Source organism: Sciurus carolinensis, unplaced genomic scaffold (genome assembly GCF_902686445.1).
Source record: "Sciurus carolinensis unplaced genomic scaffold, mSciCar1.2, whole genome shotgun sequence".
NCBI classification, from domain to species: domain Eukaryota; kingdom Metazoa; phylum Chordata; class Mammalia; order Rodentia; family Sciuridae; genus Sciurus; species Sciurus carolinensis.
In genome coordinates, this window is record NW_025920172.1 from 707,415 (window position 1) to 768,362 (window position 60,948).

General features: G+C 47.0%; 3 gene segments (V, D, J or C); all 3 read left to right on the forward strand.

The window, feature by feature from the left end:
• The first annotated feature begins 271 nt into the window (after nucleotides 1–271).
• LOC124974736 (immunoglobulin heavy variable 3-23-like) lies at nucleotides 272–2,341 on the forward strand. The segment is given in 3 exon segments: nucleotides 272–379; nucleotides 481–807; nucleotides 2,304–2,341. Coding segments are annotated over 3 exon segments (411 nt in total).
• Nucleotides 2,342–33,786: 31,445 nt separating this feature from the next.
• Nucleotides 33,787–34,249, forward strand: LOC124974723 (immunoglobulin heavy variable 3-72-like). The segment is given in 2 exon segments: nucleotides 33,787–33,832; nucleotides 33,933–34,249. Coding segments are annotated over 2 exon segments (363 nt in total).
• Nucleotides 34,250–42,186: 7,937 nt separating this feature from the next.
• Nucleotides 42,187–42,911, forward strand: LOC124974738 (immunoglobulin heavy variable 3-74-like). The segment is given in 2 exon segments: nucleotides 42,187–42,293; nucleotides 42,394–42,911. Coding segments are annotated over 2 exon segments (564 nt in total).
• The last annotated feature ends 18,037 nt before the right edge of the window (nucleotides 42,912–60,948 follow it).

Consider the following 60,948-nt stretch of genomic DNA (forward strand, 5'->3'; position numbering starts at 1 on the left):
GTGTTTAATGTTAATTACTCTATCATGATTTGTTCATATGTAAAAGTAATTATTGGATGAACTTTGCAAAGCATACAAATACACAAAATAAATTATACTTTCCTGAGAGCTACTATGTCCACCATTCTGCCCCATGACACTCCCATCTACTCTCAGTGCTGCTCTTCCTGGGCCTCCATCCAGAGCTGCTATATACCAGGAGGAAATGCAAATAAGTCCTCACTCTGCTGATAAAAACCAGCCCACTATGACCCTGAAGCTCTGCACAGGAGCCCAGCCCTGGACTCCAGCTCATCCCACTCAGTGGTCAGGACTCAACACAGGCTGCTCACCATGGACTGTGTGCTCAGCTGGGTTTTCCTTGTGGCTGTTTTCAAAGGTGATTAATGGAGAACAGAGATCCTGAGTGTGTGAGTGGACAGGAGTGAGAGAAAGAGTGGATGAGTGAGTGTCCTGACCAGGCTGCCTCTGTGTTTGCAGGTGTGCAGTGTGACGTGCAGCTGGTGGAGTCTGGAGGAGGCCTGGTGCAGCCTGGGGGGTCCCTGCGACTCTCCTGTGCAGCCTCTGGATTCACCTTCAGTAGCTATGAGATGAACTGGGTCCGCCAGGCTCCAGGGAAGGGCCTGGAGTGGGTTGGGTATATTAGCAGTGGTGGTGGTAGCACCTACTACCCAGACTCTGTGAAGGGCCGATTCACCATCTCCAGAGACAACTCCAAGAACACGCTGTACCTGCAAATGAGCAGCCTGAGAGCCGAGGACACGGCCACCTATTACTGTGCTAGAGACACAGTAAGGGGACCTCAGTGTGAGCCCAGACAAAAACCTCCCTGCAGGGTGCGCAGGGCCAGCAGGTGGCACTCCACAAAGGGAGCTCAGATTCACACAGGAGCAGATGCAGAGAGACTGGTGTTGATTACCTGCACCTGGTGGCTTCTGAATGTACCATCCTCACAGTGGAGCTCACTGTATTTCTCTGTATTAATTCATGATGTCTCTGAAGTCAAGAATTCTTGGACTTTTCCTGATGCTTTTCCCCGTTTTCATTCATGCCTCTTACTCTCACATGACAGCTGGTTGATTTGATGTAATTCAACAATCACACAATTCAATTGCTCCAGTTACATCCATATGCACTCAGCTCATGACAATTGAATGTGAGGTCACAGGCTGGATTTCTCCCTGTCCACATTTGGACCCTGTGCCCAACACACATGCCAGCAGCATGTGTTCCTGATGGTTCTGTGCAAGCTGGATTCTCTGAGCTGAAGGAGGCCTTCACAGGGAGTCACAGCCTTCCCACTGCAGGTGCCTCTGAGGCCCACAGCTGGATGCATCCCTGGATAGCAGGGAGCAACAAAGGGGAGAAGACACACAGGGAATTTCCAATACAGGACAGGTCAGAGGACCTCACCAGGTGTGTGCAGCTGGCAACTGGAAGATGGTCATGTGAGCAGTCAGGTCCAGGATGAGAACAAAGACCAAATACTCAGTCACTCTTGCCAGAAATGTGCTGCTGGACAGAGGTAACTCAGGCCTCTGTGGGGTTTTACATTTGCACCATGGAGTTAACCCTGATTCCTCCATCTAATATTTAAGGTGGTTTGTAAATAAAAATCAGGATAGTAGCATGTGTAAGCTTGGGGACATGGTTAGCGGCCAAATAAAATCAGACAGATAGTGGCTGAAACAAGCTTTATTGTAATTTGGCTCTCAGGCAAATCTCCCAGTACCCTGGGGTACAGACAGTTAGGGAGTCAGAGAATATCATGCATGTCCCCTGCTGCCCAGGGTTTTCATAGGCTTGAATGGGCGGGGATCCTGCTGAGTGACAGGTGGCTGTTATGAGTCAGTGGAGATTCTGCTGAGTGAGAGGTGGCTGTTTTGAGTCAGTGGAGATTTCCTGTCTGCTTTGATTGGTCACTGTTTGGCGCTGCCCTTTGTCTCAGTTGCTCTGCTCTGCCTCCTACAGTCGCTCAAATTTTGAACTAACAGGGTGAAACAGATATTATCACCTCATGTATATATATGACTTCATAACCAATGTCATCCAACAAAACATACAATTAGAAAAATTAGATTATACACATTTAAGTATCATCTACCAAAATATATAAATGCATTCTACTGTCTAAAAAACAGAAAAAGTATTAAATAGATAGATAGATAGATAGATAGATAGATAGATAGATAGATAGATACAGGGAGGATATTTTCAAAGAGAAAAGATCACAGAAGGAATCTGATGTTCCTGAATGCTGTTCTGCTCACCATGCTGCCCATGACCCTCCCATCTGCTCTTAGTGCTGCTCTACCTGGGCCTCAACCCAGAGCTGCTATAGAGCAGAAGGACATGTAAATAGGGCCTCCCTCTGCTCATGAAAACCAGCCACCCTGACCCTGCAGCTCTGCACAGGAGCCCAGCCCTGGACTCCAGCTCATCACACTCAGTGGTCAGGACTCAACACAGGCTGGTCACCATGGACTGTATGCTCAGCTGGGTTTTCCTTGTGGCTGTTTTCAAAGGTGATTAATGGAGAACAGAGATCCTGAGTGTGTGAGTGGACAGGAGTGAGAGAAAGAGTGGATGAGTGAGTGTCCTGACCAGGCTGCCTCTGTGTTTGCAGGTGTGCAGTGTGAGGTGCAGCTGGTGGAGTCTGGGGGAGGCCTGGTGCAGCCTGGGGGGTCCCTGCAACTCTCCTGTGCAGCCTCTGGATTCACCTTCAGTAGCTACTGGATGAACAGGTTCTGCTTGGCTCTGCAGAACTCACTGAGGTTGTTGGGTTTATTAATAAAGAAGGAAGTAAAACAAACCATGCTGACTCAATGAATGGTGATTCAGCATTTCCAGAGACAACACGAAGAACAGGCTCTACCTTCAAATGAGCAGCTTGACAGCTGAGAAAACAGCCAATATTACTGTGCTGGAGACACAGTGAGGAGGCCTCAGTGTGAGCCCAGACACAACCTTCCCTGCAGGACCTCCAGGGTCAGCAGGGAGCTCAGGGTCAGGCCAGGAGGAGGTACACAGAGGGTTTGGAACTGATTTTCTTCATCTGTGGGCCTCTCCACGTACCATCTTCCTGGGAAAGCTCTTGGACTTGTGGTCTATTCTAGTCTTTGATATCTCACAATATAAATATTCTGGGTATTGTCACATATTTTTTTATAATTTAGTGTATCACAGTTATCTTGGGATTCATTTTGACATTGCATTTACGTTCATTAAATGTGAAATTCTTTTTCTTTCCTGAGTACCTCTTGTATTAGTCAGGGATTCTGTAGGGGAACAGAATCAACAGGAAGTATGATCATGAAAATGGTGTTTAGAAGATTGGCTTACATGACCAGAAGCTGGATAGTCCACAATGGACATCTGAAGGCTGCAGAGCTCAAAGAACCAGTAGCTGTGAAGTCCAAGAGGCTGAATCCCCAGAACTAAAGTATCAACCGTGCTACCCTAGTCTGAGACTGAACCTTCTGGAATCTTCCCGGAGAATCCCTGGCAGATTCCACTTAGGAAGAGTGAAGAAACAAAAGTTTGATAACCTCAGGTGATCTCAAAGCAATCATGTATCCATGTGAGACACTTTGTTCCATCTTCAGCACCAAAAGTAAATAAATAATATAGAGGCATATATTAAAAGAAGAATGGAGTTTGCATCTGCTGCTCCTTCCTTGTTCTTCCAACTTTTATTCATCCAAGTCACCACCCTAATGGGTGATGCTCCCCATACTTTGGGACAGTTTCAATTTCACTTCAATATCCCACATGCCAATCATTACTAGGCACACATCAGTCACTCAAAAGCCTCTTCATCATCCACATCTCTTATTCCAATCAGTGGACAATTCAAATGAACCATGACACTCTTTTTTTTTCTCCTCCTCCCACCCTGTTTTCTTTCCTCTACTGACCTTTCTTCTGTGTTTTTACAGCTTCCTCTAAATTAACAACATATCTCTATATGAGGGCCTCTCTGTGGCACATCCCTCCATGAGCAGGATGCACACTTGGGCAGAGCTGACCATTCACATCTGCTCAGTCCCCTCCCTGGCTCCTCTCTTCTTCTGGCCCTCCTCCCTCACCCTTTGTCTCCTTCCTCTTCTCCACTCATCTCTTCTATTTTCTTAGGATTCCATTTGTCTTTATTTTTGTTATTTGCTCTGGTTTCCACATAGGACAGAAAACATTCAATCTTGACTGTGAGCTTTTCTTATTTCTCTTGCCCTAATGCTCTCCAGCTCCTTCCTTTCACCATATTTTCACTCTTGCTAATGACTGAGTGGGGCTGCATTTAGTATAATCCATGTTTTCTTTATTCATTCATTATCAATGGGCATGTGGGCTGGTTCCACGGCCTGGCTCTTGAGAAGTGCACTGTATAAACACTGAACTGGCTGTGTCAGTCTGGCATGCTGGCTTTAGGTCTTTGGGATAAATACCAAGGAGCAGCACTGTTGGGTCCATCCAGTTCATCCCTGTTCTTCTGAGGGATCTCCCCACTGCCTTCTTCATGGTTGTTCTCATCTGCTGTCCCACCAACAGAGTGTGAGTGTACCTTCCCACGATTTCTCCAGCCTCATTATTGTTTATGTTCTTGATTGCTGCCATTCTCATTGAACTGAGAAGGTACTTCATGGTCATTTACATTGAAATATTCCTAATTGTTAGAAATATGAAATATTTTCAAATAATTGTTGGTCTTTGAGACTGAACTTGGGAGGCTGAGGCAGGAGAATCATGAGTTCAAAGCCAATCTCAGCAATGACTAGGTGCTAAGCAACTCAGTGAGACCCTGTCTCTAAAGAAAATACAAAATAGAGCTGAGGCTGTGACTCAGGGCTCATAATCCCCTGTGTTCCATCCCCTGTAACAAAAAAAAGTGAATATTTGTTTGTCATTTGTATTTCTGCTTTTGGGAAGTGCCTGTTCAGATCTGTTAACCACCCCTTAATTGAATGATTTTTTTGGAATGTTAAAGTTTTTGAGTTCCTTATACTTTCTGGGTATAATCGCCTCTCTGAGGAGTAAGGCAGAGGTGTTCACCTGATCTCTAGGCTCTCTCTCCAAAGCACTTTCTTGTCTCCTGTGCTGTGTAGAAGTTCCTTTCCTTCACCCTGAAGTTCTTTCCTTCACCCTGACTGATTCTTCACTTTGTTCTTTACTTTAGGGTGTTTTCTGTTGGTTTACTCTTTCAGATTCTGACTCTTCATGTTCACATCATCAGACAACAGATATAGTTTATCTCTTCCTTTCTGGCTTGCATGATTTTCAACATTCTTACTGTCTAATCCCTGGAGCAGGTTCTCAGTCCTTGTGGAAGAGAAAGGCTGAGGGACCAACTTTGTCCCAGTCCATGTCTCAGGGAAAGCCCTCAAGTTCTCCCACTGAAGCAGGATCTACTGCATGTTCTGAACAATGACCTTCCCTGCTGTTCTCCTATGAGTAACATGCTGATTGCTTTCCTCATGGAAAATACTGGATTTCAACCAGTTTTGTCTCTGCTTTTGCTAAGAAGTTCTTGTAACATTGGCCTCTACTGTGCTGTGGAGGAATCACACTGAGCTGCTCCTGCAGTTGTCCTTGCATCCCAGGTCAGGCAGGTGCCCTCATGTCAGGGTGTTGCTCTCTTAATGTGTCCTGCCCTTCAGTTTCCAGCTATCCAGTACTTTTCTGAAGAGTTCCAGAAGGGAATATCATTGGCATGGTGAACTCTCTGGGGAAAGGCAGGTGAGCATGTGAACTGGACCTGAGTGGTGCATGGGCAGGCTGTCTGTATGGCCAGCCTGAAACACTCAGGAAATTGCAGAGGTGGCCTGGGTCTCAGAATTCCATCTTCTTCAGTTCTCATCTGACTATAGCAATCCAGAAAGACTCTGTAGGGCAAACTTCCTGCCTTGAAGGCATCTATGAAATGGTGTGCCCTTTGCTCCCATCTTCATGCTCGGTCTTGCCAGGTCGAGTTGCAACCATGACTAGGATGGGGACATATGAAAATACAGCAGGTCTTGCTGGATGGTTGTGCACAGCAGAAAGCTTGAAGATTTGTGTACAAGTTGCCTAACACAATAGGGGATTACATACCATCATATAGATAAGTTCTCAGGAGCTCACTCTGACCTAAATACATGATTTAGCTAATACTGGGGTGAAGATATGTCTGCAACCAAGGAGAATCACATGCAAATTTTGAAGACTCCTCTTTGACTCCGATTCTTTGAATGGGATTTGGGCTTAGAATTCTACTTCTCAAGAGCTCCTTGGACAGTGGCAAAATCCTGCCACAACCATCACTAGCAGGTAATGAAGAGGACAATGCAAATCCACCCATGGGCTGTGGACATTCTCAAGTTCCCTGATGAGATGAGTTGGGAATGAGTCTCCCATGATATTCACCCTAACCCTCTCTTACCATGAGGACAGCATCAGATAAACCCCATGGGAGACTCCTTCATGGTAACATCTGAAAAATTCTCCTTCCCTCTCTGAGATCTCCACAGGCAAAAGGACCAGAGGAGAAGTTCTGACATGGTAGGGGACCCCCATCAGATCCTGCATGTGATGTCTGTCTTTATTAGTCAGGACACATCTCCTCCAAGCCACCACCAAGGGACTTGGGTCATTCAGACATGCTCCAGAGAACAATGTAGAAGGTCACTTGGTGCTGAGGAGACGGATGGACACTCAGCAATCCAACCTGGACAGGCTCACTGTGCACTCCTAGATGTGGGTGCCCCACTATGGCCATGCTTCAGACCACTGTGCAAGGTGGTCTTGGCAAGTGGTCAGGGTAGTTAGATATGGACAAGTGGAGGACTCAGTTCTTCTCCTCATTGACACAACAAACATGCACAGGCACTCTGGGCCCAGTACCAGTGCAGCAAGTGGGCACAACAGACAACAGGTTGGGAAGACCCACCATGCGTGAGTCTCTTAGCATCACCAGGTCTGTTCCAGTCTGGTGAGGGTTCTGCTTGTCTCTGGTTTTCTTCAGCCTGCACTTCTGGCTGAGGTTTGCTGGGCTCTCTAGTTCACAGCAGGCTTGATCTTCAACAGTGGCCATCACCTACAGGGGAGGGACTGTCCAAGCTTATGTCTCCCATTTCCCCTATCACCCCTAGATGGATTTTCTACTTTACTTATTTATCCTTAAAGTTTGCCTCAATCAATGATTGTCAATCCTGAGTACATGTTATATTTTTAAGAAGAAATTTTTTACAACAAGGGAAATATTAACTTTGGAAAATCTAACCTTGAGGATGAAGAGAAGCTGTCATTCCTCCTTAGCCAAGAGCACTGGGATTCTCCTGCCTCCTGGCTCAGCTGGGTGGAGATGCACCATGTGTGACCCGGAACATGGGTTCCCCTCTCCCTGGAGCCCAGGCAGAGCGCTGCAATCTTGGGAGGAGGAGGGTAGCAGCTGTTCCTCGCTGCACTCTCTGTGCTGTGTGCAGGACTGAGGTTCAGTCATGGCTTAACACAAAGGGTACACTCAGAACTTGTCTGTTGTGTCAGGTCACACCTAGGACCTCTCCCATATGGAAGTGCTAGTGTGGAACAAGGTGGCAACACTGGCCATTGCCTCTCTCTGCACTCACTGTCCCCTCAAGGCTTCTTGGGGCTGTGAGGTTTGCTGAGTCATAGCAGAACAGGGTTTCAATCTTTCCCTCACTATCTGCTTTCTCAAAGCTTGTGAGTTCCACATCCTCTCCAGAGGGGTGGAAAGTTGTAGGGTGCCAACAGAGTGTCCCAAATTTGAAGTACGATGTGGACTTTCTGTTGAATGAGGAGAAAGTCTGGCTTAGGGGTGTCCACACTTCCTGCACTCTAAGGCCTTTCTCCATTGTGAATGCTTCAGTTTGAATGCTCCAGTGATAACTAGAAACACTGCAGCTCTAAAACTCCCATATTCACTGCATATATAAGGCCCACTCTAGTGTGAAATCTCCAATGATTATTAACCTGTACAGATGGTGTAGACCTTCCCAAGGTCACTGCACTCAAAAGGACTTTCGCAGTGTGATCCCACCAATGATTAGTTATCCAGGACCTGTGACTGTAGACCTTCCCAAGGTCACTGCACACATGAGGGCTTCCCAGTGTTATCCCACCAAAGATTAGTTATCCAGGACCTGTGGTCTGTGGACCTCCCCAAGATCATTGTACTCACAAGGACTTCCACAGTGTGATCCCACCAATGGTTAATTAGCCAGGACCTATGGATGTGGACCTTTCCCAAGGTCACTGTACTCACAAGGCCTTCTGTAGTGTGATCCCACCAAAGATTAAATAGCCAGGACCTGTGACTGTAGACCTTCCAAAGGTCACTGTACTCACAAGGCCTTACTTCACTGTGAACACACTAATGATTAATTAACTAGGGCCTGTGGCTGTAGACCTTCCCACAGTCACTGAACTCATCAGAATTCTCCAGTGTGAATTCACCAGCAATTAATTAGAAAGGAGCTGTGGCTGTGGACCTTCTCAAGTTCACTGCACTAATAAGGCCCTTCTCCAGTGTGAACCCACCAATGAAAAATTAGTCAGGACCTGTGCCTGTGGACCTTCCTAAGGTCATTGCACTCATAAGTCTTTCCTCTCCATGGAACCCTTGATGCTGAACCGGTATAGAATTTCCCCTAAACCACTTCAAATTCACTGCATCTGAAAGGCTTACTCCAGTGTGAATGCTGAGGTGTGCACTGTGATTGGCATTTCTGCTAAAGATTTTCCACCCTCACTACACCCAGTGGGATCTGTCTGGAGTATGACAGGCAGTACTGAGGGTGAGGAGCTTTCCAGTTCACTCCAATCCTAGGGCCTTTTACCTATCAAGGTCCCTGCACTCTCAGGATTCCTTGGAGGGTCCCCTGTCTATGAGTCATGTGGTACCTGAAAACTTGAGCTGGTCAAACTTCTTCCCAGCTCCCTACTTTCCAGGCCTCTCCAACAGCTGGATTCTGCCATTGCTCAAGACTTGGACGCTGTCCTCCTCTTTGTAAGTGTTTCTCTCCAGGGCACAGCATGGTGTGGTGAGGGTTTTCTCTTAGCTCTCCTCTGTGGGTGCACTCTGCTCAGATGGAGCCTCCTCAGCCTCTGCTCTGTGCCAACATCCCCTTCATCATCTGCAGGTGGTTCTGCAGCTATAGGAGCCCAGGACATTTCCTGCCTGACAGTCAGCGCCATCAGACTCCCTCCCTGGAGGTGCTGTCACTGCAGCCACCACAGGAATCTGGCCTCTGTGTGGGCACCAAGCCCTCCACGGTCCTGAACTCCTGCCCTGACCTCCTCAGCAGAGCCAGATTTCCCCAGATCACTTTTAGAAGAATCTTTAAAATATCTGATTTCCCACCATATCACTGACTAATCAAATGAGGACATTAACAACTCCTCTTTTATTACCTGCTCTAAGATAGAAGGAATGAGAGACTTAAACAGAGAAAATTAGGAGGCTGATCTCTGCAGGGAGTCCCCATTGTGCAGTTGTGCACACCCTGAGCCAGGCAGGTCTCAGAAGTCCTCTGAGAACTTGAGAAATCTCAGCCATCACAGGAGTGTGAGAAGCTTCATCATGAGGCAGGTCTAAACAGGAGTGCTGCAGAATATGTTGACACCACTGACCCTGGGAGACAAGGATGTTAATGGTAGAGAAAGACAGGGATGATGTGCTTGTCCAACCCCACAGGAAGTGCCATCACTGACTCCTGGAAGATGCCCACCTACTGTTTGTGTCATTTATACTTTCCTCATTTTTTTCTCATGACATATCCAGGAGGTTTGGCCCACCCAGCATTCCTTGAAATAACTACAGGAACTTTGAAAAGAATGTATTCCCTGATCTGTTTTCCTCTGTGACACGTGATGACTCCACCTCCTCATGACTTAATTACACGTGGTCCTGTACTTCATTTACCCATCTTGGAGTGAGACTATGTCCCCCAGTTCTCAAGAACAGACCTTGACCTCAGGGAGCTCTGGAATCCAAGGCCTACCATCTCCCAGGAGCTGACAGGCCCTGTCTAGAGGTGGTCAGATGCAATGCCAAAATCAGCTAAAACTCACGGCAGGCCACCCAGAGGAGGTGGCTTCCACATCCATATGCATGACCCCTTCTCCACACCAGGGGAGCACACCTTGGGGAAACACTTCTAAGCTGCAGTGTGAACTCAAAGCAGACCACTCAAGAGCCCACCACCCTGCTCAGGAGGACAAAGGCAGTCAGCCACAGTGGGGAGCCTCTGAGGGTCCTCAGCACCTGGGAAGCTTGCTCTCCACTTGACACCACCTGATTATTGGAGAAATTCTGCTCTAGTTATGGGCACTCATGGGATGTCACCTTGTCCTATAAAGTCTCAAAAAAGCCACCAGCACCCGTCTTTAGAGTCATTCACAAGACCATTTGATTAAGAGTAATGTATTTACATACAAGAGGGCAGCAGTTGTGCTGGGTAGGAATCAAAGGAAATTCTAGTGAGTTCTAAGCATGGTATTTGTGAGGCAGACATGCACAGAGACTGTCAGAATGACAGGAGCCACTTTTGTCCTATGCCAAGACTGATTCCATACTTACCAGGACATGGTATGTTAAGGCATCCTGTTCTGGACCCTGTGTTCTGCTCTATTGAATGGTCTCCCTCTGGAGCCTTTAAACAGTGAGATCTTGGCTCACAGATCTTTACTATGAACTCACTGAAAGCAAAGTCAAATTCCACAGAGTGTTAGAACATGAAGGACCTTAGAGAGTGAACTCCAGCCCCATTGTGCAGGTAAGGAAACTGACAGGTAAGGTATGTGCTCAGAGTTACTTTGCTGCAGGAAGAGATGGGTGCATATTTTTAATCCTGAAAGTCATGTGGTGAGGGTTCTTGGTTTTCTAGAGATGTGATCCATTCACTAGTAAGCAAACAGAATTTGACTCTGCTTTTCCTATTTGGAATTCTCCATTTCTCTTGCCTTATTGCTCTTGTTAGAATTTCAAGAACTATATTACCTCGGATTGGTGAGAGAGGCTCTTCTTGTCTTGTTCTTGATTGAAGAGGAAGTGCTTTCTGTTTTTCTCCATTCTCTGTGATGTTGGCTTTGGGTGTGTCATATGTAGTATTCTAGATATTGTTACAGGATCCTTCTATCTTTATTTCCGATAATTTTAACATGATGGGAGCCAGATTTTTCCAAAACCTTTGATCATCCTTTATTGAGATAATTGTGTCATTCTTGTCCTTAATTTTATTTTAGGGATAAACTACATTTATTGATTTCTGTATGTTGAATCAATCTTTCATCCCTGGATCCAATAAAGTTTATCATGATGTAAGGTCCTCTTAAAATTTTAAGTGTCAATTGCTCTTTTATTGAGGATTTCTGCACTTATGTTCATCCGGAATATTGGTTTGCAATCATGATTAATTGATGTGTCTTTATCTGGATCCAGTGTAAGGGTTATATTTGATTTATGAGTGAATTTGAGAGTTTTCCCTCCAGTTCTGTTTCAGTAAATAATTTGAGTAGGATAGGCAGTAGTTTTTCTTTAAATGTCTGGTAGAACTCAGTAGGAATGTCCAAGTACTCCAGGGATTTTCTGTGTTGGAATATTATCACTGGTTCTGGTTGATATGGTGTGTTTATGCTATACATCCTCTTGTTTCAATTTGGGTGGATCCTACATGCTAGTCATTTTCTGTGCCTTCTATATTTTCCATCTTATTGGAATATTTGACTTCAAAATAGTACTGAATTGTCATCTGAATTTCAGTGTTATCTCTGATGACATCTTCTTTTTCTTCTGCAATTTTCTTCATTATTTTTTTCTTTCTTGTACTTTTGGTTAGTTTGACTAAGGTTGGTCCATCTGATCTATATTTAAAGAATCTCTTTGGTACATTGGTCCTCTGAATTTTCATTCACTATTTCATTAGTTAGTCACTAATGTTAACCATACACTCTTTGTTAGTGATCAGAGAATTGATTTGTTTCTGCTTTTCCAAAGGTTCTTAGATAAAACAGTAGATTGCTTATTTAGGATCTTTCTCTTTTATAAGGTTATCATTTAACACCATGAATTGTATTCTATGAAATTTTGTGATAATATTCCAAAGATTTGGGTATGCTCTATTGTCATTGATATTTAATTCTAAAAATTCATATATCCTCTCATTTGTTCTGTTATTCAATCCACAATCAAGAGCATGGTTCAATTAATCTCTCTGTGTTTGTGAGTCTTCTGTAGATTTTTTGCTACTGATTGTTATGTCATTTCATTATGATATCAGAAAATACAAAGGATGATATCAGCATTTATGTATGTCTTAAGACTTTGCTTTCGTCCTAAATTATCATCTATTATTGAGAATATTCCATGAGTTGTGAGAAGAAAGGGAATCAAGATATTCTCTTTGGAAATGCTCTATAGGTGTCTCTAAGGTCCATTTGATTTATTGTTTTGTTCAGAAATGCCTTTATTGTTTTTGCATCTGGATCTTCTGTCTCTTGGTGGAACACATATTTTGAAATAACCATGAATATTCCATTGGATTCTATCTGAGAATCAATGTCAATAAGTGTTGAGGTTATGTAATTAGGTGCATCAATGTTGGGGCATAAATATTTACTATAGTTATATAGTATTCTTGGATTTTTCCCTTCATGAGTATTTGGGAACATAACTTGGGCATTCTGCTTTATTTGCATTTGATGTATGCTTGGTGGATATGGTGTAGCTAGGCTTCTTTCTGTTTTCCCTTCATTTGCAAGAACTTTTTCTCATGTTTTTCTTATACCTGTGGAACTATTTCTTATGAGACTCATAGCATCGAGTTGGAACTTTTAAAAAAATCATTGGCAGTCTATATATTTTCATAGGATAGATGAGATCATTTAAAATCAGAGTTATCATAGAGAGATGCTTATTATTTATGTATATTTTTTACATTAATATTTCTGTTTATTTATGTTTTATGTTTATCTTCACAGATTTTGAATTGTCTAATGTAGGAAATTTGCTGACATTTAGCTTCACTGTTTTTCTAGCAGCTTCTTCCTGTTGGAGTTCTGGGGTTTGTTTGAAGTTCTTCTCTGTGTAGTAGTTCTGGATGTATTTTCTGAAGTGCTGGCCTAGAGGACATGAATTCTTTTAATTTATCCCTGATTTATCCCTATCATGGACAGTTTTTATTTCCTGTTTGGTTTTTAATGATAGCTCTGATGGATACAGTAATTATGGTGGGAATTGCTTTCATTTAGAGTTTGGCATGTATCATGCCAAGCTCTTCTGGTTTTCAGTGTCTCAGCTGAGAAGACAGAAATGTGCTTTATTTGTTTACCTCTTTTTATGTCCTTGTATATTTCTCTTGTAGTTATCAATATCCTGTCTCTGTACATCGTTTTGGTATTTTGATTGTGGTATATTTGGAAGAGATTCTTTTTGGACTTATTTTGGTATGATATGCTTCCTACATGTAGGTGTGCATCTCCATTTGGACATTTGTAAGTTTTTCTAGTACCATTTCATTGAAATGATTCCTCTTGCAATTTCCCCCTATCTCCATTTCTTCTTCAAATCCAATTGAAGCTGTGTGAGCTTTGCTGTCCTAAAGTTGTTCCAGTGTTCTTGTGTATTCTGGTGTTCATCTTTGTATCTTTATTGCTTACTGAAATTTTACGTTCATGTAGCCTGTCTTTGAGTCACAATTTTGTTTTTTATGTAATTGAATCCATGATATTTTCAATAGAATTTTAGTTGATTTATGGTGTCTATTTTTCCCAAGACTTCTGATTGGTTTCATCTCAGAATCTCAAGTTCTTTACTGAAATGATCTTTCAACTCTTGTCTTTTCTCCATTAATCCATTCCTTAGATCAATTTTAATGCACTACACCTTTCAATATTATATTTTAAATAATTAAATAATTTGATATAGTTATGTTTTAAATTTCCTTCTCTTCTATGTCTAGGATTTCCTCTTTGGAAATTTGTAAATTGGAGGAGAGGGCTTGATTTTCTGTTTTCTTGTGTCTTTAGAGGTCTTTAATTTCTGCATCTGTTGAATTGATTCCTTTTTCTCTTTTGTGGGGGTTTCTTTTTGTCCTGTGCTTCTCACTATATCTTAGCTCAGTATAGTCGAATTGTTCATTCCAATCTCCAATATTTCTTAGATAAGAGAATATTCTGCATATAAACAGCATAGTTTGAAGGTAAGCCATATACTACTATGTACTATAAATGGAATTACTCATGAACTCTGCAATTCTGTGAACCCAGGTGGAGTGTGGGTGAATGGAATATGATACAGACTAAATACTAGGCACATTAGCATTGGAAACATAAATTTAACCAGAAGTTTTCATAAAATGAATAAAATGTGGAGGGAAAGGAAAGAAAAGAGCAAAGGAAACATGATTGGGAAGCAGGGGAAGAAGGTGATGGGTGAAAATGGGAAGAGCCAAGTGAGTGCCAAAGGCTGGGTGATATGGACTAGACGCACATGGGAGGGGCTCAGGATGAGAAAATGCCAATCTGTTAATGGACTAATGTCCCTCTGAGATTCAGAGGATATTTCTGAAAGTTTTTAAATGGAGGCTTGTGTATCGTTGTTAATATTTTAAATACAGCTGCTGTAAAACAATAAATTTTGAATCTTCATTGATTTTGCCTCTGACACAAATCAGTCAACATATGATTGTTATGATTATTACCATTAAATTATTTTATATGGTTTTTTCTTTATGTTTCACTTAGTGCGATATGGTTATACATAATAGGAAGGATCGTCTGACATAATCCCACAAACAGGGTACATAATTTTTATCTCTCAGGCCCCAGTCCTTCCTCCCATCCTCCACTCTGTCCTCCCTGGGTGCAAACTTCCTTCTCTCCTAGTTTTCCTTCTATCAATCTAATGTTTATTTTACATTTTTAAAATACTTATTTATGTATTTACTTTGTTAAAATTAAATGCATTTTTTGTTCTAAATAGTTGGACTTGATAGTAGAATTTATTTATACATTTGATAGATCATACATAAATGAAGTGTAATTTCTCATTTTTCTGATTATACAAGTTGTAAGATCACATTGGACATAAAGACATACATATATTTTAGGTAAAAATGTCTGCATCACTCTTACTATCATTTCCTTTACCTATACTCCTTCCCCTCCCTTCACCTTCTCTACCTAATATAAAGAACTCTGTTCTTCACTATCCCACCCCCTTGTGAATTAGCATCCACATGTCAGAGAAAACATTTGGCCTTTTGTTTTTTGCATTTGACTTATTTCACTTAGCATGATCTACTCTAACTCCATTCATTTACCTGTAAATGCCATAATTTCATTCTTATTTGAAGTTGAGTAATGAATTATATATCCACACCCCATTTTCTTTAACCATTAACCCATTGAAGGGCATCTAGGTTGGTTCCATACTTTAGCTATGGTGAATTGAACTGCTACTAACATTGATGTGGCTATGTCACTGTAGTATATTGATTTTAAGTCCTTTGAGTATAAACTGAGGAGTGGGATAAATGGGTCAAATGGTGGTACATTCCAAGTTCTCTCTGGAATCTCCATACTGCTATCCATAATGGTTGCATCAATTTGCATTCCCAAGAGCAATGTATGATTGTACCATTTCCCACATCCTTACCAACACTTACCATTGCTTGTATTCTTGATAATTGTCATTCTGATTACACTGAGTTGAAATCTTTGAGTAGTTTTGATTTGCATTTCTCTAATTGCTAGAGATGATGAACATTTTTCATACATTTGTTGATTGATTGTATATCTTCTTCTGTGAAGTGTGTGCTCTGTTCCTTAGCCCATTATTGATTAGGTTATTTGGTTATTTTGGTGTTAAGCTTTTGAGTTCTTTATATACACTGGACATAATACTTTATCTGAGGTGCATGTAGTAATGATTTTCTCCCAATCTGTAGTCTCTCTCTTCACAATATTAACTGTTTCCTTTGCCGTGAAGAAGCTTTTTAGTTTGAATCTATCCCATGCAGTGATTCACTATTTAACTTCTTCTGCTTTAGGGATCTTGTTTAAGAAGTCAAATCCTAGGCCCACATGGTGAAGATTTGGGCCTATGTTTACTTCTAGCAGTTGCAGTGTCTCTGTTCTAGTGCCTAAGTCTTTGATCCATGGTGAGTTGATTTTTTCTGCAGGGTGAGAGAGAAGGGTTTAATTTCATTTCATTACATTTGGATTTCCATTTATCCTAGCACCATTTTTTGAATACACTCTCTTTTCTCCAGTGAAACGTTTTGGCACCTTTGTCTAGTATGAGATACCTGTGTTAATGGGGGTTTGTCACTCTGACTTCTCTTCTGTGCCTTGGTCTACATGTCAGTTGTGGTGCCAATACCATGCTGGTTTTACTACTTTAGCACTGTAGTATAGTCTGTGGTCTGATTTTGTGATGCTTCTTTCTCCACTCGATTTTGCTAAGGATTGCTTTGGTTATTCTGGGTCTCTTATTTTCCAAATGGATTTCATGATTGCCTTTTCTAGTTCTATGGAGAATGTCATTGAGATTTTAAAAGAAATTGCATTAAATCTATATAATGCTTTGGTAGTATGGTCATTTTGACAATATTAATTCTGCCTATCCAGGAGCATGGGAGGTCTTTCCAACTTCAAAGGTCTTCATCAATTTCTTTTTCATTGTACTGTAGTTTTCATTCTAGAGGTCTTTCACCTCTTTTGTCAGATTCATTCCCAACTCTTTGAGAATTCTGACGTGACTGTGAATGGGGTAGTGTTCTTTATTTCTGTTTTACTGGATTCATTACTGATGTATAGGAACATGTTTGACTTATGGATATTCTGAGTTCTACAAGACCTTCAAAGAAGAAATAGCACGATTACTTCTCAAATTACTCCATGAAATAGAAAAGGAAGGAACCCTTCCAAACTCATTCTATGTGGCTAGCATTGCCCTGATAACAAAATCAGGCAAAGGCACATCAAGGAAAGAAAACTTCAGACCAATTACCCTGATGAACATAAATGCAAAAATTCACAATAAAATTCTGGCAAGTTGCACACAAAACCATTAAATAGAGAGTGCACCACAATCAAGTGGGGTTCATTCAAGGGATGCAGAATTGGTTCAACATAGAGAAACCAATAAACGTAATTCATCTTAACAATAGTCTTAAACACAAAATCACATAATCATCTCAATAGATGCAGAAAAAGTATTGACATAATACAGCACCCCTTCATGTTCAAACACTAGAAAAACTCAGGACTACAAAATGTATACCCCATAGTCATGCCCCATTGCCACCTCCTACCACTTCATTTATCCATCAGCGATTAATTCACCGATTGGGTTAAGGTCTTACCCTAATCATTTCTCCTCTGAAACTTCCTGCATTGTATCACATATGAGCTTTTGGGGGACACCTCACATCATGTTGGCCATGATCTCAAGGTTAATGAAGTAAAAATTTGATGACTATAGTAAGAGGGAGACAATCAACTGCTCTGAGACAGAGGGTGCTCTGGAAAGTGTTGACACACTCCAATTGGGTGTGGTGACCATGTAGATATATGGAGTGCTGGATTACTGGCATTCCTGCAATAATTTTTTTTTCAAAAACTGCTGCAAGACTGGACATTTTAAAGGAGGACTGAACTATGCATGGCCCTGAGCTCAGGCTAAGCAGGAAACTTCTCTCTCATCAGGATGCTTCTGTCACACCTCAGGATGAGGAAGTTGATCTTGGGGGTTCAGTGCCTTCAAGAGACAGGAAGAATGTGGAAAGACTTTTCCTTATTCCTTGCAAGTCCTGCGTAAGTAAATGTAGGTGGGCCTAATAAACTGAATAGATTATAAGGAACGCTATGACCCAAGGTGACATTTCGCACATGTGACCAGTGACCAGCAGGAATCAGCCCTGCATTTCCCTTGGAGCAGCAGGTTTGTGCTCAGTAAGAGAATGACTGCAGTGACTTTTTGGGTCATAAGTTCCATATAATGAAAGTGGTACTAAGAGGGAAATTCATTGCATGGAGCTCATTCCAGAAAAGAATGAAAAGTCAACAACTAAATAACCTAACATGAGAGCTCAAAGCACTAGAAAAGAAGAACAAATTAACAGCAAAAGTAGTAGAAGACAGGAAATAATTAAAATCAGAGCTGAAATCAATGAAATTGAAACAAAAGAAACTATTCAAAAAACATTTATTGATTTACGGATGTGGAACCATCCTTGCATTCCAGGGATGAACCCCACTTGATCGTGGTGCACAAATTTCTTAAAATGTTTTTGGTTGGTTCTTTGAAAACAAAAAGTTGGTTCTTTGAAAAAGTCAACAAAATAGACAAACCCTTAGCCACACCAACAAAGAGAAGTAAAGACTCAAATTATTAAAATACATGATGCAAAAGGAAATATCATGACAGACACCACTGAGATACAGAACATAATGAGAAGTTACTTTGAAAATCTGTATTCCAACAAAATAGAAACTACCAAAGACATTGACAAATTTCTAGAGACATATACTGCTCCCAAATTGAACCAGGAGGACATACACAATTTAAACAGATCAATATCAAGCAATGAAATAGAAGACGCCATTAAAAATCTACCATCCAAGAAAAGCCCGGGACCAGAGAGATTGTCAGCCAAGTTCTACAAGATCTTCAAAGAAGAACTTATTCCAATACTTCTCAAAGTATTCCAGGAAATAGAAAAGGAGGGTACCCTACCAAACTCATTCTACGAAGCTAATATCACCCTCATACACAAACCAGGAAAAGACACAGCAAGGAAAGAAAATTATAGACCTATATCCTTGATGAATATAGATGCAAAGATCTTTAACAAAATATTGGCAAATCTTATCCAAAAACACATTAAGAAAATTGTGCACCATGATCAAGTGGGGTTCATCCCTGAAATGCAAGGATGGTTCAACATCTGTAAATCAATAAATATATCCATCTTGTCAAAGGACTTAAGGATAAGAATCATATGGTTATTTCAATTCACACAGAGAAAGCGTTTGACAAAATACAACACCCCTTCATGCTCAAAACACTAGAAAAAATAGGGATAGTAGGAACATACCTGAACATTGTAAAGGCTATTTATGCTAAGCCCATGGCCAACAACATTCTTAATGGAGAAAAACTGAAACTATTCCCTTTAAAAACATGAATGTCCTCTTTCACCACTTCTATTCAACATTATCCTCGAAACTCTAGCCAGAGTAATTAGGCAGAAAAAAGAAATTAAAGGGATACAAATAGGAAAAGAGGAACATAAGCTGTCACTACTTGTTGATGACATGATTCTATATCTAGAGGATCCAAAAACCTCCTCCATAAAACTTCTAGACCTCATCAGTGAATTCAGCAAAATAGCAGGCTATAAAACCAAGATGCATAAATCTAAAGCATTTTTATATGCAAGTTACGAAACGACTGAAAGGGAAAGGAGGAAAACAACCCATTTGCAATAGCCTCAAAAAGAATAAAATACTTGGGAATCAATCTAACCAAAGATGTAAATATCTCTACAATGAAAATACAAAACATTGAAGAAACAAATTGAGGAAGACCTTAGAAGATGGAAAGATCGCCCATGTTCTTGGATAGGCAGTATTAATATTGTCAAAATGGCCATACTAGAAAAAGTGCTATAAAGATTCAATGGAATTCCAATTAAAATCCCAATGACGTACCTCACAGAAATAGAGCAAGCAATTTTAAAATTCATCTGGAAGAATAAGAAACCCAGAATAGCTAAAGAAAACCTTAACAGGAATAATGAAACAGTGGGTATCACAATACCAGAACTTCAACTATACTACAAAGCAATAGTAACAAAAACAGCATGGTATTGGCACCAAAAAAGCCAGGTAGATCAATGTTACAGAATAGAGGACACGGACACAAACCCAAATAAATACAATTTTCTAATACTAGACAAAGGTGCCAAAAAATATGCAATGGAGAAAAGATAGCCTCTTCAACAAATGGTGCTGGGAAAACTGGAAATCCATATGCAACAGAATGAAACTAAACCCCTATCTCTCACCCTGCACAAAAATCAACTCACAATGGATCAAGGACCTTGAAATCAGACCAGAGACCCTTCATCTTATAGAAGAAAATTAGGTCCAAATATTCAACATTGTCGGCTTAGGATCAGACTTCCTTAACAGGATTCCCATAGCACAAGAAATAAAAGCAAGAATCAATAACTGGGATAGATTCAAACTAAATAGCTTTCTCTCAGCAAAGGAAACTATCAGCAATGCGAAGAGACAGCCTACAGAGTGGGAGAAAATCTTTGCCACTCATACTTCAGATAGAGCACTAATTTCCAGAATATATAAATAACTCAAAAACTCTACACCAAGAATACAAATAACCCAATCAACAAATGGGCTAAGGATATGAACAGACACTTCACAGATGAAAATCTATAAGAAATCAATAAACATATGAAAAAATGTTCACCATCTTTAGTAATAAGAGAAATGCAAATCAAAATTACACTAAGATTCCATCTCACACCAATTAGAATGGCGATTATCAAGAATACAAGCAACAATAGGTGTTGGAGAGGATGTGGGGAAAAAGGTACACTCATACATTGCTTGTGGGGCTGAAAATTAGTGCAGTCACTCTGGAAATCAGTGTGGAAATTCCTTAGAAACTTGGAATGGAACCACCATTTGACCCAGTTTTCCCACTCCTCAGCCTATACCCAAAGGACTTAAAATCAGCATACAAAAGAGATATAGCCCCATGAATGTTCATAGCTGCTCAATTCACAATAGCCAGACTGTGGAACCAACCTAGATGTCCTTCAATTGAAGAATGGATAAAGAAACTGTGTATATACACACACACACACACACACACACACACACACAATGGAATATTACTCAGCTATAAAGAATAATAAAATTATGGCATTTTTAGGCAAATGGATGAAATTGGAGAATATCATGTTAAGTGAGATAAGCCAATCTCGAAAATACAAAAGACAAATGATCTCACTGATAAGCGGATGATAACACAAAATGGGGGGTGGGAGCGATCAAGAATGGAGAAAACAGTGACTGTATAGAGGGAAAAGAGAGGTGGGAGGGGTGGGGGAGAATGAAAATATATAATGGAATTAATCAAACAGCATTACTCTATGTAAATGTATGAATAGGCAAGTGATAGGCTGTTACTCCATGTACAAACAGAAACAACATGTATCCCATTTGTTTACATTAAAAATAAATTAAAAAAAATAAATTGACTTGAATATAGAAAAAAAATAAGTTACCATATAACAAAACTTGACTACATAATTTTGTGTGTATTACATTTATATTAGAGACAGAATTCATGTATTTCTTCCTTGCATTTTACCATGAAATACATACAGAAGCTTATTGTTGTCTCTCAGAACCTGGATGCACCCATCCCACAGATGGAGTGTTGATAGGTTTTTATCTGAAGGACTCTTTCCTGGTGCCTGGTTGGAACAGTCCAGGACGGTCCTCTCCTGCACACATCTGTGGATGGACTAGTCAGGGGATGAGCAGGAAGAGAGGGTGGACGCAGGGGAGTGTGCACACAGAAGGAAGCCTCTCTTCCCAAAGCCCCTGTCTCTCTTCTCTGCTGTGAAATACCAGGACTGGCTCTGGTCCTGAATCTCAACAAGGTGAGGCACCTGAGCTGTGCTTGAGAAACAGTTAGTACTCTCTGGTCCAGGGAGTGTGAACGAGATCCTCAGCTCTGCCTCCTGTTCCATGATTAGGAGGAGGAACCCCCACCTCCACCCCATGCTGACTGCACTGCTGTTCACCCCAGCCAGGGTACAGCAGTGACCTGTGCTCTCACCAGGAGAAGGGGAACCTGAGTAATCATGGAATACTACTCAGCCATTAACCATGGTGACTCTCCTTTGGGACAACACAGGGGAACCTCAGGACACAACTGAGTGTCATCAGTCAGGCACAGACAGATAGGAACCCTTGTCTCACAATTATAATCTAAACAGTCATCCCCGAGGTGCACAGAGCAGAGGGAGGCTCCCACGGACTGGGGCAGTGGGCCTGGGAAGAGGCTGGTAGACTGGAGTCTGTTCTGTTAGCAGGAGGAACACCTCCAGGACAGCCAATGCTCAGCAGGTGGCTGCAGTGAATGACCACCTACTGTGGACCTGCAGCAGTGCTGAGAGAGCAGGTGTAATTTCCCACCATGAATGATGGATGTCAGAGGTGCAGCCTGTGCTAAGAACTGGATTTAGTGACTCCACCATTGTGAAAATCGGGAAAGTCATGGGAGATAATGAGTCCCCTGGGCCCTGCTTTGCCCTATGGCCTGTATTAGAATTTCAATTAAATAATGATGGTCAGCAGACACTCAGAAGTTTTAGCACCTTTTTTGTTTGCAGGTTTCTGTTTGGAGCTGGTTAATACATTAACTCAGAAGACATTGCTATAACCTCCAGGCCATGAGATTGAGCTTCATGAGATTGCAGAGTTAATACTTGATAAAATGGGCACATGAAGCTCATTAGCCTGATGTGCTACTCACAGTTGTCAAGTGGAGGGATGAAGTGTCCTACTGGTGTCAATAACATGGCTGGACACAGAGGGCCAGGGCTCAGGTGCTGTCCTGTTCACTTCCTTCACAGAGATGAGACACAACCCTTCAGCTCACAACTCACAATGTCCTAGTAATAAAATCAGGAATCCTTCACGAGGTGCCTGTGTTGCAGGGTGCTGCAGGGTCACTTGAGGAGGGGGACAGATGCAGCACCTCTTGGCCCTGGCTCAGTCTCTGGACTGGGCATATGGGGTCTGGTTTCCACTGGATGGTCCCTGACCTCACACGGAGCCAGCAAAGGGCAGCACCATGGTTCAGGAGAGGACAGAACCCAGACTTGGTGCTCACCTGCAGGAGGAAGCTCCTCAGGCATGCTCACTGTGCTCTGCATAGGAAGAGGCTGCTCAGGAGAGTACCATGGAGATTACAGAGATAAGCCAGGAAAGACCACTGCAGTTGGTCAGGTGTTTTCCAAGTCCAGGCAGTTTGGTCTTGTCCTATGCCCACCAATGAAGTGGACAGATGTTTTGTTGGCAGCATTTTGACTGGTCTGCCCTGAACCTCATCTTCCCTGGGGACCAGAGTGTCCCCATCATTCACTCCACCCTCCCTCCTCAGAATGAAGGAGAGAGGACACCACTCCCTGGTACCACAGCAGGGCTGCCCCTGGGTCTGTAGACACATTTCCAGGTGAGACTTGTGGAGAGAATGGACTGGAATGTGACAGGAATTGTCCATCACTGCAGAGAGTTAGGACAGCAGCACCCTGGGCCTGGGTCTCCTGTGAATGACTCTCCAAACCAGGATCTACAGAGAGCTGGGCAGGTGGAATCCAGGGAATTCTCTGCAGATCAGGAGGGAGCTGGACATAGAGGGAAACACTCAGATCTCAGATGCACAGCTCCTCTGGGGATTGGCCAACTTGGAGAGACTGCCTCCTTCTCTTTTCAGATGCTCACCATCACATATGTGACAAAAGTCGGAGAAGACCTTGGGTACAGTCTCCTTGGTTCTGGTTCTGGTGTGTCCTGACAGATAGGGAGATCTGAGCAGCTGAATTGGTACGGGGCATTAAGCGGCCAGGGAATCAGGCGACCAGAGCATGTCAATCAAAAACCAATCAGTTGCCAGCAGGTAACCCTAAAGGAGTCTCTCAACCACCTGTCAATCAACGAATTCCCCAACGAACACCAGGGGGACAGTAAACCCTCAAGTTTTCCCCCACCTATCTGCGACTACAAAACATGGCCCCATCAGGTCCACAGCGTGGATTCCCTGGCCTTATACCCTGGAGAACTGGTGAATCTTGCCCCAGACACAAACTCCAATAAAGTCTTGTTCAGTCACTTTTGGTCTAAACTCCTCTGTGGTCACCCACATATACAACTGACCTTACACTGACCACAGCACATTTGGAGTGAGAAAGGCCACACCAAGGTAACACCACCAAATTGACAGTGTCACATGCTTTCCAGGGACACAAGGGCCATGTCCCAGCAGAGGGCATTGGGGGAGAAGGCAGCAGACTGTACTGTGCTCAGCACTCAGGACACAACACCAATACCCTGAGTAGAGAAAAGGAGTGAGACTGGGCAGCAGGAAGGGAGCAGGGTCCTTGGGGAAGGTGCTGGGCTGAGAAAGAATGTTTCACCGTTCCATATGCTTCCAGTAAACAGAAAAAAAAATAAACTCTCCTGTCACAGGTAAAGCTCCACTTGGGTAGAAGGGAGGGACACATCTCACGAGCAATAAGGACCTGGGCATACAGGCCTCAGCCTCTCCAGATATAAGAAGAGCCTCAGTCACATGGAAATTCCTCCTCCTGCTCTGGGTTCAAATGCCCTCTGGGCTGTGGGAGCTCACAGCTCTCTGCTCACACAGGGCTGAGCTCTCTGGGATGGCAGGTGTGGTCTAGAAATGAGGGTGCTGGGTCTTCTCCTGTGCCTGGTCACAACTCGCCAACGTGAGTGTCCCGCAGTGTCAGAGCCAGGTTCATGGGGAGGTTGTGACTGCAGTTGACTGACAGAGTCTCCCTGTCCTTGTTCTCAGGTGTCCTGTGAGAGGTGCAGCTGCAGGAGTCAGGACCTGGCCTGGTGAAGCCCTCACAGAAACTGTCCCTCAACTGTTCTGTGTCTGAATTCTCCAACACAACCAGCTATTACTGCTGGAGCTGGATTTCTCAACACACAGGGAAGGGACTGGAGTGCATGGGGCTCAAATTTTATGATGGTAGTACTAACTACAGCCCTTCCTTCAAGTTCCGAGTGTCCATCTCCAGAGACATTTCCAGGAACCAGTTCTCCCTTCAGTTGAGCTCTCTAACCACCCAGGACACAACCACCTATTACTGTTCCAGAGACACAGTGAGGGGACCTCAGTGTGAGCCAGACGCAAACCTCCCCACAGGGTGCCCAGGGCCAGCAGGGGGCGCTCAGCACACAGGGAGCTCAGGGTCACCCAGGAGCAGGTGCTCAGGGGGGAGAGAACCTTGGCCCCAGTCCTGAGCCCCCTTATCAGTCAGCTCCTACTATGTGCTCCAGCCATGGTGGTTCTACACAGGGTTCCTCCCCCTGGACATCACTCAGCTCTCCTTGTCCTGGTAGGGGTTTCTGGAATCCCCCTCTCAGCACAAGCCTCATAGTCAGGTCTGATGATGACACTTTCTGTACAATAACATGAAATGTATGTGCCATCACGTGAGCTGTGTGAACACTTCATGGCCCTGGAGATTCCCTCCACCCTGAGAAGGGTCTCCACATTCTCCCTGCCCCAGGGCCCCTCCCATTGCAGTGCTCCTGTGACCTTCCTGTGACTGATCTGTGCACGGTGCACATACAGATGTCAGAGCCCACTTGTACCAGAGATTCCAGCCACAAGGGACATTTGACAAGGACAGAGGACAGTTAGTTTTGTCACATGATAATAAACAGTCCCTTGTACTGCCATCAGGTTTTAGAGACCAAGGATGCAGCTGGTCTTCTGTAGCCATTGTCAGCAGGCACAAGGTATCTTCTTTTCCAAAGAGTAAAATTGAGCTAAGGTTGCCAACACAAAACCCAAAACTCATCATAATCCATGGAACTTTAGTGTACGTGAGCTGTCTGACACTCATGATGTGGATCTGTGACACCACACACCACACCCAGGGCTCCAAAGGGAAGAGATGCCCACTCCTCAGATATCTGTGCATGGCCTGTGGACAGGGGTGATCTGAGCAAATCTTGGAAAGAAAGAAGCTTCCTTGCAAAGACCCAGAGGGAGGGTGGTCAGTTCTGCATGGACTGTGAGAGCTGCAGGATCCTGAAGACACACTGTGCCCCAACTTGTCACAAAGTGACCCTGAGTCTGAGAAGCCCAGGACCACTGGCTGCTGGGGAGAGGCAGATTCAGCCTGCTGGGTTTAAAATCCTGTGGCTGAACTGCAGGGTTGCAAAGAGGGAAACCCTGGGCTCTGTTCCTGCTCACCTCACTGCCCAACTGTCCTGAGAGTCCAGCTCCAGTCTGGGTGAGGATGAGCATCATCAATTTGTATATTCCAGATTGTACTAAGATACTCCTGGTTCTTTCCCGAAAATTTAGTCATTTGGAATATTTTGAAAAATATGTGCTGGTTGAGAACTATGGTAGTGATTTTTAATATGAAATTTGTAAGTAATTTATAATGTACTGTAGTACATTTTCTAACAATGCAGGTCACTTCTGTTTCTATCAGTAATAATTCCATGTTTTAATCACTTTAAACATATTAGGTGTGCATTATAAATACAGAGTCGTGTGGTTCATGTTCATAGACACATGAACACATTTCTACAGCAGAGGTTGTTCCTGTCTATCTTGTATGCCTTAAATGTCTCCACCTGTCATCATCTTCTCAATTCATTGTCTATTTTTTTCATACTAAACACAAATTCAATGGTATTCCTTTGTTTTATTTTTCTGTTTCCATTAATCATACATTGTACAATTACTTGGTGTTTCAAAAACCAAAATGATCCCAATCTGCATTAATAAGGTAGATTACTGAAGGGTATAGTCTCCCCAGTGATTGAGATTCTGTCTCCTTTGCCTCAAGGAATCCTAAGGACTTGCTCTGGGTGCCTCGCTCAGCTCCTTCCTCAGGCTTGATGGCTGCTGGAGCTGACTGGCTCACACCTGACCCAGGTGAGGAAGGGAAATTGTGACATAGTGTAGTCCACGTTCCCCAGGTGAGGAGGTGGGATCATTGCAAATGTCTCCCATTAGGTATGCCTGAAGGAACAACATTAAATGAGAAGGTTTGCAAATCTTGAAAATTTCACCCACCTGGCACACATGGAATTGCAGTGGTGGAAACATGGAGACCAGCAAGGTCTTCCCTGAGCAATTCAGGACCAGGAGGAGGGTGTCTGCAGGTTCAGGGTTTGCAGTGAGGTCATGGTCAACACCACAGTGAATAAGGACAGGTGCCTACATGTCTCATTAGTAGGTTGTGTTCACTCAGTTAGGCAGGAGATCAGTTCCTGAATCCTCATCAGGAGGTCAGCACCTACACTTGTCCTCTCAGTGTCCTCTGACTAAGGAGAGTGTCCACTGTGTCCTCCAAATGATGGTGCTGTGGGCAGGGCAGTTCTCACTGCAGTGATGCTGCACAGGGAAGGAGCCCTGGGCCTCCCTCCTCACCCAGCCTGCCCTGCATGCCCTCCCTGTCTGCTGTCAGCCTGGCTCTGCTGCTCTTGGTGGACCCAGTGGCTCTCAGCCTCAGGCTGCAGGTGAGAGCTGCCTCTGCTCCCAGGACCCTCACCCTGTCCCAGCCCCTCCCATGCTGTCCTTTCATTGTGGAGACCAGAGGGCAGGACAGATGAGTGGAAGAGCTCAGGGCAGATTCCAGCCCAGTCCTGTCCACAGGTATTGGCTGAAGAGTCAGGAGGATGAGGAGGTCAGAGCATGAAGGGCAGAGCTGTGGGCACACAGCAGGAAGCCTCTCCCCTCATGAGTCCCAGCTCTATCATCTTCTGTGCAGTCTGGATCCCCCAAATCTCACTGAGATGAGAAGAACCATTCATTAGATAAAACAGAGGACTCTTCCTGGACGTGGGGAACACCATCCTCAGTCCTATGCTCTTGTTCTGTCACCATTGAGGGCTCTTCCTTCAGGGCTGGGAGTTGAACCTGGGGTCTCCTGCATGATAGGCAAGTTCCTGCCACTCTGAGATCCTCACAGGTCCAGGGAGGAAGGGCTGGAGGAGGCAGTGCTGGGCTCAGGAAGGTGGGCTCCTCCTCTGACATCCTTCCAGCACCCCCTAAACCAACTGCTCTCCTGTCACAGGTAAAGCTCCACATGGGATCAAGAGAGGGACACATCTCAGGAGCACTAAGGACCTGGGCACCCTGGCCTCAGCCTCTCCAGATATAAGAAGAGCCTCAGTCACATGCAAATTCCTCCTCCTGCTCTGGGTTCAAATGCCCTCTGGGCTGTGGGAGCTCACAGCTCTCTGCTCACACAGGGTGAGCTCTCTGGGAAGGCAGGTGTGGTCTAGAAGATGAGGCTGCTGGGTCTTCTCCTGTGCCTGGTCACAGCTCCCCATGGTGAGTGTCCCCAGTGTCAGAGCTGGGTTCATGTGGAGGTTGTGACTGAGGTGACTGACAGGGTCTCCCTGTCCTTGTCCCCAGGTGTCCTGTGCCAGGTGCAGCTGCATGAGTCAGGTTCTGGTCTGATGAAGCCCTCACAGCCTCTGTCTCTCACATGTGCTGTGGCTGGATTCTCCATCAACACCATGGTTATGGCTGGAGCTGAATCTGTCATCCTGCAGGGAAGGGCAGGAGTGGATTGAAAAAAATATGAAGTGACGCTACAGTAATTACAGCCCATCCCTCAAGAGCTGAGAGTCCATCTCCACAGACACGTCCAAGAACCAGTTCTCCCTGCAGCTGAGCTCCCTGACCACCCAGGACACGGCCACCTATTACAGTGCCAGAGACACAGTGAGGGGACCTCAGTGTGAGCCCAGTCACAAACCTCCCTGCAGGTTTCCCAGGGCCAGCAGGGGGCGCTCAGCACACAGGGAGCTCAGGGTCAGCCCAGCAGCAGGTGCTCAGGGAAGAGAGGAACCTGACCCCAATCCTGAGATCCCTTGCTAGGCAGCTCCTACTATGTGCTCCAGCCATGATGGATCTAGAGAGGTATCCTCTCTCTGGGTATCACTCGGTTCTCCTTGTCTAGGTCAGGTGTTTCTAGAATCCCCCATCTCAGCTCAGACTGCATAGTCAGGTCGGATGGTCACACTTTCTGTACAATGACATGAAATGCCCGGTGCCATCATGTGAGCTGCATGAACACTTCAAGGCTTGGGGATTCCCTCCACCCTCACAAGGGTCTCCAAGTCATTCCTGCCCAAGTTTTTCCCAATTCAGTGCTACTGTGACCCTCCTGTGACTGATCTGTGCCCTGTGCACATGCAGATGTCAGAACCCACTTGTACTAGAGAGTCCAGCCATATGGTGACCTTTGACAATGACAGGGGACAGTAAGTCTTGTCACATGATAATGAACAGTCCCTTGTGCTGCCATCAGGTGTTAGAGACCATGTTGCAACTGATCTTCTGTAACCACTGTCAGCAGGCACAACAAGGAATCCTCTGTCCCCAAACATAAGCAGGACCGAGCTGAGTAATGCTGAAAGTCAGCCCTAAACCTGGTCTTAATCCACAGAGATTTGTGTGTTCAGAGTGAACTGTGGTACATGTGAGGTACCTAACACTCATGATGTGACTCTATGACACCCACACTACACTCCCAGGGCTCCAAAGGGAAACACCCACTCCTCATGCAGCTGGGCATGTCCTGGGGACAGTGGTGACCTGACCAAGACTTGGAGAAAAGGGTTTCCCTTGGCAAAGACCCAGGAGGAGAGTGGTCAGCTCTGCATGGACTGTGGGAGTCGCAGCTCAGCTCTGCCGCTGGACTCAGGACCCTGAAGACACACTGTGCCCAGGACACTTCTGACCCCCACCTTGTTGCAAGTTGACCCCCAGCTTGAAAAGCCCAGGACCCCTGGCTGCTGGGGAGAGGCAGCTTCACCTGCCTGGGATTCCAGCCCTGTGGCTGGATTGCAGGGTCACAGAGAGGGACACCCTGGGCTCTGTTCCTGCTCATGTCAGTGTCCACCTGTCCTGAGAGTCCAGCTCTTGTCTGGGTGAGGAACAGAACTGTCAATGTTTATATGCCAGATTGTCCTCACAACTCCTGGTTAAATCCAGAAAATTAAGTCATTTGTTTATTTTTTCAGAAATATATCATTGGTTTATATAAAAAATTTTGTAATTTGCTGTTGGAGTTTTGATTTTTGTAATGCTATTTTCCAATTATGTTTCTATGAATGATATTTCCAGGTTTTTAATCATATAAATATTTTACTAGAGCACTTTAAGTGTAGACAAGTATTGCTTCATTTTGCCATATCCATAATCTATATCCATCAGATGGATCAGATGAACAGCAGAGAGATTGCTATTGCATATTGGGTAGATCTGAAATTTCTATATATGGCATGAACTTCTCAAAGTTTTAGCTATTTTTCATTATACAAAATATAAATACAACTATTTTCCCTCATCGTAAGACCTTTGCAGCTCATGAAAAAACTACTAATAATCCTATATCCACACTTTTCTAAGTTCAGGCAAACAAAAAAAATATTGCATTTGAATTTAGAGAATTTCCACAGTGGTTTACATTCTGTTCCATTCACAAATTGAAACCTCAGGACTTGCTCTGGGGTCTCGCTCAGCCCCGTCCTGAGCCCTGGTGGATGCTGGGTCACTTCCCCTAACATGACGACCCTCACTTGCAGACAGTCTGTACTTGAGTGCTTAAGCCTGCTTTTCTCATTACACACTTGCACCAGGTTAAGGAAATTAATTTAGGGATCTGACAGGGGAATACACTTAAAGGGCCTGAATGAGCAGTGATGGGTTGTATGCTGCTGTCTTTCACATGCGATGGTGTGTGATCATCAACGTCACTAAGAGTGTCAGCCTCTCTCTCCTCAGACATACAGCTGGCCATTCGAGCTGTATTTTCATAGTCACACTGAAACCCAGTCCTTGTGAGGCAGAGGACAGCACCCTGACACATGGGTGAGGGGCCATGATGGACCAGGCTGTGCACACCAGCTGTCCATCACCTGTCCCTCCCTGGTGTTGGGAGCCCCCAGCTGCTGGGCTGCAGTCACTGTGAAGCACAGCCTGGCTGTGGCCACAGGTGCATGTGAGCTGCAGGGCACCAGGACAAGGCCCTCTCTGCACCTGGTCCTCACCACCCACCCCACCCTCACCTCCCTGCACCTTCCCATCTCCAGGGACCACTGGTCCTCTCTCTGTCCAGGAGGCTGATGCAGTAGCTTCCCCACATGATGCTGGTGTGGTGATGGCCTCCCTCTTCCTGACTTAGGTCAGCTAGGTCCATGTGCTCCAGGTCCATGCCCATGGCCAGGAGGGACAGGACGCCATTCTCTTTGGCTAAGGTCCATTCCTCCTCTGTGGACAGCATATTTTCCACATCACCACTAAGGGACAACGTGGTGATCATGAATAGTGCTTCAACACTCCTGGGCCTGAGTCAAGGACAGGCCTCTTGGATTCCACATCACACCTGCTGTGCACACTGGGCAGAGGTCCTGTCCCCAGGCCTCAGGCTGCCCACCCCATGTCTCTGCTGGCCTCAGGTCATGCTGCACAGGATGGGGTCTCTTGTTTGCTGTTCTGCAAGCTGCCCCTGCAGCTGGTAGACCTACAGTTCTGGGATCTTGGTGGACCTTGCTCCAAGGCTCCTCTAGACATGCCCTAGGGGACTCTGTGTAGATGCCACACCTGGGACAAGCTCTGCCTGAGTCCCAGGGCTACCAGGGCAACTTCTGGAATCCAGGTGGACAAAGACCCACCTCCACGCTCTGGCACCCTGTGTCCCTGCAGAGTTAGCCCCATGGGTGCTGCCAGGTTTGCTGCTGGTATGACTATTCCAGCACCCAGATCAAACTGGCACAGACCAACACTTTACCCAGTCCCATGGCTGCATCCACATCCTTAGATATTTACTACGACCACCTCGGGCCCAGCACCAGTGTGTGCAGAGTCCAGTCTGAGCTGCTCTGAGCAGCTCCTAGGCTGAACTCTCCCAGGGCTGCACCTCCTTCACTCAGCAGAAGCCCCAAGGCCAGGGTCTCTCCTGCCCCTGTCTCACCCTCAGGCACACAAGTCCCAACCATGGGCAAATCACCCCTGGAAGACAGGTGGAGCCTGGCTCTGTCTGCACTAGCAGAGGCTGTGTCTCTGTCACTGCATCCAAGATGGGAAATGCCATCATGGCCACCACCTGTGACAATGGCCAGGTGACCAAGGGCCAGGCCTACAGTGCTGGGCTGAGTGCCCCACACAGGACACAGAGCTTAGACTGTCTGGCCTTGTTGTGAGAGAGTCCAAAGGGCAGGAGGGACTTGGTGACCATGTGAGAGCAGTGAGGGCCAGGCTCAATGGGGGAAATTAAGACTGACCCTGGACACAGCACCAGTCCTATGGGGACACTGACTGGCCCTTCTCCCAGGCCTCTCACATGAGGGGCCTACAAGTGTCCCAGTGCACAGTCACTTCATGACAATGGAATCTGAGGACACAGACTGAATTTCTCCCTGTCCACATCTGGGCCCTGTGCCCACCACACATGGCAGCAGCATGTGGACCTCATGGTTCTGTGCAAGCTGGATTCTCTGAGAAGAGGGAGGCCTCACAGGGAGGCACAGCCTCCCCACTGCAGGTGCCTCTGAGGCCCACAGCTGGATGCATCCCTGGAGAGCAGGTAGCAGCAGAGTGGAGAAGACTCACAGTCCATTTCCAATGCAGGACGGGTCTGAGGACCTCACAAGATGTGTGCACCTGAGAGCTGGAGGAGGGTCAGCTGAGCACTGTGTCCAGGGTTAGAGCAAAGCCCAATGCTCAGTCACTCTTGCCAGATATGAGCTGCTGGACACAGTGATCACCACTCTAGCTACTGTGTGTCACTTTACATTTCACCATTGAGTCAAACCTGATCCTCCAACATATGATTTTGTGTTTATATGAAATAATTGAGATAATGGATGATAAGATCAAAGTAGAAAAAATTCCCAAAATATACAATATATCACCAAATATATGAACAAGTGTTCAACATCTCTATTATGTAGAGGAACATCAATCAAAAGTACGATTTCATCTCACTCTAGTCAGAAAGGCAATTATGAAGAGTAAAAGCAATAATAGGTGTTGGCAAAGATGTGGGGGAAAATGTACACTCATACCTGCTGGTAGAACTAAAAATTGGTGCAACCACCCTGGAAAGCACTATGAAGATTCCTTAGAAAACTTGGAAAAGAACCACCATTTGACCCAGTTATCCCACTCCTAGTTCTAAACCCAGAGGACTTATAATCAGCATACAGAGTGACACAGCCATATCAACGTCTATAGCAGCAGCTCAATTCACAACAGCTAAACTGTGGAACCAGCCTAGATGCCCTTCAATAGATGAGTGGATAAAGAAACTGTGCTATATGTACACAATGGAATATTATTCATCCTTAAAGAAGGATAAAATGATGGCATTAGCAGGTAAATGAATGGAGATGTAGAGTGTCATGGTAACAGAGATCCGCCAATCCCAAAAAAACAAAGGACAAATATTTCTCTGATATGTGGATGCTGATCCACAATGGGGTGGCAACGGAAGAATGGAGAAACTTTGGGTTGGGTAGAGGGGAGTGAGCAGAGAATGTGGCATGGAGGTGGGAAACATGGTGGAATGAGTTGGACATCAACACCTCATGCAAAGGTATGATTGCATGAATTGTGTGACTGCATTGTGTGTAGAGAAACAAAAGTTGTGCTCAATATGCGTAAACTGAATTGAAGTGCAGTCCACTGACAGGTACAATTAATAAGAACAAACAAAAATGTAACAGAAATTCTTCCTTCCTGAATGCTGTTCTGCTCATGTCACTCTCACCTGCTCTAAGGGCTACTCTGCCTGGGCCTCCACCCAGAGCTGCTATAGAGCAGGAGGACATGCAAATAGGGACCTCTCTCTGCTCATGAAAACCAGTCACACTGACCCTGCAGCTCTGCACAGGAGCCCAGTCCTGGACTCCAGCTCATCCCACTCAGTGGTCAGGACTCAACACAGGCTGCTCACCATGGAGAGTGTGCTCAGCTGGATTTTCCTTGTGGCTGTTTTCAAAGGTGATTATGGAGAACAGAGATCCTGAGTGTGTGAGTGGACAGGAGTGAGAGAAAGAGTGGATGAGTGAGTGTCCTGACCAGGCTGCCTCTGTGTTTGCAGGTGTGCAGTGTGAGGTGCAGCTGGTGGAGTCTCGGGGAGGCCTGGTGCAGCCTGGGGGGTCCCTGCAACTCTCCTCTGCAGCATCTGGATTCACCTTCAGTGACTACTACATGCACTGGGTCCGCCAGGCTCTAGGGAAGGGGCTGGAGTGGGTTGCTCTTATAAGACACAAAGCTAATAGTTACACCACTGAATATGGAGCATCTGTAAAAGGCCGATTCACCTTCTTCAGAGACGACGCAAAGAACATGCTCTACCTGCAAATGAGCAGTCTGAGAGCCGAGGACACGGCCACCTATTACTGTGCTACACAGTGAGGGGACCTCAGTGTGAGCCCAGACACAAACCTCCCTACATGGCACCAGGGCCAGCAGGGGGCGCTCAGCACACAGGGAGCTCAGGGTCAGCCCAGGAGCAGGGACAGAGGGGTTGGGCCTTGTTTCCTGCATCAGGGGTCTCTCCATATAGCAGCTTCCCCGGGGAGTTTTGCAGATACGTTTTCAATACTAATTGGTGAAGGCTCTAGAGAGAAAAAGTGGTTGTCAATTTATGCTTCCTTTTTCATTGTTGCCTCATTATCATAAATTATATTCAATTTGACATAATTGCACAGCCATGGATTATGACCTCCTCCACTTCTGTCCCTGTCATTTCCCTCTACATCCTCCTCTTTACCCCTCCTCCTTACTCTTACCCTTTTCTTTTCTCAACAGATCATTTCATTTATTTATTTTTATGTTATTGCTTCTTGGAGAACCTAAGGGGACGTTCACTGAGGCACCTCCACAGGTACACAGGGGAGTTTGGTCAATCTCATTCCTCCTCCCTCCCTTCTCCTGCTCCTATGACCTCAGCCTCAGTCCCCTTCTCTACTCCCTGATCCCTCTTCTAGTGCCAGGGGATTTCTCCAAACTCACTTTTCCTTTTTTATTCTAAAATTTGCTATTGAGAGTAAACACTTGACATTTCACCCTATGAATCTGGCTTATGAAACCCACCTGACATTCTCCATTTCCACACATTGACCAGCAAAGGCCCTGATTTCACTCTTCCTTGTGGCTGAGTGGAATTCTGTTCTGAGTATACACCACCTTTCCTGCCTCCATTCATCTGTAGATGGTCATCTGGGAACGTTCTGTAATACAGCTGTTATGAGAAACCCTGCTGTAACATTGATTGTCTGTAATAGCCACGGTGTGCTGAGTTTAGCTCTGCGTGATCACTAATGAGGAGTGGGATGCTGGGTCTTATGGTGGTCCACTCCTCCTCTCAATTCTACTTTCAAGAAAGGAATCACTGATTTGAAGGAAAACCAAGTACATCTGTGCATCTCTTCACCACATGCTCACCAGCATTTATTATTGTGTTCTTAATGATTGCCTTGTGATTGGAGAGAGACGAAATCTCAATGAAGTTTCAATTTGCCTTTCCTCATTACTAGGAATATTGAGCATGCTCCCATATTTTTGGCCACTTCTGTCATTTCTGTTGAAAAGTGTCTGTTTAGTTCTTTTCCATTTATTTATTGAGTTCTTCGTGTGGTGTCAGTAAGTGTTTGGGGTTCTTTATGTACTGTTTATATCAGTGCCCTATCTGTGACTAGATGGCAAAGATCTCCTATTCTGACGACTGTCTCCTCACACTTTTGGTTGTTTCCAGTCCTGTGCAAAAGCTTTTAACTGCATAGTGTCCTTCTTACTGAATATTAGTTTCATTTATGCACTTTAGTAACCTCGTTGAGGAAGTCCGTGCCTCTGCCATTACACAGGAGCATTGATGCAGTATTTACTTCTAGCATGGGCAGATTTTCTAGTTTAATTCCTAGATTTCTCATCCACTTGGGATGACTTTTTCTTGGGTGACAGATAGTGATCTATTACATTCTTTTACATATAAATATTCAGTTTTCCCCAACACTCTTTGTGAAAAAGGCTGTCTTTTCTACCCCAAGACTTTGGAAACTTAGTCAAGTGCCACATAACTGCAGTCATGTGTGTTGGTCTCTGTATCTTCTCTTTTATTCCATGGTCTTCATGTCTGTTTGGTGCCAGGACCATGCGACTTTAGTTACTATAGCTCTGTCAAATGATTTGAGGTCAGATACTGTCATGTGTCCAGCCTCCCTCTTCCTGCTTAGGATTGCTTTACCTTTTGTGTGTCTGTAATTTATCCACACAAATATTCAGTATCTTTTCTGGTTTTCTTTCCAATGTCTTTGGTATTTTTTGGAGATTTTACTGAATCTATGTAACATTTTGAGAGCTTTGGCCACTTAATAATATTAAGTCTGACTTTACAATAACAGGGGAGGTCTTTCCATCTCTGAGGTCTTCAATTTCTCCCTCTGGTGTTCATTGTTTCCATTATAGAGCTCATTCACTTTCTTGGTTGATTTTTTCCCAGTACATTTTAAGGTTATTTTGAATGAGACATGTTTTCTGATTTCTTTCTCAGTAGACTCATTTCAGAGGTATAAGTATATGGTTTATTTATGTATGCATGATGTATTTGGCTACATTGCTGAAGTTCTTTATTACATCGAGAGGCATTCTGATGGAGATGTTTGTTCTTCCAGATATTGGATCATATCACCAGCAAGCAGACACATTCATGCTTCCTACTTTCCTTTTATCCATTTAACTTCCTTCTCTTGCCCGATTGCTCTGGCCAGAGTTTCAGGGACTAAGTTCACTATACAAACAAAAAAAAAAAAAAAAAAAAAATGAAAGAAAGAAAAAAATCAAAGAAACAAAGAGCTGGTTCCTAGAAAACAAAATGATGATTGAAAATCCCTGAACAAACTAAATGAAATAAAAAAAAAACAGAGGATACAAATTTTAAACATTAGAGACAAAACATTTATTGCTACAGACTCTTCTACATCCAGAAGATTATTAGAAATTATTTTGAAAAATCATCCTCCAGTATACTAGAAACTTGAAGATATTAGCAAAATTCTCAATGCTTGTGGACTACACAAAGAGAAGCAAAGGAATACAGAAATCTGAAACAGAATAATATCAACCAGTTAAGTTGAACACCTTTAAAGTTCTTCCAAGACAGAAACCTCCTGAAACAGACTGATTCTCAGTTGATTCTGAAAGAACATTAAAGAAGAGATAGGGCTAATTTCCTCAGATCACTTCATGAAAAGGAGATGGAGAAATCACTCTAAAAATCATTCTATATACCCAGTATCACCCAGTTATCAGAACCAAGCACAAAGTCACATCCAGCAAAGAAGAGTTCAGACCAATGTCACCGATGAAAAGAGATGAGAACTTCCATAATGAAATGCTGGCACACTGCATTCATATAAGAATATATAAGAAGGTGGTTCACCATGATCAAGTGGGGTTCAGCACAGGGAGGGGAGGTTGGTCCAACATATACAAATCAATAAGGTAATACCAACAAGCGATTCACCACATAAGTAGAATTAAGTACAAGAGTCAAGCCCTCACACCAACAGGTGCAGAACAAGCACTTGACAAATTCAGCACCAGTCATGTTTAAAGCACTGGAGAAGAGAGGGGTGCTAGGGCCTGACCTCAACCTCACAAGGGCTACTCATGACAACCCCAAGACCTCCACCATACTGAATGGAGGTAACCTGAAACAGATCCTCTAATTCAGGACCAGGACAAGGGTGTCCACTCTCACCACCCAACTCTGCAGACTCCCTGCACTACATACTTAGATGCAGGTGCATTTTCACATGAGCAGCATGCAGAGCTTCATCATTGAGGCTGAAGGGACTCCTCTGTGGTCACCAGGATCACATGATGAGGAAGCTCAGAGGACCCTGGTGAGTCTTTCCCATCAAATCTGATGAGGGACTTAGGGATTCCCTGATTAGGTCCTTCCTTGGGATTCTCTGTACAGCAAAGAGGAAGCTAGTCCTGGGTCAGTGACCAGGACACCTGATGAACCTCAGGCTCACGGCCCTCTGTCTCCCCAGGAATCCATGAGACTCAGCACTCTTCCTGACAATTTTGCTGCTTGCAAATGGAAGGTGTGGGGCGAGGGTCAGGGCTAGTTTCCTGCAGTGGGAAAGACAGCCAGGCTATGTCAACACAGCAGCTGAGCCCCAGTGACAACAGGAGGCCACTCAGGAGCCCTGTTTGCAAAGATCTTCCCACCCCAGACTTGACATGTTATGACAGGAACCTGACTGCCCAGATCCTGCCTGAGGCTCCACGTGACCCTGCACCTGACCTGTACTCAGCAGTCCTGGGGCAAGTAGAGGACAGACATGAGGAAAAGCCAGGGAAGGAGTCTGATGACCCTTGTGCATGGTGCTGCTGGTAGGGTGACTCTGAAGTCCTTCCATCACACTGCCAATGGACTCTGCCCTGGAAACAGTCACCATCAGGACCAGCACAGCCAACATCCCTGTGCTGTGGAAGCCCTCGCCAGGGAAATCTGGACTCAGTATGGGAAGTTCAAGACCCCAGGTTCTTTAGAGTCAGAATCAGTTCTCTCTTTGGCCCTATGACCACTGTCTCTCTCATCAAACCTTGTGAACCTCTTTGTTGCTGCTATTCCTCAGCTTCCAGGGATGTTAAATAGGACCTGCCTGCTCCACACTCAAGTGGAGGGCCTGACATAAGACACACAAGGCCCATCCATATCAGTATGTCAGAGGGATGAAAGTAACAGGTCCTCATCCAGAGCCAGCAGGACCCCAATGACTCGTCCTTGTGGAAGGGACTGACTTCTTCCTTGGTCATTCTGTGCACTTGGATTACAGGACAGGGCCAGAGTCAGGAACAGGTGCCCAGGGAGACTGTGCTGGTGTTGGGGTCTGCAGTGTCCTCTCCAGAGAGGTCCCAGGGAACACTTGAATGTGCGACGGTGCTCCTGCCATGTCCTCTCTGAAGACAAGGTTCTGATGTACCAGGAACGCACTCTCACAGGAACGGGGGCAGAAATCCCTCCACCCTAGTCACTGCAATCAGATCTGAGAAGCTCAGTGAACCTGGCTGGTCTTTTCCCATCAGGTGAGGGGCGGGCTGCTGGGATTCCCACCGGGACAGTCTCTGGGAGTCGGGAGGAAGCCAAGAGGAGCGTGGACCAAGCTCTGTGACCCTTGAATGCAACCACGGGTCCCACGTCACCCCGCCTCCATGCAGCCCTGGGCACGTCAGACTCAGAACCGAACACGTTGACTTTTTAAGCCGACTCGTGTTCTTTCTTCACACCCCCATTTCCCTGTCCCCACCCCGAGAATGAAGGCTCTCGTCTCTGGGGTCTACACCCAGGGCTCCATCACTCAGCTGAGGCTCAGGGGTGGCTGTATCCGTGGCTGCTGCAGGTCCCTGGGAAAGGCTGAGGGGACCTCTGAGTCTTGCTGCCCAGGCCCTCCTGGCGTCCTCTGCAAGGACAGATTTGGAAAGTGCAAGTGACCAGGAAAAATGGGGCAGGGTCGTAGAATGGATCTTGCTCTGCTGAAACTTCCCCAGCCCTGCATTACCCTGGACTTTAGGGCTACTTGCAGGACCCCAGGGTGCTGTGAGCTCTGGGGGTCAGTGTGGGGGTCCTGGTAAGCCCTGTCCTGCAGCTGCAGCATGACACCAAACCCTGGAACCTGAAGGTCCTGCCCAGCTGTCCTCCACACCACAGCTGCCTGGTCCTCCCTCCACTGTCTCCTGATGATCCTTTCACCTATTTCCCTCCTTCCTGTGCAGTAGAAAATGACTCCTTGTCTCTCCCCTCAACCTCAGCTCTGTCAGGAGGAAGAGTCTCACTCACTGAGCAGGGGTTTGTTTTCCAGCCACGTGGGCTTTGGAACCACGTCTTACAGGATTCACGGGTTCCATCCGGGGAGATTCTGGTTTAAAAAGTGAAGACCATGCATCTCAGTAAGAGGTTTCCCTCTTTCTTCAAGTTCTTTTAATTTTATTTCTGTCAAAACAGTTTCCCTATAACCTTAATTCTCTCAAAGTCATGGGAAATGAGGGAGTTTGCTGAGGAAAGCAGAAATGGTTTGCTGTTGCACTTTGTGATTAAAGACCTTGAACATGACACAAGCATGCTGTCCTCAACGCCATGGGAAGGACTGGTGTCTGTTGGCTGCCCTAGAGCAGGACCTTGCTCCACCGGGCAGCCCCCCACAGCACCTGGGCTGAGGCCTGCGGGTCCCTGATGTAGGCTGCTGCTGCCGGAAGGGAGGAATGAGGAGGTTGGAGAGCAGTGTGCCCTCAGGGTTCCCATGGCCTTGGCACCTGGCACCAGAATCTGGGGGCAATGATTATGCTGGAAAGAAATGAAAGAGCTTGGAGATGTTGAAGTTCTGCAAAAACACAAGCTCTCCTTGGAATTTTTCATAACAACTCTACTGCTCTGCTCATAACTTCAAAAACTGCAGTCCATAACTAGACGGTGTCATTGCATGTGCCTTTCCCATTGCATGTGCCTTTCCTGCCTGTGCCAGGTGGGGATGCAGAGCCCTCTGTGGGGTAAACCTCTCACCTCATTGCTAGGAATCAAACAGAGGGAGGGAGAGACTGGGGTCAGACAACCCCTTGCATGGCGTGTCCCTGTGATTGACAAATTCCAAGAGGCCCCTTGTCCATAGGGAACCACCACTCACGAACAACCCAAGGAGCTGCAGAATGACATCTTCAAATGGCATTTTGGGATGACAATTATGATAACCTAATGATTCCACTCCTGAGGACAAAGATGTCACTCCATCTCATGATGCAGAAGACATCAGTCCTCATCCTTCAGTCCATAAAGTAAAGGCTCCAGCAGGCTCAGAGGTGCAGTCCTAGGAATCCCAAAGATGAGGGAAAACCCTTCTGTATGTCCTTAAAATCAAAAGGAGATCACACATCCCAAATTCTGGGACAAGGATACATATTTCCATTTGAAAAAGAAAGAGATAGTCACATGGTGAAGGGGACTGAAGCCCAGCAGGACGGACATGCAACCTTATTGCTCCAGATCTGGCCTCAGGACCACTGTGAGGGATGACGGTGAGGGTCCTGGACAGCCCCACCACACAGTCCAGCTGGACTCAACCCCTGGACTTCCTCTTAGGGAGCCTGGTCTGAGGCCTGCAGCTTCCTGGGCCAGCCCTGCTCACTGCTGGTCCTCTGCTCCTGGGTCTCCACAGCAGCCCTGCTTCATCTCAGCTCCAGGCCTCACCCTGCCAGGGCTGCCAGCAGGACTCTGACCCTGACACCCCATCTGGCCTCCCTGGCCTTCCTTCAAGTCTTGGTGGAACCTGTGTGACCCTGACCCTCTTGCCCTCTACCTGCAAAGCCAGCATGGGGAGGCTGATGACAAGATTGGCCTCAGCAGGGAGCAGGTCCTGGCCTCCCTTGAGCCATGACTGGGGACCTCTGAGCACCTTGCTGGCTGAACAGGGGAGACCATGCCCTGGGCAGTCCAGGGCCAGGCTCCCCAGAGCTCTCTCCCACATGCCCTGCCGTAGGTGTCTATAATATTTTCATCTCTGCCTCTGAGATGGTGATGCTGGGACTTTGCTGATTCCTGGGACCCCAAAACCACCTTCCATCCTCTGGGTGCAAAGCTCTGGGCTGCCCTCTGTGGAGCTGCTGGCCACACCCTCCTGGCTACAGCTCCTGGACAGCACCACAAATGTGCTGCTCTCCTGGACAAACTGCAAAGCACCAGCTCTCCTGCAATGCTCTTTCTGCCCCTCCCTGTCCTGCACATGGCTGACATCAGTCAGGAGTTCACAGGCCATGGCATCCCTGTGCCCTTGAGAGAGTCCCCACCCACAGTCGGCTCCAGCATGAGTGAGCCCAGCTCCACCAAGTGTGGGGTCATGCACACAATGGGCTCTGAGGAGGTCACCATGTGTGTCCACCTGGGAGGTGGATGAGGGTAAGGTGAGCACTCATGTTGAAGAGGAGAGCAAAGCACAAATACTTGACAGTTTCAGGATATGAGCTCTTGGACACAATGAATCATCAGTCATGATTCTGTGTGTGATTTTACAATTGAATCAAGACTTAACCCTAATTCTTCTATCATGGTTTTGTGCATATATAAAAGTATTTAATGGATGAACAATGCAAAGCAGAAAATACTCAAAAGAAATTTTTATTTCCTGAGAACTACTATGTTCACCATTCTGCCCATGACACTCCCACCTGCTCTCAGGGCTGCTCTGCCTGGGCCTCCACCCAGAGCTGCTATAGAGTAGGAGGACATGCAAATAGGGCCTCCCTCTGCTCATGAAAACCAGCCACCCTGACCCTGCAGCTCTGCACAGGAGCCCAGCCCTGGACTCCAGCCCATCCCACTCAGTGGTCTGGACTCAACACAGGCTGCTCACCATGGACTGTGTGCTCAGCTGGGTTTTCCTTGTGGCTGTTTTCAAAGGTGATTATGGAGAACAGAGATCCTGAGTGTGTGAGTGGACAGGAGTGAGAGAAAGAGTGGATGAGTGAGTGTCCTGACCAGGCTGCCTCTGTGTTTGCAGGTGTGCAGTGTGAGGTGCAGCTGGTGGAGTCTGGGGGAGGCCTGGTGCAGCCTGGGGGGTCCCTGCGACTCTCCTGTGCAGCCTCTGGATTCACCTTCAGTAACTACTGGATGCACTGGGTCCGCCAGGCTCCAGGGAAGGGGCTGGAGTGGGTTGGTGATATTAACAAGGATGGTGGTACAACCAACTATATGGACTCAGTGAAGGGCCGATTCACCATCTCCAGAGACAACTCCAAGAACACGCTGTACCTGCAAATGAGCAGCCTGAGAGCCGAGGACACGGCCACCTATTACTGTACTACAGACACAGTGAGAGGACCTCAGTGTGAGCCCTGTCACAAACCTCCATGCAGGGTGCCCAGGGCCAGCAGGGGGCGCTCAGCACACAGGGAGTTCATGGTCACCCAGCAGCAGGTGCAGAGGGCTTATGCTGGTTTCCTGAATCTGGGGCCTCTGCATATACCAGCCTCCCAGGGGAGCTCCTTGGACTTGTTTTCTGATCCATGTTGTCTCTGAAGACAAGAATTCTTGATCTTTTCCTGATGCATTTCCACTTTTTCATTCCTGCCTCTATACACTTGACTGCTGGTGCTTTTGACATAATTCCACAATCACACAAGGCAATTGCTCAGGTTGCATCTGCAGCACCTCCCCCTTCCCTCCTCCTCCCTCCACAGCTTCCTTCCTCCATGTGCTGACCTCCCTCCTGCTTGTTCACAGTGTTTTCACATCAGACAGTTCCTACCTGACTCACTGTGGGGAGTTCACATCTGCACGTGATGTTTTGGTCCATTCCCTCCAGACCTCCCTCTCCTCCCTCCCCATTCATCCCTCTTTCCCTCCCTCTACTCCCTTGCTTTCCATTCTATTTTTATGCTCCTCTTCTGCTTATTTATCTGTAGATTTCACATATGAGAGACAGCCTCAAGCCCTTGACTTTCTGAATCTGAATCATTTCACTTGATGATCTTCTCCAGTTCCATCAAGTTACCAGCAAATACTCTCCTGTAATTCCTCATGATGGTGAGTAAAACTCCACTCTGTATATAAACCACACTTCCTTTATCCACTCCTCTGTGGACAGGCATCTGGGCTGGTTCCATAATTGGTACCCTGAGTCAGCTACTATAAACACTCATGTGGCTGCAAAGGGGTAGTATCAAGCAGCAGAGGTGAGTGGAATTTTAGTTGTCATAATAAGCACACTAGGAGGAAAGTGGATCTGACGATTATGTGGAGTCCATGGAATCCTGTCGCTATGAAGAATGTTGAGCCAGGGATGCCATCAGAAATAGTGAAGTGTGTCTGTAAATATCCGAGGCTTGTAGTAGGGTGAAGTATAGTCCCAGGGCAATTTCCATAGCTAGTGCTTGGACTATGTGTTTACGATTCCCTTCTAGTAAGCTGTGATGTGCTCAGGGGATTGATAGCCCAGAGGCTAGAAGAATGGAGGTATGAAGGAGTGGTACTTCTAATAGGTTAAGCGGGTTGATTCCTACAGGAGGTCAGCAACCCCCTAATTCTGGGGTGGAGGTTAAGTTGAATGACAAAATACTCAGAGGAAGCCAGCAAATAAAAATACTTCTCACATGATGAATAAAACCATGCTATATTGAAGGCCCTTTTGAGAAATTATTTTTAATAATCTTGAAATGTTCCTTCAAGGATGATATCTCTTCACCACTGATCTATGGTGAGAGTATTTGTTAACAATCCCAAGTATTAATCGAGAGTTAAAGTTAAAATGCATCATTACTAGGCTGGATGTTAGAAGTGAAGCTGACAGAGCTCCTGCCAGTGGCCAGGGGCTGGGATTAACCACATGATGAGGTTTTATCATGCAATAGAGGCTTAGGAGAGGGGTAAAGACCTGTGCTTGAATTAAAGCTAAGCACATTCAGGTACTGTTAACAAGATTAAGAAGATAAGGGATGCAGTGGGGGACTGATGGATGGCAGGACTAACGCAGCAACTCCAATTGGGTGCATAAGTAGGTGACCAGCTGTAATATTGGCTGCTAGACAAACAGCTAATGCTATAGGTTCAGAGAAGAGACTAACCGTTTTGATGACTACAAGTATATAAATCAGGGGAATTGGGGTTCCCTGAGGGAGAGAATGAGCTAGGGATGCTTTTGTCTTGGGGCAGAATCTGGTAATCATGGCCCCAGCTCATAGTGGAATTGCTATTCCTAGGTTTATTGATAATTGGGAGGTGGGAGTAAATGAGTGTGGTAATAGTCCTAGTAAATTTGGGGATTTGATAATATAATTAAGAAGATGAGTGTTACAGATCAGGTTCATAATTTTGAGTTATGTATTGTCCTCATTTGTATTATTACAAGTTGAATTAATCAATGCTGGAAAGGTACCAACCAATCATTAATTACTGGGCCCTGTGAAGGGAATAAGATATTAGGAGATTAGGAAATGAAATCATAAGAATAATAATATGTAGTCCCCTTATTGTAGGGGTAATGAAAGAGGCAAACAGGTTTTCAATTGTCTCTTTCCTCAAGTCTCAAGTCGTTAGCTGAGGGGTTAGAATGGCATGGTACTGAGTGTGGTCTCTGCTCCACACTCAAGAGGAGGCCAGAGTCGTAGGACACACATGGCCATCCGTATCAATACATCAGGAGGAGGAAGGTTCCAGGTCCCCAGCCAGAGCCAGCAGGACTCCCATGACTGGTCACTGTTGGAAGGGCCTGTCTCCTTCCTTGGTCCTCCTGGGCACTTGGAAGTGGCCCCAGGCCCTCACCCGTGACCTCTGCCTCAAGCATTCAGGAGCAGGGCTGCTGGCCCCGCAGCTGTGGGTGGGTCCTCAGACTTTCTTCTCTAGTGGTTACAGATTTTATGCTTTACAGGAAAACATGATATTGGCTTTGTTTTCACCTAACTATTCAAACCTGGAATGTAACTTGCTCCATTTCTGCGGGCAGCTCTCTCCTCCTGCTCCTTCTCCCTCCCCTCTTCTCTCTCCCACACTCCAGGGCTCTACCTTCTGTTTGTTTGTGCAGGTTTGAACTAGTGGCTCCTGGTGTTGATGAAGGTGCACTCACTGTGCTGTGCTCATATAAGCAGGTAGCACAGTTTACGGGGTTCACGCTGCTCTCCCTCCTCACCCACCTCCCACCCCCAGTCCCTTCAGGACCCACTGATCTCCCTCTATATTCAGTTTACCCTCCTGCCCTCTGACTTTTCTGCAGGTTCCAACTTGACTCTGAGTCTGGCCTGTTCAAGCAGCTTGATGGCCTCCAGTTCCACCCTCTTCCCAGCACAAGCTGTGAGGTCACTTTTCTTCATGGCTGAATCGTCCCCACTGTGTGTTCATGCCAAGCTTTCTTCATCTAAAGCAGCTGCTCTAGGGATGCAGCCTCCTCAATGCTTCTTCTGCAACGCTGACACTTTCATCTTTTTCAGGAAGAGTCCGTGTTGCTTCTATTCTTATAAATTCCTTCACGACCTTGTATTCTCATAAAATCTGGGGCACAGGATTTGTCAGGCCTGGCAGCTGCCCACAGACCTTCCCTGGACACGGGCATCAGCTCTCCATCCTTGCTGGGATGGCCCAGTGGATTCCTAGGACAAGCACCCAATCCCCACATTGAAAGTTACTCCCTCCCCATTTTGGACCAGTCCCAGAGGATAATATCTGAATCCCTAATCCAGCCCCATGCTGCCATGACCCCATGGATAATATCTGACCTGTTACTCATCCCCATGCTGCCCTGTCCCCAGTGCATATAGCTGACATATTGCACCTTTCCCATGCTGGCCTATACCTACTGGATAATATCTTAACTTAATATCTTATCTGTCACACCTTCTCCACGTGTCCCTGTTTCCATAAAGAATATCTGACCTGTTACACCTTCTGCATGTAGACCTATCCCCAAGGATAACACCTGAGATGTTACTCCATCCCCAGGCTGGCCTATAACCCAGGGATGTTAACTAACCTCTTACATGATTCCCATGTTGACCTGTCCCCAGTGGACAATACCTTACTCTTTCGCTGCATCTCCATGCTGGCCCTGTACCCAGTGGGTAACACCTGACTATGGAGATTTTTCAAATATTTGTGGTATTTGAAAAATATCTCCTGCTTAACACATTCCTCCCACTCTGGTTTCCCTCCTCTGCCATTTAGCATAAAACAATGAGCAAATCCCAGCCAATGCTTTCACCATTGTCTTGGCAATCCTTCTGCAGATATCCAAGGTCCTCTTTCTTGTCTTTCTTTCTGTCAACAGAGAACCATTTGAACAAGCTTCCTGCCACTGGATGAGAAGAATCAGACTTCCTCTAGTTCACAGGACCACTGCAGGACAGGAGGACAGGTGTTCCTGTGCACAGTGAGGTTCTGAGATTGCAGCCCTACTAGACCTTCATTGTTTCTGGGTGATTTGGGTGGAAAGGGAATAAACTCTGGGAAGATTAAAGAGTTCTGGCTCCTCACATGATACTCCAAGGTCCTGTTGAGCTCCCCATCTCCCTTCTTCACAAGGAAGCCCAGAGGCAGCCAGGCCATCAGATCCCACAGTGGGTGCCCTGGAGTTCTGCTCTCTTCTCCTCCATCTCTAGGAATGCGACCTGGAAAAAGTCCCAGATCCACTGACACTGGAACTCAGACAGTATTTCTCAGACATCTTTCCTGGGCTTTGAAGCTTCTGTCAATGGTGCATTTGTTTCTTCTGAAAACCATGCACTGTGTGACTGAAGCCAAAGTCCTGCACTTTCTCTCCAGCAAAACAGAAGAAACTATCTATGTTTCTCTGAGGTAAGGATCATGTCTTGTAGCATGAGAGTAGGAAACAGTCTAGGAACATTAGGATGTACTTGAGAGCCATGTCTCTGGTCCACCAGTACATGAGAGGTATGCTAGGTGCCCTGTCACAGCAATATGCAGGGTTTAAGCTCCTCACAGTTGTTGGTCCTCAAGGTGAGAGACCTGAGTTGCAGGGAAGTCCTGAAGGTGTACACAGGTGAGGAATGCTTTGGGGCTATGGGTCATTTCTCCAAGTCTGGGAAGGATGACCACGTAAAGAGAATGTCTGCCCTGTCCCCACATTAACTCTACAGCAGGCTGACCTGAGAGCCCCATGCCACTCAGCTCTGGAGTGCACTGGACAGTGAGAGGCTCCAGGTGAAGGGACACTCACCCTGTCCCATGAGCAGTAGCCCTGGGCTGAACTCAGATAAGGGTTACATGGACCCAGCTGGAAATTCAAACAGGAGCTACTGAGGAAGTGAAGTGGATGTCAGTGGTGATGAAGAACAACGGAAGATCCTGGGAATAAGGTGGACATGAGACACAGGATGATAATAGATGGCAGGCAGCAGGAGGGATATTCACAGAGGAGGGATACAAGGACACATAGACAGATGGAATAAATCAGTCACCACATCCCTAAGCCTAGGGAAACACTGGTCCTATATTCAAAACCTTTCCTGTCCTTGACCACCTTTCAATTTCCAACACTCCTCTTCACCACATTCCCTGTCAGGAGGTACTGGGGAACTGGAAGTGGGGATCAGCATTGGTTAAGAACAATAGAAGCCATAGGAATATGGTGTTCATTGGAAAATGATGATGATAAATAACAGATAGAGGATAAATCCCACTGATGCTGGATAAACAGATGCATAGGGAGAATCAGTCAGTCACCATATCTCTGGGGCTATTGGAAGAAATGTCTGCCCATGATTTTCCCATCTGCTCTCAGTGCTGCTCTGCCTGGGCCTCCACCCAGAGCTGCTATAGAGCAGGAGGACATGCAAATAGGGCCTCCCTCTGCTCATGAAAACCAGCCACCCTGACCCTGCAGCTCTGCACAGGAGCCCAGCCCTGGACTCCAGCTCATCCCACTCAGTGGTCAGGACTCAACACAGGCTGCTCACCATGGAGGGTGTGCTCAGCTGGGTTTTTCTTGTGGCTGTTTTCAAAGGTGATTAATGGAGAACAGAGATCCTGAGTGTGTGAGTGGACAGGAGTGAGAGAAAGAGTGGATGAGTGAGTGTCCTGACCAGGCTGCCTCTGTGTTTGCAGGTGTGCAGTGTGAGGTGCAGCTGGTGGAGTCTGGGGGAGGCCTGGTGCAGCCTGGGGGGTCCCTGCGACTCTCCTGTGCAGCCTCTGGATTCACCTTCAGGGACTAGTGAATGAGCTGGTTCCTGCCACCCTCCAAGGAAGGGGCTGGAGTGGATCTCAGACATTAGTGGTAGTCTTGGTACCATTAACTATAACAAGTCTGTGAGGGGAAATTCGTCATCTCCAGAGACAACTCAAAGAACACGCTGTACCTGCGAATGAGCAGCATGAGAGCCGAGGACACAGCCACCTATTACTGTGCCAGAGACACAGTGAGGGGACCTCAGTGTGAGCCAGACACAAACCTCCCTGCAGGGAGCCCAGGGCCAGCAGGGGGCGCTCAGCACACAGGGAGCTCAGGGTCAGCCCAGGAGCAGGTGCAGAGGGGTTTGAGGGCTGGTTTCCTGTTTGGTTTTAAACTTCAACTGTACCTTCTTTGTTCCTAGGCAGGAAATCCCTCTCATTTATGTTTGTTATATCTCTGCTATATTTTAATGAAGTTTTGTTTGTCTGGTTTTCAGGCTCACTGGATATTCAGATCCCACAGGGCCCCAAAGCACTGGCTCCCTTAATCCAGGAGGAGAGGGAAGCTCCATCTGGTACCCTCTGTTTGCCTGGCACATACTGGATATTACCATTTTCCCCAGGAAATTTTTACACATTTAAAATTCTGTACCTTATTCTTCCACTTCACTTGTTTCCTTTTATAAATTTCTTCTAATGAGTTACACCTGATATTAGATGCCCTTGCACATCTTGTATAAAAGGAGGGTGCCTGCTCATTCTTCTGACTGTACATCATGTAGAACACCAGTGATGTGGCCGTGTGCGCTCGTGGGGTAATGACGTCCTATTCTCTCCACTTCCTTCCCAGCTCCACACGCCCCCTCCCTTCACTCCCCTCTGCCAAGTCCTAAGGAACTCTGTGCTTCCCCAGCTCCTTATTGTGATTAGTTTCCCCATATCAGAGAAGAGCTCTGGCCTCTGATTTTGGGCACTGGCTTATTCTGCTTCCATCTAAATGTGAGAGTCACCCCTGCAACGGAGCAGAGATCCACCATGCACCAGACAGGGGGAGGCCTCACCTGCCATGGGCGTGTCTTCACAGCAGGTCTCCAGAGCCCTCTGCAGAAGTGGGCACACATTTGCTGAGACACACAACCAGCCACAGGTCGACTTGCTCCTCTGCACTCAGAGTCAGTCAAGGTGGACAGAGGGGTCAGGACAGAGCTCATGCTAGGAAAGATAGGTCACCACTAAGGCACATCACCAAGGGCCACTGAGGGAGGGCCTGATTCTTGTCCTTCCCCTGAGGCCACGATGACCACAATTTCCGACTTCATCGGGTCCCAGAGACTGAGGAGAGCTCCACCGTCCAGCACAGGGCAGCGTGGCCCCCGTCACAAGTGTGCACAGGCAGAGATCATGGAGCCTGCTTCCCTCCAGAGAGGACAGCCCTTCAGCAGCCACAGGAAGAGGAGAGATGTCCAGGGATGGAGGGCTCCTGGGCACTGTCCTGCTCTCAGCCCTGTGTGAGGACCTTTCTGCAGAACAATATGGACCTCTCTGTGACAGTCCACCATGACATCTAGGCTGGGGACCTTCCACAGACACAGAGCATTTGAGTCCCACAGTGACTCCCAGGTAGAGCTGTGAAGCATTCTGTGCAGCTTCTGCCCCTGGCTTTGACTCTCCTGTGCTGTGACATATGATGTGACCTTAGTGTCTGTCACTGCTCTGCTCAGGCTGTCCTCTGCTCCAGGCTCAGCTTGGCAGGTTGCACAGAACTGGAAATTCATGCCTCTGCTCCTGCAGGTCCCTCTGTGGTCAGGAAATCGTGTGCAGGTGGCCTCATGACCACTGTGCTCCTAAGGCCTCAGAAAGACCAGGTGGAGCAGGTGTTGTGTCTTTTCATTCTGCTCCTCCTCCGTCACCCACAATGTAAATAGTTCTTGCTCAACGGTGGACAGGTGAGGAGCTGACAGCAGGGCAGCAGAGGAGCAGTGCCCATCCGCTCCCAAGGGCTGCCTGGGGTGGGCCCCTCCAGCAGGCCCAGGTCAGCAGTGAAGCAGGCTCCATGACAGGAGAGGTGGCTGTCAGCATTGAGGATGGCACGGGGCAGGCACACCTGGGGACAAGGGTGAGATGCCATCAGGAATATAGGGCGGTCTTGCACCTCCACACAGGCTCTGTGCAGGGCTGCTCAGGGCCTGCACAGCTGCCCTGGGAATCTCGTTTGGGTTACAGGCTCCTGCCATGCTACCTGGGGTCCTGGGAAAGGCGTGTGGCCCTGTACAGCTTGCTCAGCCCTCAGCATGCCCTGTCCTCAGGGAGGGCCTAAGGCTGTTCCCCCACTTTGTACAAGTGTGGACTTATGGACAGCTGCTTCCTGTGTCTGCAGGTTGATGGACAGTCCTCCCTGAGAGAATGAAGGGCTGGGTAGGGAGACTGAGGTGAGCAGCCAGCCAGCCGCCTCACAGCACCCGTGGGGGGGTCTCTGCCTGGCTCTGTGCAGCAGGAGCCTGGGTGAGGAGGGACCCTGCTGGCTCTGCTCTGTCCCCAGGAAATGCTGTGTCCTGGTTCCCAGAAGGTCCCACATGTGCTTAGGGCTGTGGCTCAGTTACTCCAGAGCTCCTGAGCCACCTGTCAGGGTGAAGGGTGATGGACAGCTGCTTGTGTGCTGGGGCAGTGGAGCACCTGCACAGGAGCCCCCTGAGGGAGGCTGCAGCAGAGGTCCTGCTGTCACCCAGGTGCTCTGTCTGGTGGGGCAGGAAGAGCCCTCCCTCCCTCCACCTGCTCTGTCCTGCTCCACTGTCCATAGCCTGACCCAGGGCATGGGAGGGGGAAGAGCAGGGCCTCTGCAGCCTCCTGGTGCACTGAGGCCGCCTCCCAGGGACCTGGTCGTGTGGAGGACGATGCATCTCACATGTGCTGAAGGACGTGGAGGGTTTAGTCCAAAAACAAAATTAGAGTGAAAAAAAGCCAATCTTTGTAGCAGTTTTGCTGTAATAGGACTACAGATTTCCTTCTGAGAAACAAGACTATAATTTTTCAGAAGAAAAGAGGATAAGTTTTAGAATGATGCAGTCTGATAGTGAATTTTCAGTTACAAGCCAAGAATCCAATGCTAAAATGCAAATTTAACCCACAGAAACTTGAACCCCTCCAAGGCAAGGGAGAACACAGGGGACCCTGGGTTCCTGGTGGGCCTGAGTGACCCAAGTCATGACCTTCAATAGCTCTGTGTGTCTGCAGGACATGGCTGACCAGCCTATGTGCCTGCCTTCTTCCCTGGGGCTTTGTTCCCTCATCCTGGCCCTCGGGGAAAACTTTTCCACCAGTCCTCAGCTGTGGACTTGGCTGTGCTCCCCTGCAGACCTTGTGTTCATCTCACAAGGCAGTTTGGCTGCACAGGCTGTGCATGGCACCATCCAGTGTTCATGGGAGATCAACAGCTACTACAGGACCTTGGCTTTGGACATTTTTTTACCACATATGAGTAGTTTTATCATAGTGTCACAGCAGCTGTGACTCAGTGTGTACAGGAGCAGAGTGGGACACAGTGCCTGCCCCTCCACAAGGTCTGGTGTACGCATACTGAGGGTGTCCATGTGCTGTTCACAGTGACAATGATGAGGTACAGGATCCATGGGGCATGGAAGTTTCATATAGTCCTCAAAGGAAACCCAAAACCGTCAAGCACAGGCAGAGCCCTGCATAAGACTTGTCTGCACAGGGAGTCTGCACAGGGTCATGCTCACCAGGACTGAGTCCCTAGGGATATTGAGTGTCCCCAAGGAGCAGTGAAGAGTATAGTGTGAGGGGGCAGCTGCCCACCCTCCAGCCCTGCGAGGCACCAGCACACAGAGCCTGACTGAAGGAGCTGAAAGTACAGCAAGGCAGGCAGGAGGGACCCCACCTTGGCTGACCCCAGAAAGACACATGGTTGGTCTGCTGGAGTCTGAGCCCAGCATCAACCCAGTGAGGAGGGGTGGCCAGGGTCACATCAGCAGGTTCTTCTGGGCCCTGAGGTTGATGCTGGTCCAGCTGGCATTGGACTGTGGTCCCATGTCAATGCTAGGAATGGAGGGTTGACCCTATGCTGTTGCCAGCACTGAGTCTGGAGCACATGGTGTGTTCGATTCACAGCTTCAATCTGAGGGGCACGACCCTGGGTCACACCCACAGCTGACCCAGATGATGGCTGGATTGGACTTGGACCCAGACTCCAAATCAGTGCTGCAGTGAGTGACCATGCTGTGGCCTGGGGAAGGAAGTTGTGCATTTAGCACATCAGGACGGGTGCTGATGGAATCATGGGGCTGGAAGGCAGGGACCCTTCTCCTTCATGTGCTGGCACTGAAACCCCACCTGCACCACTAAGAGGGACATGCCGGGTAGGAATCAACCCAGGAGGTTAAAAGCCAGGAGAGTGAACCCTGTGCCTTCGTCACCAACCTACCCTGAGTCCATGTGAGCCACTCTGCTGCTCTGCATCTCTGCGATTCTGCCTTCCATTTCTAGAAATGCACGGAATGAGCAGTGTTGGCTGCAGTGCATTCCACCAGGCTGTGCCCTGCTTTCCATTTCTACCTCAGTCCATCGCTGCATGGAAATCCACCTGGGGGACCCTCCCTCTCCTCAGCAGCCCACCACCACAGCCTCCTGCTCTGCCCAGGATGGCAGGTGACTCTCACCTTGTTCATCACTGGGAACTCTCCAGGTCTCTCCCCTGAACTTTTACTCAGTACATTATGCATAGAAAGCTGTGTGCTTAGTTGCTGTTCTTCTTCCACCAGCACTGCATCATGACCCAGGGCCCAGGCAGTGGATTTCATTACTGAGACCCTCATGACAAGCTCTTTTCTGTCCCTGGTGCCCACATGCTACCTGACCTTTCAGGATCCAGCAGAACTGTGGCCAGCTCCACACCTCCCAACACGCACTCCTGCTGGGTTTCATTCTCTGTCAGTGAGCGGCCATGAGGCTCTTCCAGATGTCCATCATCTCCCTGATTTTCAGCTGATCTATTCTGTCAACCTCACAAGGTTCATGTGAAGCTCTTTCATGAAATGATAGGGAGGAAGGGGATTTCTAGAGGTTGCTGGACCTACATCAGTAGATACATGTGTGAGGGCACTGGGCTGAGGTTCTGTCATCTGCACAAAGTATGTGTGTGGCATGTAGGGTGACAGCAGAGCAGGTGACTATAGGCTCTGTGACGAGAGATTATATGTGAAATTTTAGTGTCCAAAACTGAACCATGTCATTAGAGTAGAAGATGATATCGTATTCCTCAGGCTCCCTGCTACCAAGGACACATACAGAGTTCCAGCTACAATCCCCAATTTCTGCTTTTTATGATAGGAAGTCACATGTGCTGTCCTCATCCTGGGGGATTTGTGGTGAGGAAGGATGGTCTGGGCTCTGCTAATCACCACCATGCTCAGGAGATCTCTCCACAATGACCGATGGTCATGGAGGGCACATCACAGAATGTGGTTTACAGAGACCTGATGCTTGGCACAGGCAGAACCCTTGGTCCACATGAGCTTGAAGTGGGCAATTAAAAGAGACCTAACATGATGTCAATAGCTCCCAAGGTCCAGATGAACTTGTTTCCTCTGAGAATCTTTGACTGTGCAGATGGACTGAACCACCATGAAGGTCCATAGTGGAAATGGTTCCCTAAAAGAGAAAGACAGATATAGAGAAAAAGATGTGCACCACCTGGGACAAGTGGGAAGGCACCTGCAGGAAACTATCCCCATCCCTGAGCTGAATGTCCTTCAACAGATGACTGCTTCCATCTCTGAGAAGGCCCTTGCTCCTCAAGGATTTCCACCAAGGGGGCATCCCCAAGACCAGATTCTGCTGCAGCACCTGGTATTTCCACAGAAAAAAGGAACCTGTCATCTCTTTCAACAGTGCTAGAAATGAACACCATATGAGAAAACTTTCTGCAATACTCTAAATCACAGTGTGTGTAGTTTGTGGACAAACCCTCCCAGGTAGTCATTGACACTACAAGATTCATGGGCAATTTACATGAAGAAACATGAATCTCAGTCCATGAGTCACCCATGGACTGCCATCACATGACAAACCTTGAGTCTAAGGAAGTTACTCTGGATTATATAGATTGCAATGTTTATATGCTGCCTCAAATTCTGGAAACCCAAAATTTAACATGCGTACATGTGCTTATGGTGCCTGGAAAAGTAATTGAATTCATAATTCCCTACTTTAGACTTAGATATACGTATGCATAGCATGACCTCCTCTGCCAACTACACACACACACAGCGGTTAAACATTAACCCCATAATCTCTAGGAGGTGATGCTGATCACCATGTTCCCAATGAGTCTTTCAGGTGTGAACACATCCTGCTCCCTGAAAAGTTCTACCACATGTCCTGGAATAAGGGCTCCCTGGCCCTTTGGAAGTGGACTGCAAGCAGAGGAGGAAACTTCCAGAGGGCACACTCATCTGTTTCCAGCAGAGAAATGTGTCTGCCCCTCCCCCTTACATCCTTCTATATGAGGTTCATCCCACAAGCAAATTCTTCCTCCTGCTCTGAGTTCAAATGCCCTCTGGGCTGTGGGAGCTCACAGCTCTCTGCTCACACAAGGCTGAGCTCTCTGGGAAGGCAGGTGTGGTCTAGAAGATGAGGCTGCTGGGTCTTTTCCTGTGCCTGGTCACAACTCCGCACGGTGAGTGTCCCCAGCGTCAGAGCTGGGTCCATGGGGAGATTCTGACTGCAGATAACTGACAGAGTCTGCCTGTCCTTGTCCCCAGGTGTCCTGTGCCAGGTGCAGCTGCAGGAGCTGGGACTTTGCCTGGTGAAGCCCTCACAGACCCTGTCCTTCAGCTGTGTAGATTCATCACCAGTGTTTACCATTAGAGGAGAATCTGTCACCCTTGGGGAGGGTGCTACAGAGGATGGGGCCCATTGATAGTAATGGAGGTACAACTTGTAACCCCTTCCTAAAGAGTTGAATCATTTTCTCCACAGACATGTCCAAGAACCAGTTCTCACTACAACTGGTCTCTGTGACCATTGAGAAGGCCAATGTGCATTTCTATGCTGAACTTAAAGTGAGGGGACTTCAGACTGATCCCAGACACAAACCTCTATGCAGAACAGCTAAGGATAAACAGAGCATCAGGACCACCATAGGAAACTCAAGATCAGCATGAACCTCAGGCCCCACAGGTGGAGCTCCGGGTCAATAGAACACTCAGGATAAGGAGAGCGGTCAGAACCAGCAGCAGAAGATCAAGACCAACAGGTAGAGTTCAGGACCAGGAGGTGAAATTCAAGACAAGCAGGGATACTGGGGAGCCATGAGCAACAGGATGGGACCACACATCAGATAGAGATGAGAAACTGGGCAGAGAGGAACTTTTTGTAAGCTGGTAGGTGTTCCTCTTTCTCAAGCTTAGGTAACCTCAGGAGACACTATAATATGTCTATATGTATGTATATAGAGGACCTGGAAAATGTCACAGTGCCAGGTAAAACAGAGCCTTTGTTAAATTTACTGCATGTGTAACAACTTATTTTCTTACTCTCATTCTTACAAATTTCCCTGGAAATGCAAACACACCTTGTGTAAAACTGAAAGGAAACTCAATTTACCACAACTGAAGTGTCCTTGGAGAAGGGAGGCATAAGCACCATTATTGTTATCCAAAAGTCAGTCTGGTGATTTTGTCGTTCAGAGGGACTGCTGCATGCAGGACTAAGTGCCTCTGATTAAGAATGAAGGAGTCATGTCCCTGTCCTCGTGGTCAGAGAGCTTCCAACCTTCTGCTGGACCACCCAACAGTCCCTGCTCCCCTGGCTCAACGCACCACCATGTACAGCCCTCTACCTGGAGGAAGTGGGGGATGGGAGCCTGACTGGACTCAGGTCCAATTTCCTGAAGGAGCCCATTGCTCAGGGGAGGGGTGGGCAGCCACGTCCCTCTCCTCAGCTCTCCTCTCCTGGACTTCTGAAGTTTCCTCTTTGAATTCGTTCAGGTAACTTCCAGGGACATGGTCACTGACTGACTCTTGGTGACTGTGTGGAAACTGCACAACACACATATGCACACACACACAATGACGTCCCAGGAACCTCAGACACACACACACACACACACACACACACACACACACACAAACACATTTGGACCTCCCAGAGACTTCACATGCACACACACAATGTAGAACCTCTCAGTAACCTCACACACACAATTTAGGACCTCCCAGGAAAGTCAGATACAAATACACACACGCATGCATTAGAACCTCCCAGGTTCCTCAGATATACATACACACACACACACAGAGTCGAAGTTACTGTAGGAGCCCATTGCTTAGGGGAGGCAGGGCAGCCATGTCCCGCTCCTCAGCTCTCCTCTACTGGACTTCTGAAGTTTCCTCTTTGAATTTGTTCAGGTAACTTCCAGGGACCTGGTCACTGACTGATTCTTGGTGGCTGTGTGGAAACAACTCAGCACCTGCTTCAAGTCATGGTGAACTCTGATGTTCCCTGTGCCCCTGGTTCATTCCTTTCCTGCAGTTCTGTTGGCATCTCTCTCTCTCTCAGGTTCCATCTCCAACTTCAGTTAACTTCTGGATCCTGGGTCTGTGAGCATTTTCCTTGTGGATTTCAATGTGGCAATCAAAGACTTTATGAACCTGGATGGACCCCAGGCACTGTGAATGATGGAGCCCGTTCTACCAAAGTCCAACACCCCTGGGCTGTCATTTTAGGTTTGGAAAACAAGCTGCAAATCTTGGGGAGGCAGGAGCTGTGGCCTGGATGCCTGAACATGGCCTGTTGGTCAGGTGGGAACATGGAGTTCACCCACCACCCAACACTCCTTCCTGGGAGGAGACCCTTCTGGATGTCTCCTGTGTGCTCTGTTGGGTGTGCAGGTGAGCATGCTGCCCATCACCACCCTCTGGGTGAGAACAGACCAGCTGCTCCTGCATCAGTCATGTCCTGTGCCTCTTCACTCAGCCCCTCCACCCTCCTGAACCTCCCTCTCCCTCCACAGTCACAGTCCAGCTCTGCTCCTGTGAGACCAGCTTTTTACATAGACAGGAGAATGAGGTCAGGAGGAGCCTGTCCATCAGGTTCTGCCTTCTCTCCTAGATTGTAACCTAAAATTAGCTCATGAGCTTTGCATCCCTGAAGGAAATAACATACACATAGAGGAAGATGAAATTTGGCTCATGATAGCGAAAGCTCCCATTCATGAGCAGAGGAGTCCATTGCACAAATGCCTTTCCTGGGTGTTCCACATGCAACACAGAGAACCCACTGTGGGAAATCCCCTCACATTTTACTAGGAATCAAATGGAGGGAGGAAGTGACTGGGGTCTGGCCATCCCTTTGGTTGGCATGTCCACAGTGATTAACCTAAATTCCAGGAGTTCCCATGTCCTAAGGGATCCACCATTCCCCAAAAGTTGCAGGGACTACAGAATGTACTTACCAAGTGGAATTTTGGCAGATAATTATGCAATCATAATCCTTCTATCACTGAACACAAAGATCTCACTCCCTCTCATGATGCAGAAAACATTCAGTCCTAATCTTTCAGTGCCTAAAGGAAATGCTCCAGCAGAGTTCAGAAATCCAGTCCACGGACTTCAAAAAATTGAGGGAAAACTGGCCTCTGTGCCCTTAAATATCAAACAGGAGTTCCTTACCCAATGTTCTAGATCAGGAGCAAATATTCCCATGTGAAAAGAAAAGACACAGACCTGTTGAAAAGGACTAGAGCCCAGCAGTACATACACTGAGCTCCTGTGTCCATCTCTGTCCTCAGGGTCACTGCAGTGAGGGATGGGTGAGGGTCAGAGCAGCCCCTCCACACAGCCCCAGTGGACACAGCCCCTGGCCTCCCTCATAGAGAGCTTGGTCTGAGGCCTGCAGCTTCCTGGGCCAGCCCTGCTCACTGCTGGCTCCTCTGCTCCTGGGTCTCCACAGCAGCCCTGCTTCATCTCTCAGCTCCAGGCATCACCCTGTCAGGGCTGCCAGCAGGACTCTGACCCTGACACCCCATTTGGCCTCCCTGCCTTCCTTCAAGACTGGGTGGAAACTCTATGACCCTGACCCTCTTGCCCTCTGCCTGCCTGCAAAGCCAGCATGGGGAGGCTGATGACAAGGTCGGCCTCAGCAGGGAGCAGGTCCTGGCCTCCCTTGAGTCATGACTGGGAACCTCTGAGCACCTTGCTGGCTGAACAGGGGAAACCATGCCCTGGGAAGTCCAGGACCAGGCACCCCAGAGCTCTCTCCCACATGCCCTGTCCTGGGGGACTCTCACATTTTCATCTCTGCCTCTGAGCTGGTGCAGCTGAGCCTTGCTGATTCCTGGAATCCCAAGACCACCTTCCATCCTCTGGGTGCAAAGCCCTGGGCTGCCCTCTGTGGAGCTGCTGGCCACACCCTCCTGGCTACAGTTCCTGGGCAGCACCACAAACGTGCTGCTCTCCTGGACAAACTGCAGAGCACCAGCTCTCCTGCACTGCTCTTTCTGACCCTCCCTGTCCTGCACATGACTGACAGCAGTCAGGAGTTCACAGGCCAGGGCTCCCTGTGCCCTTGAGAGAGTCCCCACCCACAGTCTGCTCCAGCATGAGGGAGCCCAGCTCCACCAAGTTTCAGGTCATGCACACTATGGTCCCTGGGAGGTGGAGGAGAGTCAGGTGAGCAGTAAGCCCAGGGTGATTGCTGAAGCCCAATACTCATCTGCCACTTGCTAGATATGAACTTTTGCAAACTGATCCACCACTACTCCTTCTGTGTGATTTTACAATCACATCTTGAAGGTGACCCTGATCACTCTATCATAATTTTCTTAATAAGTAAAACAATTTGTTGGATGACATATGCAAGAAAAAAATATGCAAATGAAATTTCAGTTTTCTGAGTCCTACTATGTAACAGTTCAGCCCCATGACACTCCCATCTGCTCTCAGTGCTGCTCTGCCTGGGCCTCCACCCAGAGCTGCTATAGAGCAGGAGGACATGCAAATAGGGCCTCCCTCTGCTCATGAAAACCAGCCACCCTGACCCTGCAGCTCTGCAGAGGGGCCCAGTCCTTGATGCCCAGCTCATCTCACTCAGTTGTTAGAAATGAGTACAGGCAAATGACCAGCACTATGCAGTGAGTCACTTGATCCACAGTGGACAGGAGCAGCACACTTGCCCTCCACAGTAATGAACAGCAGCCAGGTTCTCACAGCAACAGGCTGAGCAGAGCACAGCTGCCCTGCATGCAGTGTCCACCACACAGCAATGTGCTCCTGGCTCAGGGCCTTCAGCAGCCTCTGCAGGGGCCTCACCTGATACTTTGAGGAAGTACCTGTGGCTTAAGGTGGCAGGAGCCATGCACAGCAGCTTCCTCAGAACAGGGGAAGTGAGCGAGGATGAGCAGGTGAGGAAAGTCACCAAATGCCCAAGTGGCCACAGGATCTAGGAGAAGACCCAGGAGGACTGACTCCTATGAGGACAGACAGGGCACAGGGAGCCACCTGAAGGTGTGGAGGCAGCAGAGGCCGTGCTCAGCAGGCACCTCTGCAGCAGCAGTGCTCACAGTGAGGGAACCACATCAATGGGCCACAGCTGCAGTCCAAGCTGGCAGCACAGGAGGACAGACAGGTCCACCTCCCCTGCACACACACCCTCAAGGGCTCTGGGTGCAGGAGTTTTCACCCAGCAGCCTCTATATCTGGGCCATCTGGTGGACTCCCACCTGCTCAAGAACTCCTACATGCACAGTTCAGGACCTGGGAAATCACCAGCTGGGAATAAACCTTCACAGGACTATGGAGTTCTCCTACTCCTACCTGTCTGCAGGGAACACTGGTTTTCAGGAAGACTGTGGCTGTAGGAGAATATTTGCCTGCTCCTTGTCACTGTGACCTTAGCTGAGGCTTTGCCAACAACTGCTCCAGCTTCTCATTCTGAGTTCATTTAGGACCTCCCCATATGGATAGTCCTCACTGGTTGTAGTGAAGCATCTCACCATGTTCACGATTCCTCTGTGTTGGCTCAAGATTACAGCAAAAATCACAACCTGCATTTCTAAATGTGTTAACACAGCACCCTGGGAAAGCACAGAGAAAACACCACTCACATTCCCTCACATATGGTCTTCATCCTGCCTTGAATTCCTGACAGGGAGCACATGACATTGTGTTGGGTGAGGACAGAGCTGGGCTGCTTCATCCTCTGAACCAGTGCAGTTCCCAGAGCTGAGTATGGGCCAGAAAGTGGGGTCCTTACAGTGCTGCAGGCCTGCAGGGCAGGGCCTCCTCTCTCAGCACATGTGATTTCCACAGGAGGCCAGGGGGAATGGGGACATGGACTGCCCCAGCACCCACAGGCTCTGCACCTGTCCTCATGGCCCTGCTCCTGGTCTCATCTCAGTCATGATTGACACAGGCAGGCTGCAGAGCTG